The sequence below is a fragment of the Chiloscyllium plagiosum genome, unplaced genomic scaffold (assembly GCF_037043375.1).
Source record: "Chiloscyllium plagiosum isolate Xiang-an unplaced genomic scaffold, Cpla_swu_hap1 HiC_scaffold_35, whole genome shotgun sequence".
In the NCBI taxonomy this organism is placed as follows: domain Eukaryota; kingdom Metazoa; phylum Chordata; class Chondrichthyes; order Orectolobiformes; family Hemiscylliidae; genus Chiloscyllium; species Chiloscyllium plagiosum.
The window spans coordinates 59,619,674-59,688,266 of record NW_028270173.1 but is presented as its reverse complement, the minus strand read 5'-3'; the positions used below and the strand labels follow the sequence as shown (position 1 = coordinate 59,688,266).

General features: G+C 44.2%; 2 protein-coding genes across 2 annotated transcripts; both read right to left on the bottom strand.

Annotated features, from left to right (window-relative positions):
* Nucleotides 1-34,103: 34,103 nt before the first annotated feature.
* Nucleotides 34,104-39,821, bottom strand: LOC148141013 (uncharacterized). The gene is made up of 2 exons (XM_087978735.1): nt 39,321-39,821; nt 34,104-37,569 (listed from the first exon to the last, which is right to left on the bottom strand). The coding sequence occupies exon 2, from the start codon at nt 37,103-37,105 to the stop codon at nt 35,825-35,827; it is 1,281 nt and encodes a 426-aa protein (XP_087834861.1). The 5' UTR covers nt 37,106-37,569; nt 39,321-39,821; the 3' UTR covers nt 34,104-35,824.
* Nucleotides 39,822-41,236: 1,415 nt separating this feature from the next.
* LOC148141012 (uncharacterized) lies at nt 41,237-67,714 on the bottom strand. Its single transcript, XM_087978756.1, has 2 exons — nt 67,697-67,714; nt 41,237-48,392 (listed from the first exon to the last, which is right to left on the bottom strand). Exon 2 carries the CDS (start codon nt 47,857-47,859, stop codon nt 46,885-46,887), a length of 975 nt encoding a protein of 324 aa, XP_087834882.1. The 5' UTR covers nt 47,860-48,392; nt 67,697-67,714; the 3' UTR covers nt 41,237-46,884.
* Nucleotides 67,715-68,593: the final 879 nt, after the last annotated feature.

Genomic DNA, 68,593 nt, shown 5'->3' with positions numbered 1-68,593 from the left:
TACAAGATTAGATTCCCTACAGTGGGAAACAGGCCCTTCAGCCCAACAAGTCCACACAGACCCTTGGAAGAGTCATCCACCCAGAACCATTTCCCCTCTGATGCACCCAACACTACAGGCAATTTTAGCACGGCCAATTCACTTAACCTGCACACCTTTGGACTGTGGGAGGAAACCAACACAGACATGGGGAGAATGTGCAAACTACACACAGTCGCCCGAGGCTGGAATCAAACCTGTGTCCCTGGCGTTGTGAGGCAGCGGTGCTAACCACTGAGCCGCCGTGTTACTCCCATATAGCACCTCTATAAAACCCACCTGTCCTTCTCACAGAGCAACTTTACAGTTCTTTAATGCCTGTACCCTCTGGCTTTGAGAGGGCAAGATAATTTTTAATTTTAAAAATTATCCTTTTTTCATTCAAATGTTTTTACATATTCAGATTAGATCAGATCAGATTACATTACAGTGTGGAAACAGGCCCTTCGGCCCAACAAGTCCACACCGACCTGCCGAAGCGTAACCCACCCATACCCCTACATTTACCCCTTACCTAACACTACGGGCAATTTAGCATGGCCAATTCACCTGACCCTGCACATCTTTTGGACTGTGGGAGGAAAGCGGAGCACCCGGAGGAAACCCACGCAGACACGGGGAGAACGTGCAAACTCCACACAGTCAGTCGTCTGAGGCGGGAATTGAACCCGAGTCTCTGGCACTGTGAGGCAGCAGTGCTAACCACTGTGCCACCGTGCCACCCTTAAATATATATGGTGGCTCAGTGGTTAGCACTGCTGCCTCACAGCATCAGAGTCCCAGGTTCAATCCAGCCTTGGACGACTGTCTGTGTGGAGTTTGCACATTCTCCCTGTGTCTGCATGGGTTTCCTCTGAGTGCTCCGGCTTCCTCCCACAGTCCAAGGATGTGTAGGTCAGGTGAATCGGACGTGCTAAGTTGCTCATAGTGTTAGGTGCATTAGTCAGAGGGAAATGGGTCAAGGTGGGTTACTGTCCGGAGAGTCGGTGTGAACAGGTTGGGCCGAACCGTTTCCATACTGTAGGGAATCTAATCATATATATATTTTTTATCACAAAAGCAGGGTACAGTAGCATATCAAAGACACTAATAAACATTGGAGTTTTACTCTAATCAACAAACAAACAAAAGGCATCTCTTATTTCTGCAAGATTGCATTTTCAGAAGGTGATAAAGAGGTTTATACGACCCCGATTATAGCGGGACAAACTGAAGATCAGGCTGTTCCTCCTGCTCCCAAGGTTTCTGATTCTTGGTGCTAATGTTCTCTCTGGAGTGTGTGAGGGCACCCGTCTGATCTGAGTTGCTTTATTTGACAGGAGGCTGGAAGTACACAGCAAGCCAGGCAGCATCAGGAGGTGGAGAAGTCAATGTTTTGGGTCTAACCCTTCATCAGGACTGGGCTTTGAACTAGTTATCTGGGTCACCTCCGAGTGCTGTTGGGCAGCAACGGTTTGAAGTAAGAATGTAATTAGCATAAATTAGTTACTTGATGTTAATTGATATTCTGTCTCGGGAAGACTGTTACAAAAGACAGTGTTGGATATTGTAATTTCCCTATTGACTGAGCTCCTGGGAATGGTCATCCACAACAAGCTTTCTTGGACTCTTCATGTGAACGCACTGGTTACAAAGGCCCAGCAATGTCTCTTCTTCCTCAGGCAGCTGAGGGAATTTGGCATGATGGAAAATACCCTTGCCAACTTTTATAGGTGCACCATCGAGAGCATTCTGTCTGGATGTATCGCCACCTGGTATGGCAACTGTACCATTCAAGATCAGAGACGGTTACAGAGAGTGGTGAACTCAGCCCGGACAATCACAAAGGTCAACCTCCCATCTATAGAATCCATCTACCAGGCCCGCTGTCAAGAAAAGGCTGCCAGCATTCTCAAAGATCCATCCCACCCTGGCAATGTTTTGCTACAACCTCTGACCCGGGTGTGTGCAACACTAATGCTCCTGCTAAGGGCCTGAACATAATCTAGCAGGGCAGAGGCAGCAAATCCCGGTGCATACCAGGACTGCGTTAAAGTGTGCATCATGTCCCTCTTGCCCATGTGGTCAATGCCATGGGCTGCGAGGGTCAGTGAGTGTAGGTGGGCTCTTGGGCAAATGATGCGGCCGTCAGGGTGTCTGAGCAGCTGTGGGGAAGGAGACTGTGTGGTCCCAATGCGGGGCCCAACTCTCCTTTCCTTGCGGTGGAGAAGCCTGTTGGGCATCTCACACTGTCTCCATAGGGTCAGGCAATACTGGGGCCTTCCCTATTCTGGGGTGTGCAGGGGGAGGCAGTGCAGAGAGTAGTCTGATGCCAATTTAAGTATAGTGCGACTACTTTAATCCACTTTCGTCAATTCTTTGACTAGTTAGAGAGTGCCAGTGGGACAGTCATGGTGTGTCAGAAGGGTGGGAGCATTCATACCATATTAGTAAAACTTAGGCATAACTTTCAGTTCATAAGCACCAATGCGTCCTTAAAAGAAAAACCATCATAGATCACCAAATGCAAAATAAATCAAGTCATCTCTGGATCTTGAGTTGCAGAGATTGAAACAGACATTCATAGAGTCATAGAGTCATAAAGATGTACAGCATAGAAACAGACCCTTCGGTCCAACCCATCCATACCGACTAGATATCCCAACGCAATCTATTCCCACCTACCAGTACCTGGCCCATATCCCTCCAAACCCTTCCTATTCATATACCCATCCAGATGCCTCTTAAATGTTACAATTGTACGAGCCTCTACTACTTCCTCTGGCAGCTGATTCCATACCACCCTCTGCGTGAAAAAGTTGCCCCTTAGGTCTCTTTTATGTCATGAGCCTGCACTCCAAGGTCTCTTTGTTCAGCAACACTCTCTAGGACCTTACCATTAAGTGCATGCGTCCTGCTAAGATTTGCTTTCCCAAATTGCAGCACCTCTCATTTACCTGAATTAAACTCCATCTGCCACTTCTCAGCCCATTGGCCCATCTGGTCAAGATCCTGTTGTAATCTAAGGTAACCCTCTTCGCTGTCCACTACACCTCCAATTTTGGTGTCATCTGCAAACTTACTAACTGTACCTCTTATGCTCGCATCCAAATCATTTATATAAATGACAAAAAGTAGAGGGCCCAACACCAATCCTTGTGGCACTCCACTGGTCACAGGCCTCCAGTCTGAAAAACAACCCTCCACCACCACCCTCTGTCTTCTACCTTTGAGCCAGTTCTGTATCCAAATGGCTAGTTCTCCCTGTATTCCATGAGATCTGACCTTGCTAATCAGTCTCCCATGGGGAACTTTGTCAAACGCCTTCCTGAAGTCCATATAGATCACATCTCCAGCTCTGCCCTCATCAATCTTCTTTGTGACTTCTTCAAAAAACTCAATCAAGTTTGTGAGACATGATTTCCCACAAGCCATGTTGACTATCCCGAATCAGTCCTTGCCTTTCCAAATACATGTACATCCTGTCCCTCAGGATTCCCTCCAACAACTTGCCCACCACCGAGGTCAGGCTCACCGGTCTATAGTTCCCTGGCTTGTCTTTACCGCCCTTCTTAAACAGTGGCACCACGTTTGCCAACCTCCAGTCTTCCGGCACCTCACCTGTGAGTATCGATGATACAGATATCTCAGCAAGAGGCCCAGCAATCACTGTTCTAGCTTCCCACAGAGTTCTCGGGTACACCTGATCAGGTCCTGGGGATTTATCCACTTTTAACCGTTTCAAGACATCCAGCACTTCCTCGTCTATAATCTGGACATTTTGCAAGATGTCACCATCTATTTCCCTACAGTCTATATCTTCCATATCCTTTTCCACAGTAAATACTGATGCAAAATATTCATTTAGTATCTCTCCCATTTTCTGTGGCTCCACACAAAGGCCGCCTTGCTGATCTTTGAGGGACCCTATTATCTCCCTAGTTACCCTTTTGTCCTTAATGTATTTGTAAAAACCCTTTGGATTCTCCTTAATTCTATTTGCCAAAGCTATCTCATGTCCCCTTTTTGCCCTCCTGATTTCCCTCTTAAGTACTTTCTTTGTACTCTTCTAAGGATTCACTCGATCTATCCTGTCTATACCTGACATATGCTTCCTTCTTTTTCTTAACCAAACCCTCCGTTTCTTTAGTCATCCAGCATTCCCTATACCTACCAGCCTTCCCTTCACCCTGACAGGAATATACTTTCTCTGGATTCTTGTTATCTCATTCCTGAAGGCTTCCCATTTTCCAGCCGTCCCGTTACCTGCAAACATCTGCCTCCAATCTGTTTTCGAATGTTCCTGCCGATGACTGTCAAAATTGGTCTTTCTCCAATTTAGAACTTCAACTTTTAGATCTGCTCTATCCTTTTCCATCACTACTTTAAAATTAAAAGAATTATGGTTGCTGGCCCCAAAGTGCTCCCCCACTGACACCTCAGTCACCTGCCCTGCCTTATTTCCCAAGAGTAGGTCAAGTTTTGCACATTCTCTAGTTGGTACATCCACATACTGAATCAGAAATTGTCTTGTACACACTTAAGAAATTCCTCTCCATCTAAACCTTTAACACTATGGCAGTCTCAGTCGATGTTTGGAAAGTTAAAATCCCCAACCATAACTACTCTATTATTCTTATAGATAGCTGAGATCTCCTTACAAGTTTGTTTCTCAAATTCCCTCTGACTATTGGGGGAGTCCGTAATACAATCCCAATAAGGTGATCATCCCTTTCTTATTTCTCAGTTCCACCCAAATAACTTCCCTGGATGTATTTCTGGGAATATCCTCCCTCAGCACAGCTGTAATGCTATCCCTTATCAAAAACACCACTCCCCCTCCTCTCTTCCCTCCCTTTCTATCCTGCCTGTCGCATTTGTATCCTGGAACATTAATCTACCAGTCCTGCCCATCCGTGAGCCATGTTTCCGTAATTGCTATGATATCCCAGTCCCATATTCCTAACCATGCCCTGAGTTCTTCTGCATTCCCTGTTCGGCCCCTTGCATTGAAATAAGTGCAGTTTAATTTATTCGTCTTACCTTATCCCTGCCTGCCCTGACTGTTTGAATCACTTCTGTTCTCAACTGTATCTGTCTCAGATCAATCTCTTTCCTCATTATCTCCCTGGGTCCCAACCCCCCACCTTACTAGTATAAATCCTCCCAAACAGTTCTAGCATATCTCCCTGCCAGTATATTAGTTCCCTTCCAATTTAGGTGCAATCTGTCCTTCTTGTACAGGTCACTTCTACCCCAAAAGAGGTTCCAATGATCCAAAAATGTGAATCCTCCTCCCATACACCAGCTCCTCAGCCATGCATTCATCTGCTCTATCCTCCTATTCCTGCCCTCACCAGCTCGTAGCACTGGGAGTAATCCAGATATTACTACCCTTGAGGACCCTGTTTTTAAATTTCTGCCTAACTCTCTGTAATCTCCCTTCAGAGTTTCGACCTTATCCCTTCCTATGTTGTTGGTTCCAATGTGGACAATGACCTCCTCCTGGCCCTCTCCCCCGTGAGAACATTCTGCACCCTCTCTGAGATATCCTTGATCCTGGCACCAGGGAAACAACACACCATTCTGCTTTTTCTCTGTGGCCACAGAAACGTCAGTCCGTACCTCTGACCACAGAATCCCCTAGCACCATTGATCTCTTGGAAGCCGACGTACCCCTCGTTGCATTAGAGCCAGTCTCAATACCAGAAACTTGGTTGTTCGTGCTACATTCCCCTGAGAATCCATCAGCCCCTACATTTTCCAAAACAGCAAACGTGTTTGAAATGGGTATATCCACAAAAGACTCCTGCCCTCGGTGCTGACCTCTTCCACCCTTCCTGGAGTTAACCCATCTATGTGACTGTATCTGAGACTTTCCCCCCTTCCTATAACTGCCATCCATCACATTCTGTTGCTGTTGCAAATCCCTCACCGCTTCTAACTGTCTCTCCAACCGATCCACTCACTCTGATAAGATTCGCATCCAACAGCATTTATGGCAGATATAATCCACAGTAACCCTTAAACTCTCTTTAAACTCCCACATCTGACAAGAAGTACATATCACTACAAAGGCCATTTTGCTCCTTCACAATCTACAGACCCAGAAAATAACACCATCTTATTCCTCTCCAAACACTGCCCCAGGTTAAATTAATAGCTATGGCTTATATTTTAAGTTTAATCAAGAGACTTATCTCCAAAAACATATAATCAAGAAAGAATCCACTATACTCACTACTGCAGCCTTTCTCTTGGACAGACTTAAAACAACGACGAACTTATCTGATTCTGTGCTGTGAACTTCACCCAAACAAGTTCCTCCAAGATTAGTTGTGTATTCCACTGTTTGTTAATTTTCCCAGATGCACTCCGATATCCAGCGATACACAAATTCAAAAGCAGCAAAGGCAGTAACTGTGCAGGTTCTCTCTCTCTCTCTCTCTCCTGCACTGACCTCACCATGTGCTTCCTTTGTCTCTCTTCTCCCTTTTAAAACTGCTGCTGTTTTGACTCTTTTTTTCCCCAAACTTCCAAAACAATGCAACAGCATATAAAACAGGAATTGCTGCTCCTGGAATTCGAGGAAATCACCTCCAGCATCTAAAATACCTCAAAAAAGGAGCAGCTGTTCCAGCCAGAAATTTTTCACCAGCAAGCAAATGTGTATGCAAGGCTGAACACAAAGAGTCAAGGTTTCCCCAAGGTTCAGTGTATAGGTGCATCCGGGCACGAGGACCCTGTTGAGTACTAACATGAATTGTGTACGGGCTGCCAGACTGTCTCTTCTGTCTGTCTCTCTCTCTCTCTCTCTCCCTCTCTGTCCCTCTCTCTCTCTGTCCCTCTCTCTCTCTCTCTGTCTCCTGCCCTGTGCAGCTCATCCAACCCCCCAGGATCATGTTCCTCAGCAACAAGCTAAGTGTGGGGTACTGAGGGAAAGGGTCTGGGAGGGGCCCTGTTTTAAAGAACCTCATCACCTCAGGAGATCTCCCACCCACAGCTTCCAACCTCATAGTCCGGGATCCCCGCACTGCCCGGTTCTACCTCCTTCCCAAGATCCACAAGCCTGACCACCCTGGCCGACCCATTGTCTCAGCATGCTCCTGCCCCACTGAACTCATCTCTACCTACCTCGACACTGTCCTATCCCCCCTAGTCCAGGAACTCCCCACATACGTTCGAGACACCACCCACGCCCTCCACCTCCTCCAAGACTTCCGTTTTCCCGGCCCCCAACGCCTCATCTTCACCATGGATATCCAATCCCTCTACACCTCCATCCGCCATGACCAGAGCCTCCAAGCCCTCCGTTTTTTCCTCTCCAGACGTTCCCAACAGTACCCCTCCACCGACACTCTCATTCGTTTGGCCGAACTGGTCCTCACCCTTAACAATTTCTCCTTTGAATCCTCCCACTTCCTCCAGACCAAAGGGGTAGCCATGGGCACACGTATGGGCCCCAGCTATGCCTGTCTCTTTGTTGGCTACGTAGAGCAGTTGATCTTCCGTAATTACACCGGCACCACTCCCCACCTCTTCCTCCGCTACATTGATGACTGCATTGGCGCCACCTCGTGCTCCCGCGAGGAGGTTGAGCAATTCATCAACTTCACCAACACATTCCACCCTGACCTTAAATTTACCTGGACCATCTCTGACACCTCCCTCCCCTTCCTGGACCTCTCCATCTCCATCAGTGACGACCGACTTGACACTGACATCTTCTACAAACCCACCGACTCCCACAGCTACCTGGATTACACCTCTTCCCACCCTACCTCTTGCAAAAATGCCATCCCGTATTCCCAATTCCTCCGCCTCCGCCATATCTGCTCCCAGGAGGAGCGGTTCCACCATAGAACACACCAGATGGCCTCCTTCTTTAGAGACCGCAATTTCCCTTCCCACGTGGTTAAAGATGCCCTCCAACGCATCTCATCCACATCCCGCACCTCCGCCCTCAGACCCAACCCCTCCAACCGCAACAAGGACAGAACGCCCCTGGTGCTCACCTTCCACCCTACCAACCTTCGCATAAACCAAATCATCCTCCGACATTTCCGCCACCTCCAAACAGACCCCACCACCAGGGATATATTTCCCTCCCCACCCCTCTCCGCCTTCCGCAAAGACCGTTCCCTCCGTGACTACCTGGTCAGGTCCACGCCTCCCTACGACCCACCCTCCCATCCTGGCACTTTCCCCTGCCACCGCAGGAACTGTAAAACCTGCGCCCACACCTCCTCCCTCACCTCTATCCAAGGCCCCAAAGGAGCTTTCCACATCCATCAAAGTTTTACCTGCACATCCACTAATATCATCTATTGTATCCGTTGCTCCCGATGCGGTCTCCTCTACATTGGGGAGACTGGGCGCCTCCTAGCAGAGCGCTTTAGGGAACATCTCCGAGACACCCGCACCAATCAACCACACCACCCCGTGGCCCAACATTTCAACTCCCCCTCCCACTCTGCCGAGGATATGGAGGTGCTGGGCCTCCTCCACCGCAGCTCCCTCACCACCAGACGCCTGGAGGAAGAACGCCTCATCCTCCGCCTCGGAACACTTCAACCCCAGGGCATCAATGTGGATTTCAACAGTTTCCTCATTTCCTCTTCCCCCACCTCATCCTAGCTTCTAACCTCCAGAAACTCGATCCCCTGACCTGTCCGGACTTGTCCGACCTGCCCAGCTCCTTTTCCACCTATCCACTCCACCCTCTCCTCCCTGACCTATCACCTTCATCTCCTTCCCCACTGACCTGTTGTACTCTATGCCACTCTCTCCCCACCCCCACCCTCCTCTAGCTTATCTCTCCACGCTTCAGGCTCTCTGCCTTTATTCCTGATGAAGGGCTTTTGCCCGAAACGTCGATTTTGCCTGTCCTCGGATGCTGCCTGAATTGCTGTGCTCTTCCAGCACCACTGATCCAGAAGGGGCCCTGTTTTGTTTAAACAGTTTTTGGGACACTGTGATTTTAAGTTTGGGGGGTGGTGCTGAACACTTCTTTAAACATTTCTAAACTCAGGCCACGAGGGTCCCTGTACCTACTTTCCCTATTCTGCTCCCGAACAATATTGGCTGGGGACTTGTGTAAACAGGATATTCCCTACCTTACTCTCCGAGCATCAGTGGTTACCCTGGCACTTGGTACTTCCTTGAGAGAGTCAGTGTCCTCGGATCACTGCCTCAGCAAGACAAGTTCGACTTGTTCCCAGGGCGGTCCTTCTCCTGAGGCTTGGGGTCCCACAACCTCATGGATCTCTGGTTGGAGCTGGGAATAGAGAACAGCCTGCAGCACTGACAAACACAGCCACAAGCAGGACAAACAGATGGGACAATACAGGACAAACACAAGACAGACAGACAAAACAGCAGGGCCCCTGCCAATTTCCCACCATCTGGGGATTGCTTAGTATTAAAGCGAAAATGTAACCGGTAATCTCTCCATCAATCTTGCCTCCTTTCTCTGCCCGACCGTCTTTCCCCTGGCTGGATCAGGATCGGGACACAAGTCCTGGCTGAAGTTGGATCATGCGTGTGCCAAATTGTTTAAAGTTTAGGTGATCAATTTCAGAGCCCAGTCTGTGGTTGCTCCCCTTCCGAATTGCCGCAGGAGCTGGCTGCCAAATTCGGTAAAATTTTGGTGATAAATTGAGGAGCTTACCCCAACGACCTCCCCAGGCCAAGTCAGTGGGAGCTGAAGCCAATTTGCCGCAGTCATTAGATCAGAATTGGGGCTATACCCTCCGCAGTCGTCCAGCACCTGATGAAGGATCATCGCTCCGAAAGCTAGTGCTTCCAATTCCACCTGTTAGACTCTAACCTGGTGTTGTGTGGTTTTTAACTTTGGACACCCCAGTCCAACACTGGCATCTCCCAATCCAGCCTTTCTCTGGTCTGACTGGCTGGGGCAGGGCTGGCCGCCAGGTTCGAATTGGGCTATATTTAAAATGTCAGGTTCGCTTACCTTGTTCAGGGAAAAAGGAGCTGTCGACTAATATCGACAAACTTTTTAATTTCAAAAATATATTTTATTCATAAAATATTTTGATGATCTGTACAATTGGCCATACATCCGTAAACATTCCATTTCTTGCTATACAGCAACAGAGTAATCATTCCTATTTACAGGTCTGTACGGTTACATTTTTAGCTGAGGCGTCAGCAGAGCCCAATGACTGCATGGGCCCCCTGTTCTTCGTTAGGCAGGCAGACTTTACACAGTGGTCTTTCCCCACCGCGCCTTGGCGGCAGCTGCCCCAAGCTTCAGCGCATCCCTCAACACGTAGTCCTGGACTTTGGAATCTCCCAGTCTGCAGCACTCAGTCAGGGTCAACTCCTTCAGCTGGAAGATCAACAGGTTTCGGACCGCCCAGAGAGCGTCCTTCACCGAGTTGATGATCCTCCAGGCACAGTTGATGTTCGTCTCGGTGTGCGTCCCGGGGAACAGACTGTAGAGCACGGAGTCCCGCGTCACGGCGCTGCTCGGGATGACCCTCGACAAACACCACTGCATTCCTCTCCAGACTTCTTCTGCGTAGGAACATTCCAGAAGGAGGTGTGTGACAGTCTCGTCCCCCCCGCAGCCGCTTCGAGGGCAGCGTGCAGTGCGGCTGAGAGTCCGGCCGTGCATAAAGGATCTCACAGGCAGAGCCCTTCTCACCACCAGCCAAGCCATGTCTTGGTGTTTGTTGGAAAGTTCTGGCGATGAGGCATTCTGCCAAATGGCTTTCACAGTCTGCTCAGGGAACCGCTTGATAGGATCCGCCCTCTCCTTTTCCCGAAGGGTCTCAAGGACACTACGTGCTGACCACTTCCTGATGGACTTGTGGTCAAAGGTGTTTTTCTTCATAAACATCTCCACGAAGGACAGGTGATACGGAACGGTCCAACTACACGGAGCGTTCCGCGGTAGCGAGGCCAGGCCCATCCTTCGCAACACCAGGGACAGGTAGAACCTCAGTACGTAGTGACACTTGGTGTTTGCGTACCGGGGATCCAAGCACAGCTTGATGCAGCCACACACAAAGGTGGCCATCAGGGTGAGGGTGGCATTGGGTGTATTGTTTCCCCCATTGCCCAGATCTTTGTACAGTGAGTCCCTTCGGACCCGGTCCATCTCTGATCTCCATATAAATTGGAAGATGGCCCGGGTGACTGCAGCGGCACAGGTTCTGGGAATAGGCCAGGCCTGTGCCACATATAATAGCAATGACAGTGCCTCACACCTGATGACCAGGTTTTTTCCCACGATGGAGAGCGACCGTAGCTTCCATCTGCCCAGTTTCTGCCTCACTTTGCTGATACGCTCCTCCCAAGACTTGGCGCACACCCCAACCACCCCCGAACGAAGTACCCAGCACCTTCAGGTGGTCGGTCCTGACTGTGAAGGGGATGGAGGATTGTTCGGCCCAGTTCCCGAAGTGCATGGCCTCGCTCTTGCCACGGTTTACCTTGGCCCCCGAGGCCCGTTCGAACTGGTCACATATGCACATGAGTCTGCGCACGGACAGCGGACCCGAGCAGAAAACGGCGACGTCATCCATGTCCAGGGAGGCCTTAACCTGCAGGCCCCTGCTGCCAGGAATAGTCACCCCTCTCAGGCTCGCATCCTTCCTGATGGAGTAATCTAGTTAAAATGATGGAAATGGAGCAATCTAGTTACAATGATGATAATTGAAAAACAGTTATCGGATGAATGTCCTGAATCATGATACAATGCAACATCCTGACAGTATCAATGGGATCAGGAGATTCCAGCTCTTTGCAGGTTGGTGAGAATGTCTCTTCTGAAACAGTAAGGGGCTTCCATTGTTCCTGTCCTGGGAACAATGTCCTTGGTGGTGTCTCTCCGTCTGACCTGTTCTTTGTGTGGCTTTGGTATTGCTGTGTTATGAGACTACCCTCGGGGTTGTGGGAGGTTCGCAATCTGCTTTGAGAGTGCAAGATTTCTTTTAATTTTAAAATTTGTACTTTATTCATAGAAATGTCTTTACGTATATGTGTTTTCTCACAAATACAGGGTACAGTAGCATATCAAAGAAACTATTACACATTGGAGTTTTACTCTAATCAACAAACAAAAGGCATCTCTTAGATTAGATTATTTACTGTGTGGAAACAGGCTCTTCGGTCCAACAAGTCCACACCGACCCTCTGAGCAGCAACCCACCCAGACCCATTCTCCTACATTTACCCCTTCACCCCTTCAAGGACCGCAATTTCCCCCCCCGACGTGGTCGACGATGCCCTCCACCGCATCTCTTCCACTTCCCGCTCCTCCGCCCTTGAACCCCGCCCCTCCAACCGCCACCAGGACAGAACCCCACTGGTCCTCACCTACCACCCCACCAATCTCCATGTACAGCGCATCATCCGCCGTCATTTCCGCTACTTCCAAACGGACCCCACCACCAAGGATATATTTCCCTCCCCTCCCCTATCAGCATTCCGTAAAGACCACTCCCTCCGTGACTCCCTCGTCAGATCCACACCCCCCACCAACCCAACCTCCACTCCCGGCACCTTCCTCTGCAACCGCAGGAGGTGCAAGACTTGCGCCCACACCTCCCCCTTCACCTCCCTCCAAGGCCCCAAAGGAAACTTCCATATCCGCCACAGATTCACCTGCACCTCCACACATATCATCTATTGCATCCTCTGCACCCGATGTGGCCTCCTCTATATTGGGGAGACAGGCCGGCTACTTGCAGAGCGTTTCAGAGAACACCTCTGGGACACCCGGACCAACCAACCCAACCACCCTGTAGCTCAACATTTCAATTCCCCCTCCCACTCCACCAAGGATATGCAGGTCTTTGGACTCCTCCATCGTCAGACCACAACAAAACGACGGTTGGAGGAAGAACGCCTCATCTTCCGGCTAGGAACCCTCCAACCACAAGGGATGAACTCGGATTTCACCAGTTTCCTCATTTCCCCTCCCCCCACCCTGTCTCAGTCAAATCCATCAAATTCAGCACCGCCTTCCTAACCTGAGATCTTCTTCCCGACCTCTCCGCCCCCACCCCAGTCTGACCTATCACCCTCACCTTGACCTCTTTCCACCTATCACATTTCCGACGCCCCTCCCCCAAGTCCCTCCTCCCTACCTTTTATCTTAGCCTGCTGGACCAACTTTCCTCATTCCTGAAGAAGGGCTTATGCCCGAAATGTCGATTCTCCTGTTCCCTGGATGCTGCCTGACCTGCTGCGCTTTTCCAGCAACACATTTCCAGCCCTTCACCTAACACTGTGGGCAATCTAGCATGGTCAATTCACCTAACCTGCACATCTTTGGACTGTGGGGGGAAACCGGAGCACCCGGAGGAAGCCCACGCAGACATGGGGAGAATGTGCAAACTCCACACAGACAGTCACTCGAGGCAGGTACCGAACCGGGGTCTCTGGCTCTGTGAGGCAGCAGTACTAACTAGTGCACCACCGTGCCACCCACAAGATTGCATTTACAGAATATGATAAAGAGGTTTATATTACCCCGATTATAGCGAGTCAAACTGAAGTTCAGGCTGTTCTCCCTGCTCCCAAAGAAGAATTGAAGCATGGACTATTTCTAAATGGGGAGAACATTTGGAAATCTGAAGTGCAAAGAGACTTGGGAGTTCTAGTCCAGCATTCTCTCAAGGTAAAACTTGTAGGTTGAGTCAGTAGTTGGGAAGGCAAATGCAATGTTGGCATTTATTTTGAGACGAACAAATAACAAAGAAATTTACACGAACAGGCCCTTCAGCCCTCTAAGCCTCTGCCGATTCAGCTTCTCTGTCTAAACCTGCCACCTATTTTCAGAAGCTCTGTGTCGTTTTGTTCCCTCCCCATTCATGTATCTACCTGGATATATCTTCAATGACGTTGTTTTTCTATCCCCTACCACCTCCACTAACAATGTGTTCCAGGCACCCAAAACCTTCTGCCTGATGAACTTTCCACACATATCTCCCCTAAACTTTGCCCCTCTCACTTTGAACATGTGACCCCTAGTGATTGAATCCTCCAGTCTGGGGAAAAGCTTCTTGCTGTCCATCCTGTGTCTACTTCTCATGATTTTTTAGGCCTCAATCAGGGCCCTCCTCATCCTCTGTCGTTTCAATGAAAATAATCCTAATCTACTTAACCTCTCTTCATGGTTAGCCATGGTCCACATTCTTTCAGCAATGTTGGGACCAGAACTGCACGTAGTGTTCCTAATGTGGCCGAACCAAAGTCTGAAACAACTGTAACATGACCTGCCAACTCTTGTACTCAATACCCCGTCTGATGAAGGAAAGGATGCCGTATGCCTTTTTGACCACTCTACTGATCTACGTTGCCACCTTCAGGGTACAATGGACCTGAACACCAAGATCTCTCTGTACATTAATTTTCCCCAGGACTTTTCCATTTAATCTATAGTTCACTCTGGAATTTGATCTTCCAAGATCCATCACCTCACATTTGTCCGGAGTGGACACCATCTGCCATTTCTCTGCCCAACTCACCAATCTGTCTGGATTCTGCGGTATTCTCTGACAGACCCCTTCACTATCTGCTACTCCACCAATCTTAGTTTCATCTGTAAACTTGCTCATGAAGCAACCCACATGTTCCTGCAAATCATTTATGTACATCACAAGCAACAGTGATCCCAGTACGGATCCCTGTGGAACACCATTGGTCACAGGTCTCCATTTTGAGAAGTTCCCCTCCACTAATACTCTCTGTCTGCTGTTGCCCAACCTGTTCTCTATCCATCTAGCTAGAACAGCCTGGACCCTGTGCGACTTCACCTTCTCCATCAGCTTACCATAGGGAACCCTATCAAATGCCTTACCAAAGTCCATGTATAGGACATCGACATCCCTTCCCTCATTAATCAACTAGGACTTGAATATAAAAGCAGAGATGTACTTCTGAGGTTCTATAAAGCTCTGGACATAGAGTCATAGAGATATACAGCATGGAAACAGACCCTTCAGTCCAACTCATCCATGCCGACCAGATATCCTAACCTAATCTAGGCCCATTTGCCAGCACTTGGCCCATATCCCTCCAAACCCTTCCTATTCATATACCCATAGAGATGCCTTTTCAATACTGTAATTGTACCAGCCTCCACCACTTCCTCGGAAAAATGTGTTGCTGGAAAAGCGCAGCAGGTCAGGCAGCATCCAAGGAGCAGGAGAATCGATGTTTCGGGCATAAGCTCTTCTCCACCACTTCCTCTGGCAGCTCATTCCATACACGTACCAGACTCTGTGTGAAAAAGTTGTCCCTTAGTTCCCTTTAAGATCTTTCACTTCTCACCCTGAACGTATGCCCTCTACTTCTGGACTCACCCATCCGAGGGAAAAGATCTTGTCTGTTTATCCTATACATTCCCCTCATGATTTTATAAACCTCTATAAGGTCACCCCTCAGCCTCTGACACTCCAGGGAAAACAGTCCCAGCCTATTCAATCTCTCCCGAAAGCTCATATCCTCCAAACCTGGCAACATCCTTGTAAATGTATTCTGAACCATTTCAAGTTTCACAACATCCTTCCGATAGTAAGGAGACCAGAATTGGACACAATACTCCAAACTCTGCCTCACCAATGTCCTGTACAGCCGCAACATAAAATCCCAACTCCGATACTGAACCCTCCAACCAATGAAGGGAAGCATATAAAATGCCTTCTGTAATTGATCTGTGACTCGACTTTCAAGGAAGCATGAACCCACACTCCAAGGTCTTTATGTTCAGCAACACTCCCTACATTCAGAGCGTAGCAAATTCATGGAATTCGCTGCCACAGAAGGCCTAGTCAGTTACAAATCACACCACAACAGGTTCATTTGGAAGCACTAGCTTTCAGAGCACTGCTCCTTCATCACGTGGTTGGGGAGAATAAGATTGTAAGACACAGAATTTAGAGCAAAGGTTTACAGTGTGATGTAACTGAAATTATATACCGAAAAAGACATGAATTGTTTGTTAAGTCTCTCATGTTTTAGAATGACTGTGTTGGTTTCTGTTCTTTCATACATAAATCACAAAATGTTTTTTTTAAAAGTTACATTCTCAAGTGAACTTGAGCAAGTTACATCCATTTGAGAGGGTCCGATAACTGTAGCGACCCCATTTTCACTTTGGCAGAGAGACCTCCGACAGTGGTCTTTCCCCACTGTGTCTTGGCAGCAGTTGCCCCAAGCTTTAGTGTGTTCTTCAGTGCATAGTCCAGGATCTTGCGATGTGCCAGTCTGCAACGCCCGGTCAGGGTCAACTCCTTGCTCTGGAAGACCAACAAGTTTCGGGCAGACCAAAGAACGTCTGTCATTGAGTGGATGGTCCTCCAGGTGCAGTCAATGTTTGTCTCGGTGTGTGTCCCAGAGAGCACAGAGTCACGGAGCTGCTCGGGGACAAACCTCGACCCAAACCATTACATCTCCCTCCAGATGTTATTTGCAAAGGCACATACCAGCAGGAGCTGGGTGTCAGTCTCTTCACCAATGCAGCCACTTCAAAGTCAGTGTGCGGTGGCACATAGAAACCGGGCACACATGAAGGATCGAACGGGCAGTGCCCTTCTCACCACCAGCCAAGCGACATCATGGTGCTTGTAGCAAAGTTCTGGCCAAGAGGCATTCTGCCAAATTTCTTTGACAGTCTGCTCAGGGAACCACATGTCAGGTTTGTGAGAGCTGCTCAGGAGAGTCAAATTAATCTGTCCGTGGGGTGTGGGGGGTGATCCAAAGCATTCAGAAGACAAAAGAGAAGCTTGAGGACGGTATAGATGTAATGAAACCAAGTGAAACAGTAATGGCAGTGTTGGTAATTCTCGTACTAATCAGGGCAGGCAAGAGCACGGCAGGAAACAAGGGAAGCCTTCAGTGAAATTGCATTGATTTCAGAGCAAGGGGCCTGACAGGTAAGGCAAATGAACTCACAGCGTAGATTGGAGACAATAGACTGGTGAGCCTAACGGCTGTGGTTGCTAAGTTGTGAGAGAGGATTCTGAGAGTTAGGATCTCGAGGCATTTGGAGAGGCGAGGACCCATTTGGAACAGTCAGTGTGGCTTTGTGCGTGGCAAATGGTGAAAGGTGCTCTCTGGTCTTCTGAAAAATTGTTGGTCTTCCAGAACAAGGAGTTGACCTTTCCCAAGTGTTGGAGGCACATTCCAAGGTCCAGGACTACATGCTGAGGGACGCACTAAAGCTTGAAGGCAGCTGCCAGCAAGACATAGTTGGGAAAGACCATTGTCAAAGGTCTACCTGCTCAAGGTAAACGGGGGTCCATTCAGATATTGGACGTTCCTGGTGCATCAAATACAGTCATAGAGTCACAGAGATGTACTGTATGGAAACAGACCCTTCGGTCCAACTTGTCCATGCCGATCAGATATCTGAAACCAATCTCGTCCCACCTGCCAGCACCCCGCCCGCATCCCTCCAAACCCTTCCTATTCATATACCCATCCAGATGCGTTTGAAATTGCCTGTACAAATAAGAGATTCCTTTGGTGTGTTTGTTGGAGAGCATCACACTCCAATGTTTACTTGATTTCTTCATGTGCTATTTCATAGAACTAAACTGTGTCTGTGACTATATATGATTTGAAAATGCCGGTGTTGCACTGGGGTGTACAAATAGAGGGTGGGGAGTGGAACAGGCTGCCAGAGGGAGTGGTGGAGTGGAGTACAATTTTGTCATTTAAGAAACATTCGGACAAGTCGATGGATGGGACAGATATGGAGGAGTGTGGACCAAATACAGGCAAATGGGACTAATTTAATTGTGAACACAAATACATTAAGGACAAAAGGATAACTAGGGAGAGAGTAGGGAGCCCTCAAAGATCAGCAAGGACGGCCTTTGTGTGGAGCTGTAGAAAATAGGAGAGATACTAAACGAGTATTTTGCATCAGGATTTACTGTGGAAAAGGACATGGAAGATTTAAAAAGTCGTGAAATAGATGGTGACACTTTGCAAAATGTCCATATTACAGAGGAGGAAGTGCTGGATGTCTTGAAACGAATAAAGGTGGATAAAACCCCAGGACCTGATAAGGTGTACCCTAGAACTCTGCAGGAAGCTAGGGAAGTGATTGCTGGGCCTCTTGCTGAGATATTTGTATCATCGATAGTCACAGGTGAGGTGCTGGTAGACTGGAGGTTGGCTAACGTGGTGTCACTCTTTAAGAAGGGTAGTAAGGACAAGCCAGGGAACTATAGACCAGTGAGCCTGACGTCCATAGTGGGCAAGTTGTTGGAGGGAATTCTGAAGGACAGGATGTACATGTATTTGGAAAGGCAAGGACTGATTAGGGATAGTCAACATGGCTTTGTGTGTGGGAAATCATATCTCACAAACTTGATTGAGTTTTTTGAAGAAGTACCAAAGAGGATTGATGAGGGCAGAGCTGTAGATGTGATCTATATGGACTTCAGTAAGGCGTTTGACAAGGTTCCCCAAGGGAGACTGGTTAGCAAGGTCAGGTCTCACAGAATAATGGGAGAACTAGGCATTTGGTACAGAACTGGTTCAAAGGTAGAAGACAGAGGGTGGTGGTGGGAGGTTGTTTTTCAGACTGGAGGCCTGTGACCAGTGGAGTGCCACAAGGATTGGTGCTGGGTCCTCCACTTTTTGTCATTTACATAAGTGATTTGGATGTGAGCATGAGAGATATAGTTAGTAAGTTTGCTCATGACACCAAAATTGGAGGTGGAGTGGACAGCGAAGAAGGTTACCTCAGATTACAACGGGATCTTGATCAGATGGGCCAATGGGCAGAAGTGGCAGATGGAGTTTAACTCAGATAAATGCGAGGTGCTGCATTCTGAAAACAAATCTTAGCAGGACGCATACACTTAATGGTAAGGTCCGAGAGAGTGTTGCTGAACAAAGAGACTTTGGAGTGCAGGTTCATAGCTCCTTGAAAGAGGAGTCGCAGGTAGATAGGATAGTGAAGGCGGCGCTTGGTATGCTTTCTTTTATTGTCAGAGTATTGAGTACAGGAGTTGGGAGGTCATGCTGCGGCTGTACAGGACATTGGTTAGGCCACTGTTGGAATATTGGGTGCAATTCTGGTCTCCTTCCTATCGGAAAGATGTTGTGAAACCTGAAAGGGTTCAGAAAAGATTTACAAGGATGTTGCCAGTGTTGGAGGATTTGGGCTGTTTTCCCTGGAGCACCGGATGCTGAGGGGTGACTTTATCGAGGTTTACAGAATTATGAGGGGCATGGATAGGATAAATAGACAAAGTCTTTCCCCTGAGTTCAGGGAGTCCAGGATTAGACGGCATAGGTTTAGGGTGAGAGGGGAAAGATATAAAAGAGACCTAAGGGACAACGTTTTCACACAGAGGGTGGTATGTGTATGGAATGAGTGCCAGAGGAAGTGGTGGAGGCTGGTACAATTGCAACATTTAAGAGGCATCTGGGTGGGTATATGAATAGGAAGGGTTTGAAGAGATATGGGTTGGGTGCTGGCAGGTGGGACTAGATTGGGTTGGGATATCAGAGTCGGAACAGTCCAGGCAATGCTGAGACTGTTTGGAAGTTTCCAGAGGCAGTGGTCAGCTTCCTGGGAAGAATTGGGTCCCTGGGCCCGGGGCAGAATGTCTCCAAACTACAGTGCAAGCTGGAGACAAAACTCAGGCCATGTCCATCAGAGGGCGAGGCTGTCTCTCCCACTGACCAGTGTCCCTCTGCTGCCCAATGTTTGTAACAAAACACGTTTGTTTCATTAGCTCAATACAATTTTCCAATCATGGAATTGGATATGAATTTACCTTTGTTCATGTATTGACCGAGCAATAATTGATACACAGTCCACATGAACAATCTGGTTTTTTGCACCATCCTGACAGGTGAACTTTAGCTACCATCGACATAGCGCAGTATGTCATTGTCCATCTTGAACTTAATCTCTTCCCTCACCTAAACTCATATCTCTGGATTGAATTTATAAGATATTGTTTTTTACATAATGTGCTCCCAACTCAAACAATGAACAAACTGAATAATAATTTGTAATAACTTTTGTAAATCACATTAATAGTTCACTGAAAGATAACATAATGTTCCATCTAAATTGTTAAGCACCTCCATATTATTCAATCTGATTACTGGAGGGTCAACTTCTGAATTTTCAATTTCTGATCAATTCTCAAATTATTGTATTTTTATTTAACCCTTTTTCTTTCTTTTACCATTGTAAATATACTTCAGATCTGAGTATTATCATTTTAACATATTACATGGCACATTCACTGATTTTCCTTCCTGCCTGAATTTTTTGTTTTATTAATAGAGACCATTGGGGGGGATCTAAGATGGCGGCGATCTGAGAAGACCACACTGCAGAGCTTTGCATTGCAGCAGGAGCAGGACGGTTCTTTAACCCACCCAACCCAGGTCATCAGGATTTCTTGGGGCATTGGAAAGATTGTGGAGCTCCAAGAAACATTTAAAAATTGACTTACCTGTATTTTCAGCTGTCCAGAAATGCCTAAAAAGGGAGGAGGACCATCTGAGGCCGGGCCTGCAGCTCAGAGCTGATTACTCTCCAGGACCTGGTGAACCAGCTCTCGAAATCTCGCAAGATGTTGCGGAAACAGATTGAAGAGAAGCTGGCTCCAGTCTCTCTCATGCTGCAGAAGCATGAGCAGCAGCTGGTAGACCTGGAGAAGAGGACGGATGAGGTGGAGCACAGGGTCACAGTGGTGGAAGCTGATGCCAGTTCATTCAAGGAAGAGATCCAAGCCCTGAAGATGCAGGTTCATAATTTGCGTGACCAAGTGGATGATCTTGAAAACAGGGGCAGGAGAAAAAACATTCGGATTATCGATCTGCCTGAGGGTAAGGAAGGTGAGCGGCCTGCGGAATTTGTTGAAGATTGGCTTCTGAAATTCCTTGACTTGGAGACTGGCATGAGAGGATTGAAGATAGAGAGGGCTCACCGGGTCGCAGCACGGAGGTCGGGTCTGGGTCAACGCCCTCGTCCTTTCCTGGTGCGGTTCCATCATTACCGGGACAAGGAGAGAGTCATGGAGGCTTCCAGACTCCAGGGGAAGGATCCAAAGGCCCTAATTTACGAGGGGTCTAAGATCATGTTTTTTCAGGACTTTTCAGTGGTGGTGATCCAGAAACGAAAATCGTATGATGGTGTCAAGAGAAGATTGAAGGAGCTTGGGATTCAGTACTCCCTGAGATATTCGGCAGTGCTTCAGATCACCTTACATGGATCCATGCATCTCTTTGACACATTGGAGAAGGGTGAGAGACTTTGTGGACAAACTAACCTAATCTAAACAATTGTAGGATGTATAAATATTGTTGCTTGGGTATGCGTTTATCATTCTGTAAAAGAAATGGAGGAAATCCGGTTGGAGCTTTGTTTTTCCCCCTTTTTTTTCCTCTATTGATAATAATTTGGTTCAAACTATGTCTGGCGGTGGTTAAGATGTACATTTTAAGTTTCTAAGTTAGGACATACCAAAGGATGGGTGGGGTATTTATTCCCCTTTTTCTGAATAAAATAATGTTTTTTTATTCATATTGATATTCTATGAGGTGTTTATTCTTTTTAGCTTGTGCTTGCGATGCGGCTCTAGCTGGGAGAAGTGAAGGTGGTTGAGATGGTTGGATGCCTATTTATGGGCAGTTCGGGATGGGTAGTTGCCCCCTCTGGGCAGGGGGTGAGTTCCCATACTCAGCGCTATTGGCGCTTTATATGTTGGTTTGTTTTCTGGTTTTTGTTGTTTTTTATTTTTAATAATTTTGTATGTTTGTTAACTGTAGTGGTTTTAGTTTATGTAGTTTTTATATTTGACGGACCATGCGACACTAAGGCTCAGCAATTTGTGGTTCAGGTTCCTCCTCCCTGGAATTTAAATGTAATTGTTATGGCTAATGATTTGATTAAATGGTGTACCTGGAATATCAAGGGAAGTCACTCACCAATTAAGAGGAAGAAGGTACTCTTGAGTCTTAGAAAGGAGAAGGTGGATATTGCTTTGTTACAGGAGACACATTTGGATGACAAGGAGCATCTGAAATTACAGCAGAATGGCTTTGACCAAGTTTATTTTTCATAATTTAATACCAGAAGTAGGGGAGCGGCTATATTGGTAAGGAAAAATCTCTCATTTAAATTGTTGGAATGTGTTAAAGACACATACAGGACGTTTGTAATTCTTAAAGCCTTGATAAATGGGGAAGAATATGGCATTTTAAATGTTTATTGTCCCCCAGCTCATCCTCTTAAATTCTTGGTAGATGCTTTTTCTAAACTGATAAGTCTCAAGTCTTGGCACATCATTATAGGGGGAGATTTTAACTGGCTCATGGACCCCACAGTAGACAGGTTGCCTAAACATCCCTCAATACCCTCTGCACAAACTAAACAGTTATTGGGTTTGTCTGGGGAATTAGGATTGGTGGACGTCTGGAGATGTCTCCACCCTACAGGTAGGGATTTCACATTTTTCTCCAATCCGCATAGATGTCACACGAGGATTGATTTTTTTCTGACCCCTGTGGTAACCTTGGATCTGGTGGCATCCTGTACGATTGGTAATATTGCCATCTCTGATCATGCTCCAGTGTACCTCATGGTTAAAATTAAGGATGTTACAGTGGATTCAAGGTACAGGCGAATGGACCCCTTTATTCTCATGGACAGCAAGTTTGTGAAGTATTTCTCTTGGGAATTTCAGGCATTCCTAGACATCAACATAGGCTCGGTTGATAGCTCATCTCTTCTCTGGGAAACTGCCAAAGCTTATGCCAGAGGGTTAGTTATTTCATATTCCACAAGTAAGAAGCGGCACACGGGTGAGCTTGATTGAAGCACGGTTGAAAGCAGCTGAGAAGGCCTATTTTGACAGACCCTCATTGGTCAAACTACAGAGGATTACGGCACTGCGGTCTACACTAAATTCCGTGCTCATGCAGGTAGCAAAGAAGGAGCTGGCTTTTGCAAAGCAAAGGTTATATGAGCGTGGTGATAAGCCAGGCAAATACTTAGCATACTTTGTCAGAAAGAGAAGTGCCTCACAAACCATTACAGTGATTAGGGAAGGGTCTGGGAACCTAACATGTGATTCTAAAAAGATTAATGTGGCATTCCAGAGATTCTACTCTAAGTTATATCAGTCTGAGAATTGTAAGGAGGGGGCAGGCCAAAATGGAATCCTTTTTTAGAGATCTGAAGCTCCCGGGTGTGACTCTCGAACAACAGTCCTTTCTCAATGCCCCATTATCAGAGCAAGAAGTGCAGGAAGCTGTGAGGCAGCTTCAGAGTGGAAAGGTGCCCAGTCCTGATGGACTTCCCAGTGAATTCTATAAGGAATTTATAAGTATACTGTCAGGCCCAATGCTGAATATGTTTAATGATTCATACAGTCATGTTTGTCTCCCACCATCTCTGAGAGAGGCCAATATTTCACTTATCCTTAAAAAAGGAAGGATCCGGAAGACTGTGCTTCATACAGGCCCATCTCGCTCTTAAATGTGGACTTTAAGGTCCTCTCTAAGGCTCTTGCGTTAAGGCTGGAGACTGTGTTACCCTTTATTATTAAAGAGGATCAGATGGGCTTCTTAAAGGGTCGCAGATCCTCCAATAACGTTAGGAGGCTGCTTAAGGTAATTCAAGCATGCCAACAGCAGTCAATACAGGGATTGGTGATTCTTTAGATGCAGAGAAGGCATTTAACTGAGTTGAGTGGCCATACCTTTTCTATACTCTAGACCGGTTTGGTCTGGGCGAAGTTTTCATAAGATGGGTAAAGGTTCTCTACAGTGTACCTCTCGCTGCGGTCATTACCAACGGGGTACGATCAAGCAATTTTAATATTTCTAGGGGCATCCGGCAGGGCTGTCCCCTTTCACCATTACTTTTTACGTTGGTGATTGAACCGTTGGCAGAGGCCATTCGTGGGGATCTCAATATATCAGCTCCAGAAGTGGGGTCAAAATTACATAAGATCTTGCTGTATGCAGATAATGTTCTAATTTTCTTGACAATTCCAGCAGTCTCAGTGCCTTGCCTGACACAATTCACGCATTTGGCGCTTTTTCAGGGTATAAGATTAATTTTGCTAAATGAGAGGTTATACCTATGGGTGGTCTTACGAAAGAGTTGGCCCTTGAGATTGACTATAGATTCCCATTTAGGTGGTCACAGGGGGGTTTTGTGTATTTGGGCATATTCATTACTCCAGTTCTGGATTGGCTATTCAAAGCCAATTTTGCTCAATTATTTTAAAAAATTAAACAAGATCTCCAAAGATGGGATGCACTTCCAGCCTCATGGGTGGGTCGGATAGTGCTTATTAAGATGAATATTCTCCCTCGTTTGCTATACCCTATACGGATGCTCCCCCTGATTTTCAATAAACAAACACTCAGGAGACTGAACAGTTGGTTCAGCTCCTTTATCTCGCATCGTAAACGGCCCCTCATTAAATTAGCCAAACTGCAGTTGCCTCACAGCATGGGGGGAGTAGACCTTCCGGACATTAAAAATTACCAATTAAGCTCGCTTTTGACCTACGTAAGTGATTGGGTTTGTGGGGACCCTCTTTCAATATGGCTAGATATCGAAGTCTCCCAGGCAAGGTGCCCCCTTACCAGTTTGCTGTTTTTGGACAAGGTGAGGACAGTTAGGGAATATTGCCATAACCCAATAGTCATCGATACTGTTAAAGCATGGAGGGCAATTTGGCAGAGGGAAGGTAATATTGGCAAAACATCTTTGTTTACACCTTTAGTGGATATGCTGAGTTTTCAACCAGGTATGATAGATTCAGGATTTAAATGTTTGGCAGCTAGGGGTATATCTTGCATGGGTGATTTACTTGAGGGAGATGTAATGATGTCCTTTGATCAGTTAGTATGGAAGTACGAGTTACCTAATAGAGACCTCTTTCGTTTTTTTCAAGTTAGGGGTTTTATTCAAAAACAGGGTCCACTTAGCCCCAGACCGTTTGTCAAAATTTAAACCAGGGGTATCTTCAGCATGTCCTAAGTGCAAGGTCTGTATGGGTACTCTTACCCATTGTTTTTGGTCTTGTAACAGGCTTCAAACATATTGGAGCACTGTGATGGGTGCAATGGAGAGGATTTTAGGTGTAGGGGTAGAGAAGGACCCTATTTCTCTCCTTTTGGGCCTACCCATTGTATTTCCTGCAGACCCGCATAAGGAAAAACTTTTCAATATTCTTACATTCTGTGCAAGGAAGAATATCTTGCTAGGTTGGATATCAGAAAAAACCCCAGGCCTGTCGGGTTGACGGAAGATTGTTATGGAGCATATTCCCCTGGATTTTCTCACAAATATGGTACACCACAAAACTGAGAATTTTTACAAGACATGGCAACCCTTTTTGAAATACCTGGATACAGATTTATCTGCCATACTAACAAGGGCTTTTATATAGCCGCAACGATTGTGTTTCATGAGTCCAATATCCAGGGAGGAGGAACTGTGAATGTATGAGTGTTTTGTTTGGCTGGGCTGAGTTATTACTAATTATTTGTTTGTTGTTAGGTATTTATTTAGTTAGTTAAATAGCTAGTTTAGATTTTTTTTTTATTTTACACTTCTCTATATATGTTTATACATTCGTATAGGAGGATGGGCTGGGGAATTTTTTTTATTATTTGGGTTTAATTTTGTACTATTTTTGTACTGTTTTGAATTGCATTGTTTTGTTTTTGTTGTAATATTTAAAAATCTATTTTTTCTTAATAAAAATACATTATATAAAAAAAAGGTGACCATTGAAACTTGCTTTAAATAGTTCCCCAGAGAAAGGAAGCTATCTGAATATTTGTCTTCAATAACAGCTCTCATCTTTTTATCTGCTCTAGTTTTGTTTATTTGTTGCATCTCAATATTTTTTAACTACCTCACAAGCTTTGGTTAGTGTTTCACAGAAATGCGACACACAGATCAGACATATAGTCTCGAAAGTTTGGCTTATAAATCTTTGAGCGTTGTTTTGGAGCTTTGGGAAAAACAAGGTACTTTAAATAAAGGAGGAAGAGCATGTGCTAGTGAGATGCCACCACCAGACACATATTCCCCTCCCCTCACTGTCAGCCCTCTGCAGGGACTGTTCATTCCGGGATACTCTGGTTCACTCTTCCTTCACTCCCAACACCCCACCACAGCCTCACTGCACCTTCCACTGCAACCGCAGAAGGTGTAATACCGGCCCATTTACTTCCTCCCTGCTCAGTCTCCAGGGGCACAAACACACCTTCCAGGTGAAGCAGTGTTTTACCTGCACTTCACACAATCTAGTTTACTGCATTCACTGCTCACAACGTAGTTTCCTCTACACTGGAGAAATGAAGCACAGACTGGGTGACCGCTTTGCAGGTCACTTGCGATCTGTCCTCAAAACAGACCCTGAGCTTCCAGTTGCCTTCCACTCCCAACACATCACCCTGTTCCCTGGCCAGACTCTTTGTCTCAGGCTTGCTACAGTGCTCTGCCAAAGTTTAATGCAAGCTGGTAGAACAGCATCTCATTTTCCATTTGAGGATCCTGCAGCCTTCTCCAGCAATTTCTGTTCCTGTTTCTGATTTATAACATTTGCAGTTCTCTCAGTTTTAATTCAGTGACCTTTCACAGCTGACTGCTGTGAAGTATCTTTGGACATCTGAGTTTGGTGTAAGAAAAATAAACAGACAATGAAATTCACAGCTGACCTTGCGGAAATCTCAGTATGGGGAGCTGCTCACAGAGGGGAACAGCTAAGTGGTTTATTAAATCTAATCATACTCTGTTCATTTGTAAATTTATTATAGTGGGTAGGGTGAATGTTTAAAATATGCTTCATTGAGATCTGTCTCCAGATTAGACTATTTTTAAAAAAATACAAAACATAGGTACCAATTTACTCTAGAGCAGTGTTTTTTTCAGAGCAGTGAGACTGGGCTATTTCCTGGGTCTGGTGATTGTTAAGGTGCAAAGATGGCCTTTAGTAGAGTGATGTGCTCTTCCACATGTCCAATGTGGGAAATTAGGGAGAGTTTCCATATTCCTGATGATTATGTCTGCAGGAAATGTGTTTGGTTGCAAATCCCAGTGGATTGCATGGATTGGTTGGAGTGGCAGTTAGAGGCAATGAGGAATTTACAGGAATCAAGGGGTGTGATGGATGGTAGTTTGAGGAATGTAGAAAATCCATTGATACAGTCAAATGGTTTACCTCCAGAAAAGGTAGGAGAGGTAGGCAGCTAGTGTAGGAGTCTTCTGTAGTTATCCCCATCTCAAACAACGGCATGGTGGCTCAGTGGTTAGCACTGCTGGGTTCAATTCCCGCCTCGGGCAACAGTCTGCGTGGGTTTCCTCTGGGTGCTCTGGTTTCCTCCCCCAGTCCAAAAATGTGCAGGTTAGGTGAATTGGCCATGCTAAATTACCATTAGGTGTGTTAGTCAGGGGTGAACGTAGAGGAATGGGTCTGGGTGGGTTGCTCATCGTAGGGTCAGTGTGGACTTGTTGGGCCAAAGGGCCTGTTTCCACACTGTAGGGAATCTAATTGAAAAAAAAAGTATGCTGTTTTGGAAAAAGCAGAGAGTAATGGACCCTCAGGGGAATGTACCACTAACAGCCAAGTTTCTGGTACCGAGACTGACTCTAATGTGACAAGGGTACATCAGGTTCCAAGCCACCAATTGTGATAGGGGACTATCTACTCACAGACACAGAAAGACGTTTCTGCGGCTGGCAATGAGATACCAGAATGGAGTGTTACATCCTGGGAGTCAAGATCAAGGATGTCTTGGAGAGGCTGCAGAATATTCTCAAACAGGAGAGAGACAAGCATGGGCTTGTTGTACACATTTGAACTAACAACAAAGGAAAAGAAAAGGATGAGGTTCTGATGAGAGAACATAGGTAATTAGGCAGGAGGTTAAAAAGTAGATCCTGAAGGAAGTAATTAATGAGGAGAAAGTGAAGACTGCAGATGCTAGAGATCAGAGTTGAAGTGTATGGTGCTGGGAAAGCACAGACAGTCAGGCAGCATCAGAGGAGCTGGAGAATTGACATTTCGGGCATAAGTCCTTCATCATTATCCTGTCTCCCTTAGTCCAGGAACTCCTCACCTACATTCAGGACACCACCCATGCCATCCACCTCCTTCATGTCTTTCACTTCCCTGGCCCCCAAAGCCTTGTCTTCACCATGGACATCCAGTCCCTGTACACATCTATCTGTCATGACGAAGGGCTCCAAGCCCTCTGTTTCTTCCTCTTACACTGACCCAACCAGTACCCTTCCACTGACACACTCATTCGATTGGTTGAACTGATCTTCACCCTCAACCATTTCTCCTTCCAATCCTCCCACCTCCTCCAGATCAAAGGGGTAGCCATGGGTACCGACATGGGCCCCAGTTATGCCTGTCTCTTTGTCGGGTAGGTGGAACAATCCATCTTTCGCAGCTACACTGGAACCATTCCCCACCTGTTCCTCTGCCACATCGATGACTGTATCGGCGTTGCCTTCGTGACGAAGGGCTTATGCCCGAAACATCGATTCTCCTGCTCCTCAGATGCTGCCTGACCTGTTGTGCTTTTCCAGCACCACTCTCTTTGACTCTGAGGGTAGTAACATCTGGATTACTCCTTGTGCCATGTGCTAGTGAGAATAGGAAGAGGAGGACAGAGCAGATTAATGGGTGGCAGAGGAACTGGGGCAGGGGAGAAGCAGACACATTTTTGGATCATTGGAATCTCTTCCAGGCAGAAATGACCTGTACAAGAAAGACTGGTTGCACCTAAATAGGAAGGGGGCTGATATTTTGGTGGGGAGATTTGCTTGAGCACTGTGGGAGGATTAAAACTTTGTGGGGAGTGAGGGAACACCAGAGCGATATTGAGGTAAAGGATCAGTCTGAGGCTCATGCACTTAGGAAAGCAGCAAAGCAGAGAGTGAGGTATGAGGTAGGACTAATAAATTAAACTGCATTTATTTCAATGCAAGAGGTCTGACAGCTAAGGCAGACGAATTCAGGCCATGGTTAGGAACATGCGACTGGGATAGCATAAGTATTACAGAAACATGACTCAGGGATGGACAGGACTGGCCACTTAATGTTCCAGGGTATGGATGCCACAGGAAGGATAGAAAGGGTAGTAATAGAGGAGGGGGAGTGGTGTTTTTGATAAGGGATAGCATTAAAGCTGTGTCCTATGATCCTGCTCCACAAGCGACCTGATGGAGGAGCAGCGCTCTGAAAGCCTGTATTTACAAATAAACCTATTGGATGATAACCTGGTGTTATGTGACTTTTAACTTTGTCTACCCAGTCCAACACCTGCACCTCCACGTCATCACAGCTACACTTAAGGAGAAACTTCCAAGGACAATATCCAGTGATTTTTTTTATGGAGCTACTAAATAAGAAAAGAATGATCATCTTATTGGGATTGGACTACAGACTGCCCAGTAGTCAGCAGGAAATTGAGAAGCAAATTTGTAAGGAGATCTCAGTTCTCTGTAAGAATAATAGAGTGTAATAATAAAAATAATGGTAATGGGTTTTAACTTTTCAAACATCAACTGGGACCTGCCATAGTGTCAAGGGTTTGGATGGAGAAGAGTTATGCAAGAAAATGTTCTGAGTCAGTATGTGGATGTACCTACTAGAGAAGGTGCAAAACCTGACCTACTCTTGGGAAATAAGGCAGGGCAGGTGACTGAGGTGTCAGTGGGGGAGCACTTTGGGCAAGTGATCATAATTCTATTAGTTTTAAAATAGTAATGGAAAAGAATTGAACTTATCTAAAAGTCAGAGTTCTAAATTGGAGGAAGGCCAATTTAGATGGTATTTGGCAAGAACTTTGGAAAATTGATTGGGGACAGATATTTGCAGGTAAAGGGATGGCTGGAAAGTGGGAAGCCATCAAAAATGTTCCTAGTATGGTTGGTAGATGTGGGGAATTCTGGATGACTAGAGAAATTGTGGTTTTAGTCAAGAAAAAGAAGGGCGTATTTGTCTGGTTTAGACAGCCAAGATCAAGTGAATCCCAATGGAGTATAGGGCAGTAGGAGTATACTTAAAAGGGAATTCAAAAGAACAAATAAGGCTAAGGAGAATCTGAAGGGTTCCACAAATACATTAAGGGCAAAAGAGTAACTAGGGAGAGACTGGGGCCCATAAAGGTCAGAATGGCTGCCTACATGTGGAACTGTAGGAAATGGAGGAGATACTAAATGATATTAAAAATTTGAACCTGGATCTGATTGTGTTTGTTTGAGTAATCCATATCTTGTAAAAATTGAACTAACTTTTCCACTGTCATTTTTGCCTTCATTTTGCCCCAGGAAAGTTGTTCGAACATCCATAACTGCTAAAAAGATACAATCACCACTCCTGGATTTTCGGTCTGACACAATCGATCAAGATGCTCTCTCCGAGCCTAAGTCTTACTGCAGCCTCCCTGCCTCCTCAATACTACCTGTCCCTCCAACTATCTTTGGATCATCTGCAAACTTAGCCAGAGTGCCCTTCATTTCTTCATCCAGATCATTAATGTATAAAGTGAAACATTATGTTCCCAACACTGAGCCTTGGGGATCACCACTAGTCACTGGCTTCCATCGTTTTATCCCCATTCTCTGCCTTCTGCCAGACAATTGTTTCTCCTGAAGAATCTTAGTTTCTTTCACTTCTACATGTTGTTTCAACATTTTTGAACCAGTCATGTAATACTCCACGATAAAATGAACTTTATTTTTTTCAGGATTTGTTGCAATACTCTTATTGAGTCACTCGTTAACCTAAAATGGAAAGTTTGTAACTTCTGTGTATATCTCCAATTAATATCTCCTCCTTCATCTGCCTTTTTGGAATGCAACTTGGTTTATTAGATAGCATCAGTGACTGACGTGTTCTAGTGTCACATGATATCTTTATTGGTTTACCTCTTTGTTTAGAAGTACCTTTCCCTTTAAAATAAAGCATTAATAACCTCCAATGGTCAGATTCTCTTCATTAATAACTGAGGGAGAATTTTCTTCACTGCCCTGAGTTAATTGTACCTTCCTGGCAAGCTCCAAAGGAAAATGCTCCAATGTTGCTTCTACATTAGTTTTATTACCTATTTTGTTTCCTGACAGATCCCTTCCTGACGATTCCTTAGACATTCCTACTGCTGAAATCGATTTCTCATTTAACTACCAACAATTGGCTTTCTTGTGTCCATTCATATTATGTTGAAAGCATATGATTTTCTTCACATTCCAGCCTTTGTTTTATTATTTTGCTGTTCTTTCCAAAACCTAAAATCTTTTCTATCTTCTTTTCTAATTTCCATATGACTTCTCCACATGGAACATGTGAAACACCGTCTGGCAGAACTCCTGTTTCTTGGACTTTTAAGTGAGTCTGGAATACTATTTCAGAATTCTTTCATAATCACAAACTCCCTCATGTTCTCAAAATTTCTCCCTAACATCAGTGATTGAAATCCACGGTCCACGTCACCTTTTTCTTCCTTTGCTAGTTCTACAAGTAACTCATCGAGTTCCTTAAAGTCAGGGACAAGCTCATAATAATGAAATATTTTTCTTTTAACAGTAACAAGTGTTTTATTTTCCCTTTCGACATTTTCCCTTTCCACAAAAAAAAGGCAAAAATTGCACTTAGTATCTTTTTCAATCTATGATACACAAAAAAAAGTTCATAAAAATGTACAGGAACAACAAAATCTGTTTCTTTTTCTTGCCTGTTCCAATTCTGTCTATCCTTACACGTGCATTGCACACGTGATCTTTAAACCAATCAGCTTTTCTCATGGTACAGGTTTGAGTTGTTGTTGGTTGTTCAGGATGTCTGCTGTTGTCTTACAATGGTAAATCCATACCTTCAGCTATTGAGATCAGGTGTATTCCTTGCCTAATTCCCCTCAACTTCAGCTAGAGGGAGCTGGACTCCATGACACTTAAATTGGGCCCATGGAATCCAACTTGTCACCCATCCAAAGGAAGAAAATAATTGAGAATAACCCCCTCTTCTAAATTCCTTTTGTTTTTCAGCAAGATTGTAAAGTTCCCTGATATTATAAAGATTCAGTGGCACCTCCAGCAAGCATGACAGCTCAGTGGTTGGCACTACTGCCTCACAACACCAGGGACCTGGGTTTGATTCCAGCCTCAGGTGACTGCCAGCATGGAATTTGCACATTATTCCTGTGTCTGCTTGGGTTTCCTCCCACAGTCCAAAGATTTGCAGGTCAGGTGAATTGCCCATAGTGTTAGGTACATTAGTCAGAGGGAAATGGGTCAGGGTGGGTTACTCTTCATAGGGTTGGTGTCGACTTGGTTTGCCAAATGGCCTGTTTCCACATTGTAGGAAACCTAATCAAGTATACTCCCCATACCTAAATGGAATTTAGATACAAATAACTAGATGAAACAATTTTAGTATGCATGGATTTTTACAGTAAGAAAACATTAATTAGTGGTTATACAAAGAGTACAAATCATGAAGATAAATAATTCCTGAAAAGATAGGTAGTTCTTATTTCAACAAGTGAAGACAACATTCAAAGTTTACTCGTTACAGGTATAACACTCTTAACAGATTGAAAGAATGTCCTTCAAACTTTGATCACCAGAAGAGTGAGACTTATTGAGCTGTGAATCTGAAATGGATGTGACCAAATCCAGTGAATCTGCAAATGATTGGAGTTATGTTGAGATATTTATAATGAACCTGTGGCATTCCATACTTAAACATTACATAGAAGATGGTCATTAATAAATAATAGACCACCCCTTATCATTGTGTCAGGTTAGGTGAAGAGCACAACTAATTTTAATGATAGTCCCTCGGTAAATTTCCGACAAATAGTACTTTAAACATTTTCTTAAAAATTAAGGTCAGGGAGCAGTCATCTTACAGGAAATACCAGAGGAATGTTGGCTTACTTCAAATGGAATAGCTCAGGGAAACCATGTTAGAACTATACAAGGCATGAGTTAGACCATACCTCGAAGATTGTGATGATTTGGAGACGCTGGTGTTGGACTGGAGTGTACAAAGTTAAAAATCATACCATACCAGGTTATAGTCCAACAGGTTTATTTGGAAGCACTAGCTTTCGGAGCGCTGCTCCTTCAGGAGTGAATTGTCTGAAGTCTTAGTTATGAATTGAGATCATTGTCACTGATTGCAGTGTCAGGAATGTCATGATGACTGAAGTGTGCTTTCAGATATTCTACAGCTGCTCCAACTCCTTGCTGGCCGAATAGTAGCCGACAGAGAATCAGTTCCAGAGAATCTACTCCAAGCTTCATCCATGGGCTGTCTGGGATGTCAGGAACAGGTCTTTATCGTGTTTAGTTTAGGTTCATTACAAGCACTGCACTTCATCTCATTGTTCATGTTTGGCCAGTAGAGCACTTTCTCTTACCTTGTTCAGTCTGGACTTAATTCCTTGACAGTGCAGGAATCCACACAGACAGCAGTGAGGGGAATCAGTGCAGGAATCCACACAGAGAGCAGTAAGGGAAATCAGTGTGGGAATCCCCGAGGTAGATTGGGATGTGGATAGGCTTAGTGGGTAAATAGAGTGTGAGGAGAGTCATAGTTGGATTGGGGGTGCTCAAATGTGAGTGGTCAGGTCAGGGGCTAGTTGCTGGTGTGCACATTTGACCACTGAGGGACAGTCAGGCTGTGTCAGATTAGACATGTGGTTGTGGCAACTTATCAACTTGGGACATGGGGGTTGTTGAGTTGGGTGAGGGGAGAGTCAAGGATGAGGAGGGTGAAGTCAGGGAGAAGATGGAGTGCTGGGGTGGGGGTGGGGCTCAATGTGTCAGGAGTCAGAAGTGACCACAACGTACATCTTGAATTGTTTGTCTGTTTTCCAATAAACCAGACTGCAGAAGATCTAGTGAGGGCTGCAGATGCTGGAGATCAGAGCTGAAAATGTGTTGCTGGAAAAGCGCAGTAGGTCAGGCAGCATCCAAGGAACAGGAGAATCGACGTTTCGGGCATAAGCCCTTCTTCAGGAATGGCCCTTTCCTGAAGAAGGGCTTATGCCCGAAACGTCGATTCTCCTGTTCCTTGGATGCTGCCTGACTTGCTGCGCTTTTCCAGCAACACATTTTCAGCTCAGTGCAGAAGATCTAGGTCAATGTCAACATCAACTTCCTTCAAAGAGAGTGTAGCTCTCAGTGGCAAGTCATCAATGTACATCTGCTTCCCTTGTTATCCTTCACTTCCAAATGATAGCTCTACAATGAAGTAACATCTTTTAGCAGTGGTTTGTCACAAATAGAAGTGGTTTGAGAAAGAAACTTTGAATTGCTTTGTGGTCAGGCTCTACCATCACGTTTTCTCTTCAAACAGGCTCAGGTTGAGATGCTTCCAAGCAAAAAACAATAGCCAGCATATCTTTCTCAACAGATAAAGATAAACTATTTCCACTAGTTGGGGATTCTAGAACTTAGGGCCGTATCTAAAAATTAGGGCCTAATCGTTCAGTGGAGATGTTCAGAAGCCCAGAGGGTGTAAGATGTTTGGAACTCTCTTCCACAAATGGCAGTTGATGCTGAATCAGTTGTTAATTTTACTCTAAGATAGATGATTTCTGTTCAATATAATCCCAAAATACCTGGAGTTAGGCCACAGATCAGCCATAATCTCACTGAACCACAGAACATGCTCAAGGGGCTGAACAGCCCATTCCTGTTCCTATGTTCCTAACCATTGTAGTTTTGTTCAGTTTGAGTAAACCCTCTGGATACAAACACAGCGGGTCGTCCTCACTGCCTGGGGGTTACTCCAAGTCCTGTTTCACTGACATCACACTGCAGGGTCACTCCATTGTTACATCATAATCCCTCAGCACCGATGATGTCATCACTAGTTGTTTGATGGGAGTGAAAGCTGCTTCTTGTTCTGTGCCCCAGTCCCACTGAACACCCTGCACAGTGAGACTGGGTACAGGTAAACACTCTTGAGGATAAGTTATGAAGAACTTCACTCAAGTGGACCAACGTTTCCTGTCACAGTTCAGAGCACTGGAACCTCCCCTGTGTTCACGTATTCATGATGAGGAGATATACTCACAAACATTGCATCTGAAGAGATTCTCTGTGTGAATCCTTCAGTGTGTGCCATTTGGTGGAGAACATAATGAAAAATTCATCACAAAGATCTTGAAGAATTACACCCGTGTGTATTCTCTCGACCTTGAGAACAATTTCTTGCATCCATTATACATGAATGATTTCTCTCCTGTGCAGATGTACTATGTGGAGACTATCTAACCACAAGAATGACTTTCACACAACTTGGTTGATTTGGCTCTCTCCTGTGTGGGTTTGTTGGTGAGTGCAGAGCAATTTTGAGTGTGGGAAAGTTTTGTCACACATCTCACACTTGAAAGGTTTCTCCTTTGGGTGAACCTGTTGATGTGAGCAGAGATTTGATGATGACGAGAATAATTTGCCACACACCTCACATCTGAATGGTTTCTCTCCCATGTGAATCCTCTGATGGAATAGGAGTCTTGATGAGTCCAAGAATGATTTGTCACACACTTCACACGTGAATGGTTTCTCCCCTGTGTGAACGCGGTGGTGTCTGCGGAGGTTCTCTGGCCGTGAAAATGATTTATCACACACCTTACATGTGAATGGTTTCTCCCCTGTGTGAATCCTTTGGTGTAGACGCAGAGTCAATGTCTGTGAGAATGATTTATTGCATACATCACACTTGAAAGGTTTCTCCCCTGTATGAATACGTTGGTGTACTTGGAGGCGCGATGACACCGAGAATGATTTATCTCACACCTTACATGTGAATGGTTTTTCCTGCGTGTGAATCCTCTGATGAAGCAGGAGTCGCGATGAAGTAGGGAATGATTTACCATGCACCTCACACGTAAATAGTTTCTCCCCTGTGTGAATACGTTGATGTACACGGAGGCTTGATGAGGCTGAGAATGATTTGTCACACACCTCACATTTGAATGGTTTCTCCCCACTGTGAATACGTTCATGTAAACGGTAGGTTGATGAACTGGAGAATGATTTGACACACACTTTGCACGTGAATGGTTTCTCCCCCGTGTGAATATGTTGGTGCACAAGGAGGCTCGATGATTGTGCAAAAGACTTACCGCACATCTTGCACGAGAATGGTTTCTCACCTGTGTGAATGTGTTGATGATTGTTCAGAGTTGATAAGTTTGAGAATGATTTGATACACACATTGCAAGTGAATGGTTTCTCCCCAGTGTGAATGCGTTTGTGCACAAGCAGGATTGATAACTGCGCAAATGATTTGTTACACACCTCACATGTAAAAGGCTTTTCACTTGAGTGAATGCGTTGGTGTCTGTGCAGGGTCGAAGACTCTGTAAATGATTTGTCACACACCTTGCACTTGAAAGGTTTCTCCCCTGTGTGAATGCGGTGATGTGAGTAGAGGTTTGATGATGATGAGAATGATTTCTCACACACCTCACATGTGAATGGTCTCTCCCCACTGTGGATCCGTTGGTGTTTACAGAGACTTGATGATGCCGAGAATGATTTCTCACACAACTCACATTTGAATGGTTTCTCCCCGGTGTGAGTACGTTGGTGCACTCGGAGGGTCGATGACTGCACAAAGGATTTACCACACGCCTTACATGAGAACGGTTTCTCGCCTGTGTGAATTAGCTGGTGTTTGTTCAAGGTTGATAGGTTTGAGAATGATCTGACACACACGCTGCACGTGAATGGTTTCTCTCCAGTGTGAATGCGTTGGTGTACAAGCAGGTTCGATGACTGTGTGAATGATTTGTCACACACCTTACACATGAAAAGCTTTTCCTTGGTGTGAATGCGTTGATGTCTGCGCAGGGTTAAAGACTCAGAGAATGATTTGTCACACATCTCATACATATATTGTTTCCCCACAGAATGAGTTTGCTGGGGAATGTGCAGGCCTGATGGTTGTGCAAACACCTGATCACACACATCATGCTCAATCTGGTTCTCTTCTGTGTGATTCATGAGGGTTGATGACTTTCTAAAAGCTTTGTGGCACACCTCACAATTGAATGATTTCTCTTTCATGTAGCTGCCATTGTGTTAACAGTTGTACAGCAGATGCACCTTGTGGGTTTAGGAGACAGTATTGAGCCTGTGGAATCTTCCTCTCACACCTCACACTTGAACAGTTCGTAGAACAAGTCAGTGGTTCATGAGGCTCGATGAATGATTGAAGCTCTCACCACACTTGGAGCCACTCACACTTCTTCCCAGCCTCACCCTGACCGATCACCCACAGCCAAACCTTCAGAAAGTTGGTTCTGATGGAAGGCTCCACACCACTGGCCACTTTCTGACCTGATGATATGTCAAAGCTCCCCTGACCAGACTGATTTCCAGATGATGGTTTTACTGCCCAACCTTCTCTGTGTTGAGCAATGCTACAAAGGGACGGGATGTTTTCCCACAGTTCCTTGGGTGATGGTCAAGATCCATCTGCAGTGTCTGTATCCTCTCTGCAGTCTTTGGTGTAGTACGGTGCAATCCTTCTGTAAAACAGGAACAGGAAACAGAAACATGAGTTCCTCCAAATCCTTCTCATCCTTTTCTGAAAAGGCTTCCTCCTCAGTTTATTTTTAGCCATATTTTTACAGAATGTCAAAGTTGTTCCTGTGACAGCAATTGCTGCTCCTCTATAATTGCCCTGGAGAAGATGATAGTGAGCTGCCCTCTTGCTGCTGTAGCCCTTGAGATGGGGAGACACACCCAATGCTGACAAGAAGGGAGTTTCCAGATTTCACCCCAGCAACAGTGAAGGAACAGTTATATAATTCCAACACATGGGTGTGTGCCTTAGAAGAGAATCCTCCCCTGTCCTTTTCCTTCTGGGTGGTAGCGGTGGTGGGTTTGGAAGGTTGTGTCAAAGCCTTGGTGAGTTGCTGCATTGCATGGTTTAGATGGCACACACTCCTGCCATTGTGCATTGGTGGTGGAGGGAGTAGATGTAAGGTGGTGAATGTGGGGCCATTAATTAGACGGCTTTGTCAAGAATATTGTTAAGTTTCTTGAGTGGAGTTGAAGTTGTGTTCTTTTAGGCAAATGGAGAATATGCCATCACACTCCTGACTTTCTGTTGAATAGGCATCAAGGGGAGCAGGAGATGAGTTACTCATCAAAAAGTATCTATCCTCTGGCCTGTTCTTGTAGCCACAGTGTTTATATGGCAGGCAAAATTCAGCAGTTTGTCAGTGATAGTTCTGAGCACACTGACAATGCTGTGTGTGTGTGTGTGTGTTTTTTTTGCTGGGGGAGGAGGGAAGGAGGAACGCTGGGGCAAGTTGGGGAGGTGTGTGTGGGGGGGGGGTCAGTGATGATAATGCGATTATATCAAGAGACAATGGTTACATTGTCTCTTATAGAAATTGTCACTACCTGACACTTGTGTGATACAAATATTACCTTCAGTTGCGAAAGTTCCTCAGAGAGTGCAGCACTTTTTCACAGCTGCTCCTGCAGTGCCATTTTTCTCACAGTTCAGCTCTCCCTCAGTACAGTACCCCTGACAGTGCAGCATTTGCTCAGTGTTAACCTTTGGACAGTGCATGATAGTTCTGTGCCATCTCTAACATTATAGAACAACCTTAGCTCTACTGACTGGTGGTGGCGCTGCAAGTGTTTTTTGCTATCATCATTGAACAATGTAGACATCAGGACAGATAACTGCATCAACACATTTAAAAATGACCCAAGACAAGGGCTTGTGATAACACTGTACGTGGAAACAACAAATTATGAAGAGACACTGGTAGATTAAGGAAATGGCCGAATTGGGGGCAAATAGATTTCAATAATGGCACGTTGGATGCAAATGAAAGAACAGGGATTTATAAAAGATGGGAAATACTGGAAACAACAGAGGTTTAAAGAGGCTTGGGGACCCAGGTACAGAGATCATTAATATGTCATGACCTGTGCAGAAAATAACAAAAAGCAAATGAAATGCTGGCTTTTATCTCTTGAGGAAAAGAATACAATGGGGTAGAAGTCATGTTTTAGTGATATAGAGCCCTGAAATGACCACAGCTGGAAAGCTGGGAGCAGTGCTGTACACTTCATCACAGGAAAGTTTTGGAGGAAGTGCAATATAGATTTACCAAAATGATCCCCAGTCTGCAAAGGTTACATGATGAGGAGCGATGAACAAACCAGGGTTATATTCCCAGAGTTTAGAAGGTTAATCGATGATCAGATGAAAAATTTCAGTATGTTAAGAGGACAATGATAAGTTTAAATCGCCCACCTGATCTGCTGCTTAAAGTCTTCTCCATTTCCCCGGTCCGTTTCCCAAGTTTCAGGAAACATACGTTGCTCCAGAAATATTTGGATTGACTGTGAGAGACGTCAATCAGAGAGCCCACCCACTCTGACTATTGTGTCCTCTTCCACAATTCATTATTTCACAGTCCACAGGATAATATCCAGCTCCAACACACACAGAACACAACAACAGGAAATCAGTAAGAATCCTCAGACCCTCTGCACTTCGCAGATAATGACATCTCACCTTCTCACATTCAGAAATGAGGCATCAACAAATCTCAGCCTGGAAATCAGAGGGAAATGCTTCCAATAAACACACTCAATATCCAACACACAGCTCCAGTCACACAGTTCAGCACAAAGCACCGAGTAAACAGCTCTCTCAGCTGGATCTTCTCACACAGCATAAGGGACATTTCCACCCCTGACTGCCCACAGGATAGTCAGACTGCCTGAAGGTTGGTGTGGATATTATGGGATACAATTTGTATAAAAGCTGCTCCTTCACTCACCATCTCCTCACTTGGTTTTCAGTCCCTATAGGAAGTGAACCAGCTCTGGAAGAGGAAGAGGAGACAATGTGCAGAGTGGGTGGGCTCTCTGATTGACGTCTCTCACAGTCAGTCCAAATATTTCTGGAGCAACATGAGTTTCCAGAAACTTGGGAAACTGACCGAGGAAATGGAGGTGACTTTGAGCAACAGATCAGGTGGGGATTTAAACTTGTCACTGTCCCATCTGAATAAAACCTCACTTATTGCAGCTGCTGTCTCAGTTCCTCTGGTAAATGTTTGACAGAGATTTCTAGTGTGGGAAGACTTTCAAACTGACATCAGTGTGGGATGTGAATATCCTCGGACGTGTTTGACAGCAGCTTAGAAGAGGAGGACCCACAGCATCCAAAGTTAAAAATCACACAACACCACGTTATAGTCCAACAGGTCTATTTGGAAGCACTAGCTTTCGGAGCGCTGCTCCTTCATCAGGTGATTGTGGAGAATAAGATTGTAAGACACAGAATTTATAGCAATTAAAGCTTTTTCTATAAATTCTATGTCTTACAATTTTATTCTCCACAATGACCTGATGAAGGAGCAGCGCTCTGAAAGCTAGTGCTTCCAAATAAACCTGTTAGACTATAACCTGGTGTTGTGTGATTTTTAACTTTGTACACCCCAGTCCAACACCGGCATCTCCAAATCGCAGCATCCAAGGCAGTGATGACATGTAATGATGAGATCAGCACATGTACATGAAGCAAGGTAGAAGGCACAAAGAAGGGTGTAAAGAAAGGTGAGGACAGAGGAAGGAGGGAGGCTTAAGCGGCAGGGGGTCACTGAAACAACAGCACTGAGGAGATAGGGAACTCCGGAAAGAGGATAGCACAAGAAATAGGGGACACATGAGAGAAGATCAGGAAGTGACTGTGTGAGAGATAATCTGTGCTACAGAGTGATTGTGATGTGAACATTGATTTTGTGACTGGAGGACCGACTTGGAATGTTATTCCTCCCAACTCATTAGGCCTTTCCTCTGGCCTCCTATCCCTGACCTGATGCTGCATGTCTGCCTGACACCTCATTCTGCCCCTTGTCTCTCTCCAGCCCCAAGTTGCTTTACAACTTTTGGAGGGTGATCACATGTTCAAGGACTTTGGAGAGGAAAGAAAGTTTGGAGATGGCACATCAATTTGCAAGGATGGAGAGGTCAAGGGCTTTTTTTTCAGAGAGGGTGACAAAACAGATTTAAAACAGTGAAGGACAATATCTGAAGAGAGTGAACAATGAACAATCTTGGCAAACATGGGGACCAGAAGCCAAAGTTAGGTAGTCAGCAGTTTAGTGAGAATATGGTTAAGGGAATAAGAAGTCAGTTTCAAACAACTTACGGAAGGATGAGAGAGATTTTATTTCATTGAGGAGGGTGTGTTTTTCAAATACAACTCTTTTATCATATGATTTGATGCCACACATTCAAGACAAATTGATTGAGGAGAAGGTAAAATGAAGAACTGTCTTGAAGCTTAGACTTCAAAGTAACACTTATTTATTACACTTTCATATGAAATATTGCTTCATAGCAATCATGGGTTATACCAGACAGTAACTTAGATACATTAGGTAAAAAATTAATTATCTTCTTCATGTCTTCATGTACAAATGTTCTTCAGAAAGCTCTATTATCTAAGAGTCCCAGTGTAGTGTTGGTGTTCGAACACCACCCACATGGTACTATTTATGTTCAGTGATGTGGAGCTCTGTGACTGCTTCATAAGGTTGCTTCAGTGCCCTAAAACCTTCACAACACCTCTCTCCAAGATTTTATCCCCCTCACTGCAGGTGGGGTGATAGTTTAGTTGTATTATCACTGAACTGTTATTCCAAGGACCCAAGTTCGAATCCTGCCACAGCAGATGGTGGAATTTGAATTCAATAAAGAAAATCTGGAATTAAGAGTCTAATGATGACCATGAATTTATTGCCAATTGTCAGAAAAACCTATCTGGTTTACTAATGTCCTTTAATGAAGGAAACTGCCACCCTTACCCAATCTGTGACTCCAGACCCATAGCAATGTGATTGACTCTTTGTGTCCCCCTGGACAATTAGAGATGGGCAATAGATGCTGGCCTAACCAGTGATGCCTACATTCCATGAATGAATTCTAAAAAATCATCAACATTGATTAACAGTTACATCCATTCTCAATTACTTGGGTTACTTGTTTGTATAAAATTCACAGTACAGTTATTCCTCATCTCTCCTAACCCTCCCCAGGTCTTCATCTTGATTCATCCATCTCGATGGTTGGAATAGAAATGTTAGTGACAAAAAGTAGAAACACTTAGAAAAAAGTTGATAGAATTGCTCATCCTCTGCTGGCTTCCAACAGATCAGAATCAGTTGCTCTGATGGCATGCCTGGAATGGGATCTGGTACTTCATAGCACCCCACTGGTGATGCACAAGAGGTACTGATGTTTTGGAGTGGCACACTGCTGGAGATCTATTGGAGGTATGAGCATTTTGTGGCATTTAGCAGTTCATCAGATGTACTGGCACTTTTTGGTGCACAACTGGTTGACCACAAGGGTGTAAGAACCACTCTCATAGATAAACATGGGCAAATAGAAACAAGGTCTATCAGGAAATTTGGTAGGAAAAGCTGTTCCCATCATTTATTACTAATGTATAGCATATGGGTCACAATTAGCAATAAGTGTTTTGAGATCCTTGGCCATCAACCTATTGCTCAGTATTTGCATATATCTAAATGCCCTTGGTGACTCTTCTGAAGAATGACACCCTGCAAGTAACAGGGAATTCCAACAAATCTTTGACAATAATGAAGCATTGCTGTTCAACTAAGTCTCTGTGACACAGTCTGTGAACTGAGCTCCAGGCTATCATTGGGTGCAAGCTTACAGTCAACAATGGACTGTGATCCTGCTTTAGTTCCTCTCTGATGTTGTTAAGGTTATTTGGTGAGGCTGGCCAAGACAGCGCTGTTTCTGAGTGTGAGAGAGTACAACAGACCCAGAAGCACTCATATATGAATAAATCAACCATGAGTCTTGAAATAGACTGAGCCCTGATGAGAATCTGTAAAGTCTGAACTGTTGTAAATGAAACATTTTTGCTTACTCTTTTTCAACAAGAAAGGAGACTAAAAATCTATTAACAACCTCAATCATGATTTTAGGACCCAGAAAGCATTCCAAAATTTTTTCACAGGCCCATGTAACTGCCAAAACTTCTTTACTACTCTCTAGTTGTCATCTTATTGTATCCAGTGTTGACTGAAGTTCTGAGGAAGGAACCCAAAACGTTAACTGATTTCTCACCAGAGATATTACCAGACCTGCTGAGCTTTTCCAGCAATTTCTGTTTTAGTTTCTGATTTCCAGCATCAGCAGTTCTTTTGGTTTTTATTCTGTTGACTAAAGTTGTTGAATCTTTATTGCTTTAAAGACTTATTACAGTAATAAAACTAAAAGCTGTTAAACAGCAGAAACATTTAAATGCTGTTTTCAGTATAAAGTTCAGGTTTCCTTTAACAATTATGGGGTCATCATAAAGATTAATGAAGATATTCCTTTCCCAAGATGGCTGAATGATTTCTAAAGGATCTATGGGCAGAAACTTTCTTAAAATGGTTTCACACAACACTTCAATAATTTTTTTGGACTGTAACAAAGATATTTACAGTGAAGTTGTTCCCCCAATGTTTTCCTGCATTGCACTGATTTTGACATCACATGGTCAGATTCACAAATATTTTCTTTACCTGATATTTAATGAATAAAATTGATAAAGTATTTTAGCTGCTAAGTAATTAAATTTATAGTTCAAATGATCAACATAATAAAGATTTCATTAACTTCACTGTTAGGGCTTTGGTACTGCAAATTTCAATAACAATTTTTTATACCTGATTTCTTTTTCTTCCTTTTCAATCAGAATTAAGATTGTGCCTGAATTTTAACAACTGCTGTTATTTTTACAATTGAGCAAATATTTCAGAGATTTGTTAACTCACTTTTAGAAGTCTTAACTCTGTACCCTAGGACAATTTTTCACAGTGTCACAGCATTTTTTGATCCCCTCCCTTAAGGTATCTAATTTGCTTTGGGTGCCTTTTCAATTGGCCACTCTTATTGCAATCATTCCATCTGGATTAATTCCCTTAGATGCTTATGGCTTTAACTGTTCTTACTGTTTTATTTTTAAGAGACTTGTTTCACCAATTACTGGCTAGAAAAGGCTTTCTGAGACTTCTAGTGTTGTTGTGGTCTTTTTGGAGATTTTTCCTCTGTGACTCTTCCTGTTATCAGCTACTCTGAAAGTTACACCAATGATTTCTTGAAAAATTATTTCTTTTGAATTCTTCTCTTCACTAGACAATCTCAGGTCTGTTCCTTGATTTTCACTGTTGTCATGACTTTCCACACAATGAATCACATTATTGCCATCAAGATTTGTTGTGTTTTAATGTCATATTATAGAAGTTTACGCTCAAGAAGGTGGGTCGAGAAGACAAAGTCAAGAACTAACTTCAGGTTTAGACTTCAAATTGATACTATTTATTATACTTTCGTATGAAATATGGCTGTACATGTTAGCCTGTGACATAAAGTTACAAGAGGTAAGGAGTCTCTAAAGAGTCTCTAAAGTCAGAGTCTCTAAAGTTCTTATGTCCAAAGATTCCAGTCTAGTGTTATAACTCCATCAATATTGTGCTATTTATGCTTAATGGTGTGGAGCTCCATGACACCTTCACAAAGTTGTAACAAGATCCTGAAGCCCTTAAACAACAGCGCATCTAATGGGGGAGGGTATATTGTATTGTCTTATTGAGTAATACCAGAGATTTTATGATAGTAAATGGTTGTTCTGGGGTGTACTTGAGCTCATAGAATTTTAAATTGTTTGGGTTTTTGTTTTACATGGGGTATCCTCTATCAGTATCTCGTCTGTGGATTCTTCCTCATTCCTGGAACCTGCCCATTTTTCCATCAGTTTTCACTTCTGTAACCAAGGGCTTTACCACCTTTCACAGCTTCAGGAACCCAGACACAAAGATAACACTGACACTTACAGCTCTATCTAGTTACTATAAGTGAAGTCTTACAGGCTTCTTGTTTACAGGAGGAAAAGCATTCTAACACAGCTGTGGGACTAAACTACTTGGAAACTAAATATCACAGACAGGTGTAAGTTATTGTCAGTTGTGGCTGAGTTACACCCATCTGTGAGTCAGAAGGTTCTGGATTCAATTCTCACTCCAGAGATTTGAGCAAGGAGGTTGACACATTGCCATTTGTAGGTGCGTATGATTTATGAAATCATATGTGCACATTACATTTCAGAACGCACTTCCTTGGCTGTTAAGGTGCTTTTCATTGCCTTGGGATCATGGAAGTTGGTATATAAATGCAAGTAATACTTTCTGAGGGAAATATTCTGCTTCCTGTGAACTGGAAATTATAAATTCATTGATGAAGAAAGTATACCAAGGTCCACAGTGACACTGACCCTTGTATTGTATACAGGACTCTTACAGTAAGATCCTGAGTGTTTTGGTGAATAGGAACACACCGTGCTGTCAAATCAAATAGTTTGGAGTTAAGCTAAAAGAGAACAGACAGACAACATAATATTCAGCTTGGACCAAAACTTGATTTAAGCAAAATAATCAAGCATTTGAAAATTACTGAATCTTTTTCAGAACATGAAATGAATCTTGAAAGAGTGTAAGGTGAACATGTCACATCATTATTACACCACAATGACCTCCATGATGATCCCTCCTTCTCAATTTAAACCCTTGCCTGAAGAGAAGGTAAAGTGAAGACTGTCTTGAGACAATGGCCATATCGTTCCCGAATTCCTGACACTGGGAATGGTTACAGAGAACTGGAGAACTGCAAATGATACATCCTTGTTCAAAAAACAGTACAAAGGTAAGACCAGCAACTAAAGGCCAATTAGTTTAATTCTGGTGGTGGGGAAACTTCTGGAAAGAATTGTTCAAGGCAGATTTATTGATCACCTGGACAACTGTGGAATAATTAAAGCCAAAATGAATTTATTAACCTGGGGAGGCAGTGGCATAGTGGGTAACGTCTTTGGACTAGTAATCTAAAAACCCAGGCTACAGCCCTCAGGACATCGGTTCAAATCCCACCACAGCAGATGGCGAAATATGAATTCAATAAAACACTGGAATTTAAAGCTGGCCAAATGATGACCATGCCACCATTGTTGATTGTTGTAAAAAACCTTTCTGGTTCATTACTGCCCTTTAGGAAAGCAACTCGACCATCCATATCTGGTCTGACCTACATGTGACTCCAGACTGACAGCAATGTGATTGACTTTCAAATGCCTTCTGGGCAATGCAGAATGGACAATAAATACTGACCCAGCCAGCGATGTCTACATTCCATGAACAAATAAAAATAAATTCAGGGTAATTTGTATTTAACAAACAGGGAGGGTTGACAAGAGAAATATTGCAGATATGGACTTCAAAATGATGTCTATTAAAGTGCTACACCCAACAAACATGTGAGCAAACATATAGCACAAGAAATAAAAGGGACAGAATGTTTACAAAATTGGCTGCGTGACAGGAAACAGAGAGTAATAATTAACAGATGTTTTTCAGTCTGAGGCAATGTTTTTCGTGGAATTGCCCAGCACTCAGGGTTAGGAATCCTTGCCTTTCCTGACCTTACCAAATGATGCACAGGATGCAAATTCCAAATTTGCAAATGATACAAAACGGAAAGAGTTTGTCTCCCAAGAGGGATCACTGATATTTCAGGAGGTCTTACAAATGTATGAAGGTTTTTTGAGAGGACTCACACTGACAGGATTTCTCTGTTGTGAGTGAGTGTGATGCAAGACAAAGCAATAGTCTGACTGTATGAAAGCCTTTTCACAACCTCACACCTGGATGGTTTCATTCCTGGATAAACTGAAAGGTGTTCAGGAGGCATGAAAACTTCAGGAAATGTTTGTTGGAAATATTACTTCTGAATTACTTCTCTGTGTGGATTCTCTGATGAACTAGGAGTGTCGAAAAGTGTCTGAAGGCTTTGTCACACATCTCACATGTAAATGGCTTCTCCCCTGTATGGATGCGCTGATGGTCACGGAGGGTTGATGACCGCGAGAATGATTTGTCACACAATTGGCATCTGAACGGTTTCTCCCCTGTGTGAATGCGCTGGTGTGCACGGAGATTTGTTAGCTGCGAGAATGATTTGTTGCAGACTTCACATGTGAATGGTTTCTCCCCAGTGTGAATGCGTCGATGTTGCATGAGGGTCGATGACTGTGTGAAGGCTCGTTCACACACCTCACACTTAAATGGTTTCTCCCCTGTGTGAATCCTCTGGTGTGTCAGGAGATGGGAATACTGGGTGAAAGCCATCTCACAAACCTCACACCGAAAGGGTTTCTCTTCTGTATGTATGCTCTGGTGAATGAGGAGCCTTGTCGATATTGCAAAAGCTTTGTCACACACCTCACACTTGAAGGGTTTCTCCCCAGTGTGCACTGTCTGATGTCGCATGAGGTTTGATGACAGCGTGAAGGCTTTATGACACACCTTGCAGATGAACAGCTTCTCCCCACTGTGAGTATGTTGGTGTGCACGGAGGATTGATGACCGTGAGAATGATTTATCACATACCTCACACGTGAATGGTTTCTCCCCTGTGTGAATGCGTTGATGTTTGCGGAGGGTCGCTGACTCTGAGAAGGATTTGCTGCACACCTCACAGGTGAATGGTTTCTCCCCAGTGTGAATACGTTGGTGTACACGAAAGTGTGATGACCGTGAGAATGATTTGTCACACACCTCACACGTGAATGGTTTCTCCCCTGTATGAATGCGTCGGTGTTGCATGAGCGTTGATGGATGTGAAAAGGCTCGGTCACACACCTCACACTTGAATGGTTTCTTCTCCATGTAGTTGTTTAGCTCTGTTACCACAGATGGATCTTGCATGTTGACAAATCTCAATGACCTGCTGAGCTCTCCCCATACACCTCACACTTAAACAGCCTCTCTCCTGTAGGATTGAGTCAGTGAGTCACAAGGCTTGATGAATAGTTGAAGCTCTCACCACACTTGGACTGTATTCATTCTTCTTCCCAGCCTCACCCTGACTGATCACCCACAGCCGAACCTTCAGAAAGGCTGGTTCTGATGGAAGGCTCCACACCACTGACCAGTTTCAGATCTGATGATGTGTCAAAGCTCCCCTGACCCGACTGATTTCCAGATGATGGTTTCACTGCCCAACCTTCTCTGTGTTGAGCAATGCTGTGAAAGGACTGGATGTCTTCCCACAGCTGTGCAGTTGTTCCTTGGGTGATGGTCAGGATCTTTAGTCAAGATTAGAGTGGTGCTGGAAAATCACAGCAGGTCAGGTAGCATCCGAGGAGCAGGAAAATCGACATTTCGGGCAGGAATGAATCTGGAAGGATCTGTAGTGTCTATCTTCTCTGTATTCTCTAGTGTAGAATGGTGCAATCCTTCTGTAAAAAAGGAAAAGGAAAGTATGATTTCCTTCAGCTATCCATGGTTCTTTGAAGAGGCTGACTCCTCTTGTTGTTCTTTCACTTCCAGCCTGTGGATAGTCTTTGTGTGGAGAAGGGGGAGTGTTATGTGTGGCTTACTCACTGTAAAGGTATATGGGGACACACACACACAAAAACCTGTGCTTATGAGAGGTGGAGACAAAGAAGCAAATCTTCAATAGTCATATAAACAGTAAAGAGTAGATAAAGAAGTAGGCACAATCAAAGACCAAATAAGAAGATGTACAGATGGAGAAATGGGGCATCGTTGAGGGGTTAAATGAATCTTTTGCATCTGGCTTTACAAGAGCATGCTGCCCAGGCCATGGTGACAGAGGAAGAAACTCTGTTACTAGAAGAGTTCAGATTGAATGAAGTACTAGTCTTGGATAGATTGTAGGCATTAAGGACCCCAGGACTAGGTGAGAATCATCCAAGGATTTGAAGGCATTAAGGATAGAATGTGAGGATGCAGTGGCAGTATTCTTTCAGGCTTCCCCAGACTCCTGCAAGGTGCATAGGATTCGAAGATTGCAAACATTGTGGTCTTGTTCAAAACAATGCTGTTAGGCTAACCTGGACAATTACAAACCTGTTAGTTTAGGTTGGATAATGGGGAAACTTCTCGAAATAATTATTTGGTTTAGAATCAGTAGTTACATTGAGAAAGGTTGGTTGATTAGGAAGAGGCAGCATGGATTTCTAAAGGGGAAATCACATTTAACTAATGTGCGGGGGTTTTTTGAAGAGTTAACAGAAAGGCTTGATGAGCGGAATGCTGTTAATGTGGTATACATGGATTTCCAGAAGATAGTTGATACAGTTACACACAATACACTTGTGAGGGAAGTTACCGGTCATAGTATAAGAGGGACAGTGGCAACACAGATACAAAATCAGTTGAGTGATTGAAATCAGAAAGTAATGGTCAATTGATATTTTTGAGCTTTTGTAAGGTTTGTAATGGAGTTTTTTTTGGGGGGTGGTCAGTATTGAAACTCTCACTTTTCTTGATGTAAATTACTGAACTGAATCTTGGTGTGCTGGGGATAATTTCTGAGTTTGCAGATGACACTAAACTTGGAAGAATTCTAAATTGTTGAGCTCCAAATTGTGTAAAACTCCAAAAGGACATTGACAAGTTGATGCTGTGGTTGGATAGCTGGCAGATGAGGTACAATGCAGAGAAGTGTGAGGTGATGCACTTTGGTCAGAAGAACACTGAAAGATAATATAAAATAGGGTGCAACATTCTAAAGGGTTGAGGAGCAGAAGGACCTTGATGTACCTGTACACAGATCATTGAAGGTGGCAGGACAGGTGGAGACAGCAGTAAATAAATCACACAGTGTTCCTGGCTTCATTTACAGGGACATAGAGTACAACAGCAGAGAGGTAATGTTGAACTTGTACCTGACACTTGTTAGACCTCAGCTGGAGTATTGTGTACAATTGTGGGCACCACATGATAGGAAAGATTTGAATACATTGGAGAGAGTGCAAAAGCAGTTCTCAAGAATGGTTCCAGTTATGAGGATAGATTGTAGAGGTTGGCACTGTTACCCTTGGAATGAAGAATTCTGAGAGCGGATTTGATTGATGGATTCAAAATAATGAGCAAGCTGGATACAATAAGTAGGGAAAGCTATGTCTGCTTGTAAGAAAACAAGAATGAGAGGTCATCAGTTTAAAGTGAAGGACAAATAAGCAAGAGTGCTGTGAGAACAAAGTCATTTTCAGACAAGATGGTGTGAGGTATGGATACGTTGCCTGGAAATATGGTGGAGATTGGTTCTGTTAGAGCATTCAAGAGGGCGTTGGATTATTTTGGATGGTAATGCTGTGCAGGGGTAAGGGGGAAATACAGGAGATTGGTGTTAGATAATTGAGCCAGTGCAGGCACAAATGGCCTCCTTCCGCACCATCGTACATCTGTGATAAATTGCTTGGGCTGATATGGCTTGCTCTCCCATCTTCACTATAATTCTTTGGAAGGCCCTACACACATGCAAGGGAGAGAATCTCAGATCCCCTGACCTATTCACTGACTTGCTGCTTCTTAAATGCCAACACTTGCCAACTCAGAGCCTCTTCCAATGAGCTACGACTAGTCTAATCATCTGAACCCCTAGTTGAGTCCAGCTTCAAGCGCTCATCAGCTCACCTTCTGACTCGTGTATTCCCTTCCTTTTGTCCTCCACAAACTCATTGCCTAGCCCAATGTCCCGGCTCAGCCTGAATGAAGGTGATTGAGCCGATCAGCAGCAAATGCAAGAGAATTTCCCTCGCTGGAGAAACATCTTCTTGTAATCTCGACATTTATTTCCCTGCATTTAAAACAACAGCCATTGTGGGAAAGGACCCCATGGTAGTCCACGTGGTATTTTACTGACTACCTGGTGGAGAAACGTTCGATCATAGAAGATCATAGAATCCTACAGTGTGGAAATAGGCCATTCAGCCCAACCAGTCCACACCGACCCTCCGAAGAGCATCCCCACCCAAACTCACCCCTCTACCCTAACCCCGTAAGCCTGCATTTCCCATGGCTAACCGACCTAGCCTGCACATTCCTGAACACTATTGGCAATTTAGTTTGGCCAATCCACCTAACCTGCACATCTTTGGACTGTGGGAGGAAAGTGAAGCACCCGGAGGAAACCCCCAGAGACAACTCCACACAGACAGTCGCCTGAGTCTGGAATTGAACCCAGGTCCCTGATGCTGTGAGGCAGCAGTGCTAACCACTGAGCTACCTGCCACTCAAAAACTGCTACAAAACATTCATCCTGATGTTCTCTGAGAAGGGAACACTCGAGGGAGTGTCAGTATTGACAGTCAGTTCCAAAATTCTCTGAAAATTTAGAGAAATTTAGAGAGGCAAGTTTTAACAGTCAGTCAAAATTACAATTCAGTAAAACAGGGAGAAACCAATCCTTTGGAAACTAAGATAGATGTTGGACTGGTTTCCATTCTGCAGATAGCAGGACAAACAGTACAATTGTGGAGTGTTTAGTCTTGAAATGGGTGCCTATCTTTTCTATCATTTAGTATACTTGCTACCTTGTCAGGATTGCTGAGGCAATTAGTTCTAATATGAAACGTTTTCATGTGATTCCTGAAAGATTTCCGAAATTCTCATCTCTTAAAGGTTATCATCATCTATGTAACAACAACTCAACCAACACCATTTAAAAATATATTATCTCATCACTCCCATCATACAACATGACCACATTTTAAAACTTGTCCGGCAAGTATATTTGGACAAATGGTGCTTGTGAAAGGTTCTATATCAATTCAAGTTCTCCTCTTGCCCAAAAACAAAGCACCCCAAATGCTGAATATCAGATTAAAACAAAACGTGCCAGAGACATTCAGCAGGTGTCGTAGCATCTATACGGAAGAGAGTCATCAGGATCAAAACGCTGAATCAGTTTCTCTCTCCACAGATAATAATCTTGCCTGAGGACAATAGAGATGGGGGGTGAGGGGTGGGGGTACTTGAGGTTGGGGAGTGAGAAATCTTTAAGAGATTTGAAAAGACAGACAACACCAAAATCCCAAAACACAGACAGTCCACAGGATAACAACCTGCTCCCAACACACACAGAACTCAACATTAGAAAAAATCAGTAAGATTCCTGAGACACTCTGCACCTCCCAGATAATGACACCTCACCTTCTCCTATTCAGGAATGAGCCAACAACAAAACGCAGCCTGGAAATCAGAGGGAAATGCTTCCAATAAACACACTCAATATCCAACACACAGCTCCAGTCACACAGTTCAGCACAAAGCACCGAGTAAACAGCTCTCTCAGCTGGATCTTCTCACACAGCATAAGGGACATTTCCACCCCTGACTGCCCACAGGATAGTCAGACTGTCTGAAGATTGGTGTGGATATTATGGGATACAATTTGTATAAAAGCTGCTCCTTCACTCACCATCTCCTCACTTGGTTTTCAGTCCCTATAGGAAGTGAACCAGCTCTGGAAGAGGAAGAGGAGACAATGGGCAGAGTGGGTGGGCTCTCTGATTGACGTCTCTCACAGTCAATCCAAATATTTCTGGAGCAACATGAGTTTCCTGAAACTTGGGAAACTGACCGGGGAAATGGAGGTGACTTTGAGCAGCAGATCAGGTGGAGATTTAAACTTGTCACTGTCCCATCTGAATAAAACCTCACTTATTGCAGCTGCTGTCTCAGTTCCCCTGGTAAATGTTTGACAGAGATTTCTAGTGTGGGAATAGCAATCTTTATCTTCAGAGGATTTCAAACTGACAGCATCAGTGTGGGATGTGTAACCTCGGGTGTGTTTGAAGCAGATCAGAACTCTGCAGTGATCGCATCAGCACACGTACAGGAACGGGACAGAAAAGGAATGAATGGGAAGAGGAGCTGGGCCTCTGGAAAATGCTGATCTTGGAGAAGCTTTGAGAGGAAGTAGGAATGAAAGCAAAAAATAGATACAAGTTCATAATTAGGGAAGTGCAGCATAAATGTCGGTGTGTTCAGGAGGGCTAGTCGGAGAATGTGGGAAGTGGCGGATGAATAATGTCAGTCTTATTTCTGAAAGGGAAAGAGGAGACAGACTTATCAGAGATGGACATCGGAGGGGGTGATTCAGGAAGGATGTGGTAGAGAGAATCAGTAAAGAGACTGGAAGAGGCAACTGCTTGGGGAATGGGTATTTCTTGGGGAATAGCTCTGGGCCTGAGCGGATGAATTTGTCCATGAATTGACTCTGATTTGGGGAGTAAGACGATAATCAGAGAGAGACAGTCCTTGGGGAATGACTTGGGACTAAATCTGTCACTCAGGAGATTGATCAACTCTGAGGGAAGATAATGAGGGATGTTGCATTTGATGTGGGAGAGGAGTCACTGGTGCAGGTAAGGGGGAGGTGAGGGCTGCTCACTGACCAAAGGAAGAGCTACCCACATTCCAACTGACCTCCGGTGAGCCTTTGAGCTGAAATATTTACTCTGTTTCTCTCTGCAGGTGCTGCATGACCTGCTGAGGAGTTCCATCTTTTATCTGAATTTTTAAAGCACTATCATGACTGAATTCGGAGAAATGAACTGATTCTTTTTCTTGTGCCATTCTTCTATATTCACATTCCTCCACAACAGTCTGAACTGAAAATGGGGGTGATATTGCTAATGATATAGGTATCAGATAGTATTTATCTCAGGATCAAGCAGAAATCAGCTAGTTCCTTCAGTATCAAGAGAAGAACTTGTTCATCGCAAACAAAACATATTCAAAGGAAGGTCTAAAGCCTATTAGCTAAAGAATTGGACATTGCAAATATCTATAACTGTCCTTACACACACAAACCTCCCGACCTGGAAAAGCTGAAACTCTGCTGAGTGTTACTTTAAAAGTGCTTTGATTCAGCAACTTTTAAATTTAGATAAAATAATTATTCATAGCTTCATGAAATCGGTGTTAAGTGAAGTCACTTTGGCACAGGGATTTCAAAGTGAATCAGGTTTGATTACCTCAGTTCTTTTTATCTGGAACATTGGTGGTAGAATTCTTGGATGCACCAATGAAGACGTGTACTTCATGATGGAAAGATGTTCCAGTGCTTCTAGCTCAGGAGGTTTAACAAAAGGTGTTTCAGAGAAAGGAAGAAAAGCATTCAAATCTGTGTCCTGCCCACAAACTGGGTCATGTGATCTCTCTCTGATCATGTTTCAGACTCTACCTCTCCATCCAAAACAGTTCGTTCATTGCAAATGCAACGCTACTGCTGTTGCCAGTATCTTTTTCATGGCAAAGTTTCCTTTTCAAAAACATTCAATGTCTAGATACACCTGACTATTGCAAACTCCCAATTCTCAATATCCTCCCTTTTCATTATGGAGATCAGAACTGTGTGCAGCACTCCACATGTGATCTAACCAAGGTTTGGTACAAGTTCAACAAAACTTCCCTGCTTTTTAACTCTGTCCCTTGGAAACTTGGCCCCAGTGATTTTTTTTTAATTGCCTTATTAACTTGTGGATACATTTTTCAAATTAATAAGGCTAAAGTTATTACATTTTACTAGACATATGCTTAATGTTGAACAGCCATTACTTGTATGTATTATTGAGGTGTTCTTAAGAAAGTCTTTCAGTTGGCATCTCTTTAATTGTCAATACTGTAATGTAGGTTAAAGAAAAACACAGGACTGACCTGACAGGAGGATAAATTTTGCACGGTTGGATTCCAGTGAGTTCAGCATGAGCAGTAAACAGAAGAAAAGACTATGATGCCCAATTAGCAAGAAGAATGATCTGAAAGCAGATCTCTAATGGAAAGGCAAGGTTATTGTGGGGATGCTAGGGGGCACTGTTTGTTCCCTTTGGTCAACGTGAATAAGTATTTGGTTTGAAGCTGTTGCCTGTGTTGACACAGATGCATATATTGGTCTGGGTGTTACAAAACCTGTCCATAATAGAAGGTATGTGGATAAAAAATTGAGGAACATGATAGGAGTCCTTCTCCAGGGAATATCATTTTGACATGTTGCTATGTATTATTGTGAACACTGGCAAATATAAATCTGATGATCAATTTCACCAAAACAGATAAAATGGTCATGATCATAGAATTCCGACAGTGTGGAAGCAGGCCATTTGGCCCACTGAGTCCGTACCAACTCTCTGAAAAGCATCCCATCCAAACCCACCCCATCCCTCTAACCCTAGCAAATCTACCTAGCCTGCACATCCATTGACACTGTGAGCAATTCAGCATGGCCAATCCACCCTAACCTGCACACCTTTTGGACTGTGGGAGGAAACCAGAACAGCTGGAAGAAACCCACACAGACAGGGGGAGAATGTGCAAGTTCCACACATACAGTTCCAAGGCTGGAATTCAACCTAGGTCCCTGGCGCAGTGAAGCAGCAGTGCTAACCACTGAGGCACAAACCTCCCACTCTCCCCCACATATAGTTTGTGAGAGCTTGATATGTACCATTGGTTGCTGTGTTTACTACAAAGCACCAAATATCACTTTTCTTTTAAAAGTGTGTAATTGGCTGTAAATAGCTTTTTGATTCCTTAAAATTTGATATCTCAATGCAGACATTTTATTCTTTGGGAAATGCATGCTTCCTGTGAATTGGGAGTTATGAAGCCATTGATGGGGAAAGTAGGGGTCTGGTTGAGGAGTAGGTAATGCTCCTGCCTCTGAGTCAGCAGCTCTAAGTTCAAGTCCCATTCCAGGACTTGATGGCCACAGTCTGTGTTCATAATATGGACAAAAAAGACCCACCCTCCCTTCCTGGTTCCCTCCCCTGCCACCGCAGGAATTGCAAAACTTGCGCCCACACCTCCTCCCTCACCTCCATCCAAGGTCGTAAAGGAGCCTTCCACATCCATCAAAATTTTACCTGCTCATCCACCAATATCATTTATTGTATCCCGATGCGGTCTTCTCTACATTGGGGAGACTGGATGCCTCCTAGCAGAGCGCTTTAGGGAACATCTCCGGGACGCCCGCACCAATCAACCACACCGCCCTGTGGCCCAACATTTAAATTCCCACTCCCACTCAGCCGAGGACATGCAGGTCCTGGGCCTCTTCCACCGCCGCTCCCTCACCACCCGACCCCTGGAGGAAGAACGCCTCATCTTCTGCCTCGGAACACTTCAACCCTAGGGCATCAATGTGGATTTCACCAGTTTCCTCATTTTCCCCTTCCCCACCTCACCCCATCTCCAAACTTCCAGCTCAGCACTATCCCCATGACTTGTCCTACCTGCCTATCTTCCTTCCCACCTATCCACTCCACCCTCCTCTCCGACCTATCACCTTCATCCCACCCCCATTCACCTATTGTACTCTTTGCTACCTTCCCCCACCCTCCTCTCTGACCTATCACCTCCATCCCCACCCTTACTCACCTATTGTACTCTGTGCTACTTTCTCCCCACCCCCACCCTCCTCTCATTTATCTCTCCACTCTGCAGGCACTCTGCCTGTATTCCTTATGAAGGGCTTTTGCCCGAAACGTCAATTTTCCCACTCCTCGGATGCTGCCTGACCTGCTGTGCTTTTCCAGCACCACTATAATCTAGACTCTGGTTTCCAGCATCTGTAGCCCTTGTTTTTACCTAAAAAAGTTGATTTTCCTAGTGTAAATCCTTCCAATCACTTACAGGAAAATCGGCGGTCAGCTGTCCTTGATGCAGAGCTTAAGCTATTTCCTCTTGTTCCAGGAAATGTCACCTTGGAAAGGGATATCAGCACATGCTCTGTCTGCCTCATGCACCACGGGAGGTGGGCAGGGAACTGAAGAATGTGATGGTGGAAGTACCCCAGCCTACAGTGACACTGACCGATATATTGAGTACAGCAGTTGTTCCTAACTTTTTCAGTGAAACAGCACGATTCAATAAGATAAACAATTCCACAGCACATCCACTGTTGTCAACTGAATTGATTGAAATGGCAAAAAAGAGGCGGAATCAGCCATTCGGCTTTGCCAGCAAGGGGCCTTTCCAGCTTGCTCTGCCATTCAAAATGATCATGGCTGGTCACCCTACTCACTCCTCAGTTCCAGCTTTTACCTTATTATCTTGATTCTTTTAGCCCTAAAAACTGTATCGCACTTGTTCTTGAAAACGTTCAATGGTTCGACCTCAACCTCTTTCTGTGGTAGAGAATTCCACAGGCTCAGCACTGTCTGGGTGAAGAAATTTCTCTTTATCTCAGTCCGAAATAGCCTGTGTCATACACTTAGACTGTGACATCTGATTCTAGACTCCCAGTCATTGGAAACATCCTTCCTGCATTTACTTTGTCTTGTCCTGTTAGAATTTCATAGGTTTCTATGAGAACCCCCTCATTCTTGTCAACTCTAGTGAATAACTTAGCCCTAACTGATCCAATCTCTCTTCATACATTAGTCCTACCATGTGAGGAATCAGTCTGATAAACCTTTATGGGACTCCCTCCTTCGCCAGAACATCTCTCCTCAGGTCAGGAGACCAAAACTACACACAATACTACAGGAGTGATCTTACCAAACCCTGCATAATTACAGGAAGACATTCCTGCTCCTGTACTCCAATTGTCTTCACTATGAAGGCCAACATACCATTTGCCTTATTCACTTTCTACTGCGCCTGCAGACTTACATTCAGTGACTGCGACACAGATTTTGCTGCATCTTCCCCTTTCTCAAACTATCTCTCATAAATATCATATTTACTTGTAAGTATTTGCAGTTACAGCCTTACTGGAGAGATTTGCAAGATAGTGCAAAGGTGGAGGTAAGGTTACCACAGTATTACCAGATCTAGGGCTGTTCTTCCATTAGGGAGAAGGATGACTGGTGGTGGTGTAATCTGAGGGTCACCACACCTCAGGCAAGAGGAGCATTGAAGAAGGAGAGTCCTTCATGTAACTTCAGTTGGTGCAGTAATTGAACCTCATGATATTGGCTTCACTCACCTGTCATCAAGGAGGAGAAAGTGAGGACTGCAGATGCTGGAGATCAGAACTGAAAATGTGTTGCTGGAAAAGCACAGCAGGTCAGGCAGCATCCAAGGAACAGGAGAATCGACGTTTCGGGCATAAGCCCTTCTTCAGGAAAGGCTGAAGAAGGGCTTATGCCCGAAACGTCGATTCTCCTGTTCCTTGGATGCTGCCTGACCTGCTGCGCTTTTCCAGCAACACATTTTCACCTGTCATCAAGCCAACTTACCCCCAACATAGTGCTCACAACAAACTAAAGAAGGATCAAATATGTTAACATTGCAAATCCACCAGAAAAAATACACCATCTTCACTGTGAGTACAAGCACATTTTCAAATTCTGCTCAACTCAGCTAATTCTAATTGCTCATGAACAATGGATCAAGCAAAATGGCGAGTAAATTGTAATTTACTGGGTTAACGGGAAGCCTGAGCCTGCCAGTGTGCACAGGGTCTGGGGTGGAATCCTTTTTTCACTGACAAGCAGTCCCTCCTGTTGGTTTTCATGTATGATTAGATTGGATTGTTTCGATTCCCTACAGTATGGAAACAGACCATTTGGCTCAACAAGTTTGCACCGATCCTCCGAAGAGTAACCCACCCAGACCCATTCTCCTACCTTATATTTACCACTGACTAATGTGTCTAATACATTAATTGCCTATGGGCAATTTAGCATGGCCAACTCACCTCCACATCTTTGGATTGTAGAAGGAAACCGGAGCACCCGGAGGAAACCCACACAGACACGGGAAGTATATGCAAACTCCACACAGACAGTCGCCCGAGGGTGGAATCGAACCTAGGTCCCTGGCACTGTGAGGCAGCAGTGCTAACCACTGAGCCACTGCCTATGTTGAAAATGCCAGCTTGCAGAGTTATGCTGTCGCAAACAGCACGAGAACAGCATTAGCATATTCAGAAATCCTTGGATATTCAGTCAGTGAAAAGGCATACAAAGACATGTCTCCAAACTTCAGCTTCATTGTACGGTACATTCAAAGCTCTGCATTTTCCTCTTTTTCTTTTAGCATCAGCTTTTGTGATAAATTAGAAGACATTGAACTAAATGGATCATACACCCAGCCATAGCCTTTCACATTTGCTGCAGGGAAGTAGAATTTGAGCTTTGTTTGCAGTTCTTTGAGGTGTGTGAATATTGAAGCTATGCATCTTGACAGCTGTGTCTGCTGCTAATGATGCTGAAAGGAACATTTTGAGTGATTTCTATTCACCCTGTCCATGCCTCTCATAATCTTATACACCTTTATCAACCTTCTCTGTTCTCAAGAAAACCATACCAGTTATCCTGCCTCGCTTCAAAGCTGAAAAGCTCCATCCCAGGCAACATCCCATCATCCCAAAGAGAAGATGCTAGAAAATCTGAAAGGTCTGAAAATGGATAAGTTGCCTGAACCAGATGGACTTTACCCTAGAGTTCTGAGGAGATAGTGGAGGCTTTAGTCGTGATCTTTCAGGTATCACTGGAAACAGGGAGGGTCCCAGAGGACGGGAAAATCGAAAATGTAATCCCCTTGTTTAAGAAAGGAGCAAGGCAAAAGACGGAAATGATAGGCCGATTAGCCTAATCTCAGTCATTGATATGATTTTGGAGTCCATTGTGAAGGATGAGATTTCTGAATACTTGGAAGTACATGGTAAATAGGGCAAAGTCAGCATGGTTTCATCAAGGGGAGGTCATGCCTGACAAATCTGTTAAAATTCTTTGAGGAGGTAACAAGGAGTTAGATCTAGGAGAACCAATGGATGTTATCTATCTGCCTTCCAGAAGGCCTTTGATAAGGTGTTGCACAAGAGGCTGCTGAGTAAGATAAGGGCCCAGGTTGTTTGAGGAAAGGTACTAGCATGGATACAAAATTGGCTGTCTGGCAGAAGGCAGAGAATGGGATAAAAGGGTCCTTCTCAGGATGGAAGCCAATGACTAGTAGTGTTTCACAAGGGTCAGTGTTGGGACCATAACGTTTCACTTAATACATTAATGATCTAGATGAAGGAACTAAGGGCATTCTGGCTAAATTTGCAGATGATACAAAGATAGGTAGAGGGGCAGGTTGTACTGAGGGGGCAGGGAGGTTGCAAAAAGATTTAGACAGGTTAAAAGAGTGGCCAAAGAAGTGGCAGATGAAATATAACATGGGAAAGTGTGAGATCATTTACTTTGATAGGAAGAGTAGAGGCATGGACTATTTTCTAAATGGGGAGAAAAGTCAGAAATTTGAAGTGCAAAGAGATTTGGGAGGCCTAGTCCAGATATCTCTCAAGGTAAATTTGCAGGTTGAATTGGTAGGTCAAAAGGCAAAAACAATGTCATTGATAATCTCGAGAGGACTAGAATATAAAAGCAAGGATGTACTTCTGAGGCTCTGTAAGGCTGTGGTCAGACCACATTTGGTGTATTGTGAGCAATTTTGGGTCCCAAGCCTCAGGAAAACTGTTGTGGCTCTGGAGCAGGTCCACAGGAGGTTCACGAGAATGATTCCATAACATATGAGGTACACTTGAGGACTCTGGGACTAGACTCAATGGAGTTTAGAAGGATGAGGGAGGATTTGATTGAAACTTTCTAAATACTGAATGGCCTGGACAGAGTGGACATTGGGAAGATGTTTCCATTGGCAGGAGAGACAAGGACCCGAGGGCACTGCCTGAGAGTAAAGGGAAGACCTTTAAGAACAGAGAGATGGAGAAACCTGTTCAGCCAGAGAGTGGTGAGTCTATGGAATTCATTGCCACAGAAGGCTGTGGAGGCCAGGTCACTGAGTATATTTAAAACAGAGATAGATAAGTTCTTGATTCCCAAGGGGATCAAAGGTTACGGGGAGAAAGCTGGAAAATGGGGTTGAGAAACCTATCAGCCATGATTGAATGGTGGAGCAGATTCGATGGGCTGAATGGCCTAATTTCTGCTCCTATATCTTATGATCTGTGGTCTTATGGAATCTCCTTACATCCTTTCTAGTGTATCACATTCTTTATATAGTGCGACCAGAACAATACTCCAGCCTAACAAAAGTTCTGTACAGCTGAAACACAACCTTCTTGCTCTTATAAACCACACCACAATTGAAAAAGGCAAGTGTCCTGTTTGCTTTCTTAACTAAACTATTCATTTGTCCTGCCACCTTTAGGGATCTATGAAAAAGCACCTCAAAATCCCTCTGTTCCTTTGAGCTTCCCAATGTCCTGCCATTCATTGAGTATTAACTTGTCTTATTCCCTCTTCCAAAGTGCGTCACTTCACATTTATCAGAGTTAAATTCAACTGCGACAGTGTGGTGCTGGAAAAGCACAGCAGATCAGGCAGCATCCGAACAGTAGGAGAATCAACGTTTCAAGCATAAGCCCTTCATCAGGAAGCCGTTCCTGATGAAGGGCTTATGTCCGAAACGTCAATTCTCCTGCTGCTCGGATGCTGCCTGATCTGCTGTGCTTTTCCAGCACCACATTCTCAACTCTGATCTCCAGCATCTGCAGTCCTCACTTTCTCCTAGTTAACTTGAACTGCCACTGATCTGCCCATCTGACGAAATTAATTTATATCTTCCTGGACCTGACACCTTCCTCCTCACATTAGCCACCCGGCCAATCTTTATGTTATCCACAAATTTACTTGTCAAGCCTTCTGCATTCTCATCTACTTCTTAATGAATATCATTCACAATAAGAGACCAAGTACTGATCCCTGTGGTGCACCACTGTACACCGGGCTCCGGTCACACATCAGCCTTCCAACATCACCCTGTTTTCTGTCATGAAGCCTATTTTGGATCCATCTTGCCAAGATGTCCTGGATCGCATCAGTTTTCCACGTGGAACCTTGTCAAAGGTCTTGCTGAAATCCATATAAAATACCCTCCAAACACTTGGAACCTCCTTGAAAAGTTCCATGAGATTTGTTTGACATGACCTCTCTCTGACAAAGTCATGCTGACTATCCCTGATCAAACCTCGCTTCTCTAAATGGAGATTAATTTTCTCCTTCACTACTTTCTCCAATAGTTTGCTGATGTTAGATTCACTTGTCTACAGAACCCTGGTCTATCTCTACCACTCTTCTTGTAAGGTGGAACCACAATAGCTGTGCTCCAGTCCTCCACTCCCCTGTGGTTACTGGAGATTTAAAAATTTGGGTCAAGGCTCTTGTAATTTCCTCCCTCATTTCCCACAGCAGCCTGGGATACAACTCTTCCGGATCTGGGGATTTTTCCAGTTTCAAATCCACCAATCCCTGCAATACCTCCCCATTTCTTATCATCAGTCTCCAAAAGACCTTCACAGCCCATTTTCTCGAATTCTGTACTGTACTTTCATCTTCCTTCTCCAAGTAAAGTCAGACTTGAAGTATTCATTTAACACTCTACCAATGTCCTCCAGCTTATTGCACAGATGTCTCACCAACTTGACTGAGTTTTTTGAAGAAGCGACAAAGAAGATTGATGAAGGCAGATCAGTGCACATTGTCTATATGGACTTCAGCAAGGCATTCGACAAGGTTCCGCATGATAGACTGGTTAGCAAGGTTAAATCATGAGAAATACAGGGAGAGCTATCCACTTGGATGCAAAATTGGCTTTAAGGTAGGAGACAGAGGCGGAGGGTTCCTTTTCAGGCTGGAGACTTGTGCCACAAGGTTAGTGCTGGGTCCACTGCCTTTTGTCATTTATATAAATAATTTGTATGTGAATATAAGAGGCATTGTTAGTAAGTTTGCAGATGACACCAAAATTGGAGGTGTAGTGGACAGTGAAGAAGGTTACCTCAGAGTATAACAGGATCTTGATCAGATGGGCCAATGGGCTGAGGAGTGGCAGATAAAGTTTAATTTAGATAAATGTGAGGTGCTGCATTTTGGAAAGGCAAATCAGGGCAGGACTTATACACTTAATGGTAAGGCCCTGGGAAGTGTTGCCAAAGAAAGAGACCTTGGAGTGCAGGTTCATAGCTCCTTGAAAGTGGAATCAGAGGTAGACAGGGTAGTGAAGAAGGTGTTTGGTATGTTGCCTTTATTGGTCAGAGAATTGAGTACAGGAATTGGGAGGTCATGTTGCGGCTGTACAGGAGATTGGTTAGGCCACTTTTGGAAAATCGTGTGCAGTTCTGGTCTCCCTCATATAGGAAAGATGTTGTGAAACTTGGAGCGTTGGAGGCTGAGGGGTGACCTTATAGAGGGTTAAAAAATCATGAAGGGAATGGATAGGGTGAATAGCTAAGGTCTTCTCCCCAAGGTAGGGGAATCCAGAACTAGAGGGCATAGTTTTAAGGTGAGGGGGGAAAGATATAAAAGAAACCTAAGGAGCAACGTTTTCACACAGAGGGTGGTACGTGTATGGAATGAGCTGCCAGAGGAAGTGGTGGAGACGGGTACAATTCCCACATTTAAAAGGCATCTGGATGGGTACATGAATAGGAAGGGTTTAGAGGGATATGGGCCGGGTGCTGGCAAATGGGACTACATCAGTTTAGCGTATCTTGTCAGCATGAACAAGTTAGTCCGAAGGTTCTGGTTCCATGCTGTACATTTTTATGACTCTATGGTCCTAATAGATCTGTTCCCCTTAATAAATTTGTAGAATTTTTTTTCATTCATTCACAGGACAAGGGCTTCGCTGGCTAGGCTAGCATTTATTGCTCAGAGGTAATTAGATAAGGGTTAACTCGTTAAGAAACCACCACATGCTGTGGGGCTAGAGTCAACTGTAGGCCAGACCAGGTAAGAATGGTGGTTTCCTTCCCTAAAGGACATGAGTCAACCAGATAGGTTTTTTTTCCGGCAATGGATTCACGGTCATCAATAGACTCTTAATTCCAGATTTTTAATGAATTCAAATTCCACCATCTGCCCGTGGTGGGATTCAAATCCGAGCGCCCAGGATGTGACTTAGGTCTCGGGATTAACATTCCAGCAATAATACCACTCGGCCATCCCGTCCCATTAATACCTCAGATACTTCCTAACCTTGCCTTCCAACATTTTTTCATGCCATCTTTTTGTTCTCCTAATTGCTTTCCTGAATTCCTCCCTGCACATCCTACCCTCCTCTAGGGATTTTGATATTTTGCACCATCTTTTCATATTAGATTAGATTAGATTACTTACAGTGTGGAAACAGGCCCCTCGGCCCAACAAGTCCACACCGACCCGCCGAAGCGCAACCCACCCATACATTTACCCCTTACCTAACACTACGGGCAATTTAGCATGGCCAATTCACCTGACCGGCACATCTTTGGACTGTGGGAGGAAACCGGAGTACCCGGAGGAAACCCACGCAGACACGGGGAGAATGTGCAAACTCCACACAGTCAGTCACCTGAGGCGGGAATTGAACCTGGGTCTCTGGCGCTGAGAGGCAGCAGTGCTAACCACTGTGATATTGTTGATCTCTTTTGCAGGTCAGTTCCTCAGAACACACCTATAATTTTTTTTCCATGGTTAAGGTTTTGGTACTGGTATGAGGCTTCTTGGAATTTGCTACAAGCTCAGATAACAGATTACTAGCCAGGTTACATAGTTAGTCAGACATTGGGTCTGCTTGATGTTTTGTTCTCTCAAACTCTTGATATCCTAAATGTGTTTGTTTATAAGAGATGGATGGACTACCCAGTCAATAATCTGTGAGCTGAGCTTGTAGCAAAATTTGGGACCGTTACTGTAGGATCCTGAGTATTTCAGTGAATAGGAATACACAATGCTGATAAATTGGTTAAACTGGATTAAGCTAAAAATAAACTTCTTGTGAATTATAAGTTAAAACAGAAGATCAATACAACAACATACAAACAATAACATATTTATCTTTAACTTTGAATCAACAAAAGTAACAAAGTGTTTGAAAATGATTTAAGATATTTCGCAGAACACGAAATGAGCTAATGAACATATCACACAGCTATGACATTGAGGTGTGATGGACTGAAGAAATTCAGGTCTGTAGATTCATTCCCTATTCCTTCTCCATACTCAGGACAGTGGTCCTTCCAGACAAGAGAGAACATACATTCCCATAGTATTAGTCAAACACCCGTCAGCTGAAGAAAATCTGTCTATAATTCACATCACCAACTAAAGCAGGGTTGATTCTACCATGTACTTGAAATCTGGATTACCTTATAAAAGAATCTCAGAGAAAAATTTCACATTTTCTCATTCCCAACTCTCTGCCCTTTGTCCCTCCACTCACCACAAAACTTTCGAATCACTCAACCTAGTTTAACCACTCCCTCATATTTGCCTTCTACACCCTTATTGTCAAAGCTACCTTTAGTCTCTCTTTACCTGTCCATTCTCCTGCTTCTCAATCCAGAGGGTGAAGGTTTGAGTGTATCTTGTTCACAACTGGTTAACCCATCCATCACCAGAATTGACTGACCACATCAATCAACAGTAGTTCTGCTGTCAAAACCAGTCCTGAAGAAGGGTTATACCCGAAATGTTGACTTCTCCACCTTCTGTTGCTGCCTGGCTTGCTGTGGTCTTCCAGCCTCCTGCTTGTCTACTTTATTCCAGGACCATCCTAAAGAGAAAAGGTAAGCCACAACTTTTCGCCTGAACCAACTGTCCTTATGGAAGTTATGTTCCTGTTCTACAGAGCTCTATTTAGACTATATCTGGAGAACTATGTTCAGTACTAGGTATCGTACCTCAGGAAGGATATATTGGCCTTGGAAGGAGTGCAGCATGAATTCACTGGAATTTTCCTGAGGCTAAAAGAGTTAAACTATGAGGACATGTTGCACAGACTAAGCTTGTATTACCTTTAATGTAGAAAATTAAGGAGTAATCTAATTTAAGTGTTTAAGCTGATTGAATGAGTTGATTGAGATGTTTGAGAGAAATGTTTCTTCTGGTGGGGGAGTCTACAACAAGGGGTTATTATGATCTCAGCTGATGGGCATGTCAGATCCCAGAGTGAAAGCTGGCTTCAGTGATCGTAAGTTTAATTTTTTGCAATTTGATTACCATGCTGGTCAGTCATATTCACTTGAGGCTGTCAATGAACTTTTAACAAAAGAACATAAGGTTATCACATAAAAGAAAAGGAAACATAACTCTCTCTTTATCTAGTTTGAAGAGCAGGAGTAAGGTTCAAACCTGTTTCCCTGTGATATCCTTTACACTCAACCTCAGTGAAGTATGACTTCCATCTTAACTTTTTAAATTCTTATTCAACTGACATTGTAATACATGTTTCCTTGGACTTGCTGTCCATTCACCAGATATTATTTCCTCCAGTACTGGCTCTTCCCAAGAAACAAAGCCACCAGCTAACTCACTGACGTTTCCTCACTGAACTTTCAGGAACTGCTGAACAGTGTAAAGCAGCTCGGATTGCCTGGAGCCTTCTTTCCAGCTCTGATTGCCTGGAGACTGCATCAAACTGAGCACCATCCTTTTGCTGGTATAAATGGTTTGTTTTCAACTGATACCAGATTGTGGCACCTGGCCATTTGTTTTTCTGTTGTTAAAGTTCAACTTTGTAAACACTTTCACAATTAACTCCCCATGTAGCTTGGCTGATCATTTTGCTTAAGTCAAGAAAATGAGATTTTAAACTCACTTTTGAAAAACGACTTTCTGACCTCTTTAAATATAAACAAATCACCTTCACTGACTAAAACCAAAAACCTACTTCCTTCAACTTTAGAATCCAAATGATAAGATATCATAATCTTTTATCACAGCAGTTAAGCATTAAAATTAGAGTATGGCTGTTCAGGATGATATCAGCAAAGACCTCTTCACAAAAAGGGGAGGGGAAAACTGGAACTCTGTTTCCACAAAATCTGTTGAAGCTGGGGGTCAATTTGAAATGTCAAAACTGAGATCACGAGATTTATTGTTAGGCAAGGGAAGGGATTAAAGGGTTACACAGACAAGGCAGGTAGATAAAGTTAAGGATTAGCCAAAATCGAATAGTGTAACAGACTCATGAGATTACACCATTCTTACATTTCTCAGATTCAAATCAACTGCTCTCTCCACTCTCATCTCCAATGATGATTTGTGTAGCTCGGCTACCAATCCCATAATCCTCTCCACCACAAAAACTTCTCAGTTTTGCCTGTGTGCCAGGAGATACACTGTCTGACCTCACACCTAAATGGTTTCTCTACAATGTGAGTGTCTTGACGATTTCCAAGCATTGATGAGAGGGTGAAAGTTTTGTTACACAGCCTGCACTTAAATAGTTTCTCCCATATGCCTGATGATTGTGTGAATCACTGTTAGATTTGGAGATGCCGGTGTTGGATTGGGGTGTACAAAGTTAAAAATCACACAACACCAGGTTATAGTCTAACAGGTTTAATTGGAAGCACTAGCTTTCGGAATGCTGCTCCTTCATCGGGGGTTGTGATTAAGGAGCAGCGCTCCGAAAGCTAGTGCTTCCAATTAACCCTGTTGGACTATAACCTGGTGTTGTGTGATTTTTAATTTTGTAAACCCATGTTAGATAACTTACATGTGTTTTTTTTCCTCCGATGTTATGTTGTACAACACATATACATTGTTAATCAGGAGATCATATTGAGCCTGTGGTTCCCTCCTCACTGCTTTGAATGCTGTGCCTTGTCCTCTTCTAATCTGAGGATACACATCCCACGTTGATGTCCTCAGTTTGAAAGCCTCTGAAGATGAAGAATACTATTCCCACACGAGAAATCTCTGTCAAACATTTACCAGGGGAACTGAGACAGCAGCTGCAATAAGTGAGGTTTTATTCAGATGGGACAATGACAAGTTTAAATCCCCACCTGATCTGCTGCTCAAAGTCACCTCCATTTCCTCGGTCAGTTTCCCAAGTTTCAGAAAACTCATGTTGCTCCAGAAATATGTGGATTGACTGTGAGAGACGTCAATCAGAGAGCCCACCCACTCTGCACATTGTCTCCTCTTCCTCTTCCAGAGCTGGTTCACTTCCTATAGGGACTGAAAACCAAGTGAGGAGATGGTGAGTGAAGGAGCAGCTTTTATACAAATTGTATCCCATAATATCCACACCAATCTTCAGGCAGTCTGACTATCCTGTGGGCAGTCAGGGGTGGAAATGTCCCTTATGCTGTGTGAGAAGATCCAGCTGAGAGAGCTGTTTACTCAGTGCTTTGTGCTGAACTGTGTGACTGGAGCTGTGTGTTGGATATTGAGTGTGTTTATTGGAAGCATTTCCCTCTGATTTCCAGGCTGAGTTTTGTTGATGGATCATTCCTGAATATGAGAAGGTGAGGTGTCGTTTTCTAAGATGTGCAGAGTGTCAGAGGATTCTTCCTGATTTGCTATTGTTCAGATCTTTCTGTTTGTGTTGGGAGCCGGTTATTACCCTGTGGACTGATTTATTCATGTCATTCAAGAGAATATTGTCTTGTAGGAGCAGCAGTGCTGAGGGAGTCTTGCCTTGTTGCTAAATTCAGTGCACAGGAATAAGAATTGGCCATTTGGTGTGTAAGGCACGTTGCACCATGCTGAGAGAGAGAACTCTGTGGGAAGCGAGAGAAGTGATTGCTGGGCCTCTTGCTGAGATATTTCTATCATCGATAGTCACAGGTGAGGTGCCGGAAGACTGGAGGTTGGCAAACATGGTGCCACTGTTTAAAAAGGGCGGTAAAGACAAGCCAGGGAACTATAGACCGGTGAGCCTGACCTCGGTGGTGGGC

Bases quoted from the DNA above. Each gene is read 5' to 3' on its own strand.
- LOC148141013 (XM_087978735.1), bottom strand. From the start codon at position 37,105: ATGAAAGAGAAATCATTCAATTGTGAGGTGTGCCACAAAGCTTTTAGA.
- LOC148141012 (XM_087978756.1), bottom strand. From the start codon at position 47,859: ATGCAAGATCCATCTGTGGTAACAGAGCTAAACAACTACATGGAGAAG.